A 72,089-nucleotide genomic window follows, 5' to 3' on the forward strand; every position below is an offset into this window, starting at 1 on the left:
GCTGCGGCTCTCCCCACAACATCGGACAAGGTTGTGGTTCCTGCCCCTCCCCATATGACGCCTTCTGCCCAGGCGAGTAATACTCCAACAGTTGACAAGGCTCTGCATTCTAAGCCCCCCAAGACAAAGACACCGAAGGTTAAGGTTTTGCCACCTGAGGAGACTAGTCAGGGTCGGTCTTATGACGAGGCCATCGTACTGTCTGACATCTCCCTTGGATCGTCATCAGAGCTGATGGACATTGATGTTAACTGGGGGTGATATCCTCGCCCCAGGAATAAATCTCCAGCAAGTACAGGCTCTACTCCAAAGCACAGAGGCAGGGTGAAAGTTCAGCCACCCTGATCACTGGCTCCCATATTACAGTCGAACCTCAATGGGTCAGGACGCATGTGGCCGAATTACAACTCCTTGTACGAGAGCGCCCCTTGTGCTTATGTCTCCAAGAGACACATTTTCGGGCCACTGATGCTCCTTCTTTACGGGGCTATACCGTACATCGAAAAGATGATCTGATGGGGGAAAGGGCAAAGGGTGGTGTAGCGGTTTTTGTCCGTGACATGCTGAGCTCCCTCTCGTTACGGACTTGCAAGCAGTTGCAGTTGACCTTATTGTGGGACGGAGGCTCACAATCTGTTCCGATTTCTTACCGCCTCAGAATGCAACAGACTCTGAGGATCTCACAGAACTCATTAGCCAACTCCCCCGCCCATTTCTCCTTCTTGGCGACTTCAATGCTCATAATGTCTTATGGGGCTCTACGACTACTTGCCCCAGAGGTCGCGTTCTGGAAAGCCTCATGACGTCTGAAGAACTGTGCATCATCAACTCTGGTGCTCCCACTCATTTCTGTAATACTTCTGGGTCGTCGCCTGCTATTGACCTTTCCTTCTGCTCTCCAGCACTCGTGGATACTGCTCTGTGGGAGGTTTCTGCTGACCTCCATTCTAGTATTCACTTCCCCCTTTGGATTCGCCTCCTGGATGAGGCTGTGTCATTACCAGTGTCGCCCAGGTGGCACCTCTGAACAGCTGACTGGACACTTTACAGCCATCTGGCTGTTTTGGAACACCGTGCCACCATCCACGAATGGGTCTACCATCTTAAAGCCGGGATCTCCCATGCTGCTGAATTGTCGATCCCACGGTCCACAGGTCATCCCAAGAAGCGTCCTGTCCCTTGGTGGACCACTGAGTGCCGCTCAGCCATTCGATCCCGCCGTGCGGCTCTGCGCCGCTTCAAGTGCCGTCCCTCAGCTGACAAACTTGCGGCCTTTCAGGTAGCAAGGGCCAAGACGCGGCGAGTGATTAAAGAGAGCAAACGACGGTCATGGCAATCGTTCATGAACTCCATCTCTACGAAAGTATGGGAAGCCATCAGGTGGATTTCCAGGAAACGCAGTCAACTAACTGTCACGGCATTGCTGCATCAGGGATGTCTGCTCACGGCGCAGAGAGTTATTACCCAGACAGTGACATCCATTTGGCGTAATCTACCACCACCATTAACTGTGATCCAGGTTTTTGCCGCTGCCTCACTGCTATCGAGAGGGATCACTTGGACTTCCGGTCTCCAAATTCTGAACTCTACAACTGCCACTTCACAATGTGGGAACTGGATTCAGTGCTGTCTGTGGCTCATGATACTGTGCCCAGTCATGATCCAATCCGGTACAGCATGCTGCAGCACTTGCTGCTGCCATCCAAGTAAGTTCTCCTGAATTGTATTAATATGATATGGTTATCTGGCACGTTCCCTGACTCATGGAGGGACCGAACGCATCCCAGTAGTTATTGGAGTATTGCTTTGACGAGCTGTGCCGGGAAGACGTTGGAACGCATGGTCAACCGTCGCCTGGTTCGGCTGCTCGAGTCCCGGCAGCTCCTTAGCCCCTCTCAGTGTGACTTTCGAAGATGTCGTTCCACTACAGACAATTTGACCCAACTTGAGGCGGCCATCCAACAGTCCTTCCTACGTAACGAACGTTGCCTAGGTGTATTCTTTGACATTAATAAGGCGTATGAAACTACTTGGCGCCGCCTTATCCTCAATCAACTACATCAGTGGGGCTTTCATGGCCATCTCCCCATCTTCATTCGGTCCTTTCTTTCCCACGGTCTCTTTCGATATTGGGTTGGTAATGTGCTATCTCATTTGTACGCGCTGGAGAATGGTGTTCCTCAGGGAAGTGGTTTTGTCAGCCTCTTTTCCGTCGCCATTAACAGTATCACGTCCACTATCCGGAGTCCTGCCCAGTGCTCCTGGTTTGTGGACGATTTTGCTGTTTTCTGTTCATCCTCCGGTCTTGTCACTGCTAGTCGGCAGTTGCAGCTTACGATAAAGCGATTAGAGGCATGGACTGAAAAGACGAGTTTTACCTTTTCTGCAGACAAATGTGTGTGTGTTCATTTTAATCGTTCTCGACGTCTTTTTACCTTCCCTGAATTGCGTCTGAGGTACACCATTCTTCCTTTTAGCGACATTGTGAGTTTCATGGGCCTCACTTTTGATCCCAAGCTGTCGTGGTTGCCGCACCTTAAAGACCTCAAGGTTCGGGCCCTGAAGGCACTGAATATTTAGAAGTGTCTGAGCCAGCGGTACTGGGGAGCAAATCGGGCGCGTCTGCTGCAGTTTTATAGGACTTTCGTCCGAACGTGTCTTGGCTATGGATGCACCGTGTATGGGTCAGCGAGGCCTTCGTATCTGAAGATTCTTGATGAAGTACACAATGAGGCTATCACGCTGGCCATTGGTGCCTTCCGTACCAGTCCTATCCCCATCCTGTGTACTGAGGCAGGGGAACCACCGCTCGCCATCTGGTGGAAACTCCTCATGGTGCGACGGGTATGTCAATTCCTTGCCTGTCCTACCTCCCCCGCATACCCTACCGTGGCCCGACCGCCTATGGAGCGTCTGTTATCCTGTCGTCCCAGGGCAACGAGACCATTTGGGATTCGTGCCAAGCATTTGCTTGAGTCCCTTGGTGTGGAGCGTGTGGCACCCCAACTCCAGGGTATTATCCTCCTGCCTCCCTGGTTGCTCCAGAGGCCCAGCGTCCTTTTAGACTTGTCGGAGTACCGGAGGAGCTGTACTCCTGCGTTTGTTTTTACCTCCTTATTTTACGATATTTTAAACCAGCATCCCGACCATGTCCCCGTATTTACGGATGGCTCTAAACAGGGGGACTCTGTTGGTTGTGCTGTTGTTTTCCCTGATCGAGTCGTCAAGTTACGGTTTCCTGCGGCGTTTACCATCTTTGTTGCCGAATTGTTTGCGATCTTGTGGGCATTGGAGCAGATGAGATGTGTTCCCAATCTTAAGTTTCTCATTTGTTCTGACTCCCTAAGTGCCCTTCAGACCATGCAACACTTGTACCCAGCGGATACGGTCGTCCAGAACATCCATGATGCCCTACTCCACCTGCAACGTCAGGGGAAGGAGGTTTCTTTCTGCTGGGTGCCGGGGCACGTGGTTATTAGGAGTAACGAACTGGCGGATGTGGCTGCCAATGATGCATGTTCCCTCCCTCACGTTGTTGAATGTGCCGTCCCCCTCCATGCTGTTACCTCCCTTTTGCGTTTTCGTGTCATGCGTCAATGGGAAGAGGAGTGGCTGGCAGTCGCTGAAAATAAACTGCGTCTGGTCAAGGCCACCACGCGGCCATGGCGTACGTCCTACCAGTCATGCAGGCGGGATAAGGTTCTCCTCACTCGCCTCCTCATCGTGCATAGTCCCTTAACGCATGGTTTTTTACTCCAGCGGCAGGGCCCCCCAATCTGGAGTGCTTGTGGCGTCCAGATCACTGTCCGCCACATTTTACTTGACTGTCTTTTATTCTCTGACCAGAGGGCGGTGGTTTCCTTGCCACCGGATTTGCCCTCTATTTTGCAAGATGACGCAACGACTGTGGTTAAGGTCTGACGGTTTTGTGTCCTGTCCAATTTGTTGCCTCGGATTTTAGGAAGAGGATTTTAATGTGCTGCTGAGTGACTGGCTCACCCTGATTTTAGGTAAGAGGTCCGCCAGTGACGATTAACTACTTGTTTCACTTCGATTTCTGTTCTCTTTTCCTTGTGTTTCCTTTCCTGTTTTAGTGCGTTTCTTCTCCTCTTGTTTTGCCTCTGCATGCGAGGATTTGGAACTGTGTCAGATCTGTGTCTTTTAGCCGTTCTCCTTGTTCGCAGTCCGTCTTCGTCCCTTCACCGCATGTGTTCCTGTTTCTAAACATTTGGGCGCTGATGATCACTCTGTTTAGCACCCGAAAACCTCAAACTACACACACACACACACATACACACACACACCGGACGTCTGGTATCAATTAGCGTAGAAGAGTGCATGAGTGATCATAAAGCCGACAGCGTCGATGCCTATGAGTGTTATGACGAACTTCGAGAAAGATGGGAAAATGCTTGTACATACCAACTGTGGCACGATATAGATTACACTTCACCTGAGTAGTTGCTCTCAAATGTTCAGCTCTGAGGAAGACGGTGAGTAAAAATGCATAAAATTCATAAGCGTCGTTCAATACATCTTAGACCAGTATATTCCGAACAAGGTGTTAAGAGGTCGCTCAGTAATCGTGTTGGAAGGTTGATATGAAACCAAAGAGACTTTCATCGCGGATTTAAGCGAATTCAATGCCTATTGGACAAAGAAAAGCTGGCTGAAGCGTGAGGAGAGCATTAAGAAAAGCGTTCATAGAATCTGAAAGAAAAATTTTGTCAACTGATAGACGAAAGGCCCTCAGAAGTAATGGTCTCAAATAAGGAAGGTAAAGTCATCAATTCAGTCACTAAATGATTGTACTGACAATGAAATGGAATAAGGTGACATACTGAATTCGGTGTTACGACACTGATTCAATGCGGAATTTGTAACAAGGTCCCTGCTTTCAGTTTTGGCACAAATGCTCAAATTGCATATACCGAGGTAAGCGATCGAGGACAAGACAATCAACTGATATAAGTGAGTAGTGGAAAATTATCTGGGCCGTGTGAGGTTCGACAAAGGTTTTGTAAAAACTTGAGCCGCTTGGAGCAGCTGTTTATGGTATGTCGTTGGAGCGACGAAGAGTATCAAGCATTTACAGAAAGCACCGGTCATTGCCGCGCTCAGGTGAGACGCACATAATTATAGGTCTGTGTCGCAGACACCTATCTGCTGTAGAATTGAAGGCATGAGAATGATAAGTAGATATAGACCAATTTTTTTGAATTTGAGTTGTTAGCACAAAATACAATTAGAGTGCATGCTCCAGCTACTGATGTGTGAATGGTACTAAAGTACCTCTCACAGAAGGCACTAAAGGGGTCTGCAAGTTATCACCTCTAGAAATTCACTTTCCATTGAGAATGAGAAGTGCACAAAAGACTTGCAAACTCATTTTCTCACTCTGAATGTGATAGTTATCCCACAATGAATCAGGCCAGAACTTCTTTGTGCGAGAGTAATGCTAACTTAGACGTGGTGATGGTACTCTAAACAGCAGCAAGAGTCCTTTGGGTATTGGTAGTGATCCTCCCTCCCTCATAAGAAGTTGCTGCTTCTTCATGTGCATTCTCGTGGAGCAGGACATGGGTGGTACCTCAATGTATCAGCCACCGAAAATATTCATATCAGGTTTTCCTCCCTCTGTTTCGTAGTGAGACATAGCCTCATCCATCAAAACATATACTAGAACCACTATTGATAGTCACCAATGATTGAGAGTATCTACGTTCCCGACCTAAAAAAAAAAAATTTATACAACTTATTAATTTCCTAAGAGACAGAACAGCAGTCTCCTGGCTTCGTTCTATTTGGTTTATAAGCAGCTTCAACGGCGGATGTACACTGATGATGCCTTACTAGGACACCAGAATAATTTAGAGGAAAGTAGTTTCATCAGTTTAAAGTTTGTCACCATACTGATTGGGGTATTAAACTTACAGGGTGGTTGTATTTCTGATGTTTGAGAAATATATCCTGCATTGGAGTATTAAGAGTGTTGTATTCCGAACTACTAATACTTTGGAAACCATACTTTGGTGTATTTGGTAGAACGGATATACTACACTGCCATCTCTCTGCATTTGCAGTCTAGTATATGGTATTGCAAAGTAGTGGCGGGGTGATTCGGTGATGATACAGAAACTGGGAAGCATTCTGCTGTGTCACTGGCTGGCATTTAAATTACAGAACAAATGGTATATTTTATCTATATGAGTGAACAGACATACTGCATAGTCATCTGTCTGCACTCGCTGTCTGGAATACTTTGGTTTATATGGTCCGATGGACGTAATGTAATGTCATCTAGCAGTATTCGCAATTTAGTATATGGCACATGCAGTACAGTGGACGGGTGACTTTGCGATGATGCAGAAACTGAGGAGCATCCTGCTGTGTCACTGGCTGTTGTTGAAATTACGGGACAGCTGGTAAAATAGCTAAAATTGAGCGCTCTATCAACTGTGGTGCATATTACACCACATCATCCCATATCAACAGTGTGTTTCCCATCCCATCTGTCCATTGGTATGCTGCTGAATTTCACCTAATGAACGACTGACATCACTTGCTTGCGATGCCTTGGTTGGAGACTTGGCAGTACACTGAATATTGTTACTTGTGACTGTGGAGTATTGAATTAAATGCATAGGTCATCACCTTCAGACAATTGTTTGGAAGCGTTCCTCAATACTGCAGTGTCATCCGACTTCCATGTGTTGTGATGCCCTCCACATGTCCTTTTTCTTTCACCAGTAATGTAACGATACCTCCATTTATTTCTACTACCTCGCATGTGTTGTGAACAGCATCTCCCAGTGATGATCAGCACCAGAACAGTAATCATGTACATGATTGCAAAATGAGGAGACAATGCTCTTCAAAATGGATCACTGAGACCTCCACAATCCTGTCACTGTGTAAGGTGAGATTATCTTTATAGGTCATCGCTCCCGGATAGCTGTTGGAAATGCTCTACAACACAGTAACTCTTCCAGTTTCCATATGTTTCAATGTCTTCCATATTTTTGCTAATGAGGAACATCGCCTCTGTGTTTTATTTCTACCAACCTGTGTGTTGTAAGATTTGAATAGTTTACACCATGCGATGTTCAGCTTTCTGTGAGAGCCAATGTCGAAATGTGTTAAAATCAGTTTAGCACCTGACACAGGCCTCAAAGTCTGTAATAGGAAAACAAAGTGTATGGTGGTTGAGATGCCCTGCTAAACCTGCAGGACAGGCAGGTACTTTAAGTTGTGGAAAGAGGCCAAAATAAGTGGCTGTCAGTTACACTCGAACATACAACCATTTATTTGATCAAACATTACAAGAGCCAAGAAAAATTAAAAAAGAAGCACAGCTTTAGTTTTAGAACTTAATTAGAGGCTGAATGCGCCATACAATCTCATGCCTTAAGGGCAAGACCACTTTAATTTAAAAACGGGTGAAATCCAATAACTTAAAGCTCAACCAAAATCAGACATTTAAAAGGCAAAGCCTAATCTTTAAACAGTTTCTTAATTAGGCTGAGGGCCCAAAGAATCTGACACTTTAAGAGCAAACAACTTAAATTCAAAATCGGCTGAAGGCTGAACACTTAAGACTCAATAACATTAATTTTAAAAATGTGGAAGTCTTTCAATAGGCAATTTATAAATAAGGCTGAAGGTCCAAACCATCTGACGCCTTAAGGGCAAAACAACCTTAATCTAAAAATCGGCTAGAAGCCACACGAGTACAAACAACAAGAACAAACAAGAAAAGGGAGCACACCCAAGGGCGCTCAGAAGTTCCGAGGGTCGGCCTGGAATTCAAACACTAACGCTCGCTTAGGTGAGACAGGCAGTCGGCCCAACCATTGTCGATCCGACAACAACCCAACTGACAGACAGTCAATGGACCCACCGACAAGATAACATCCACTTCACCCAACCGGCACACAACAGGGAGCTAAATGGAACAACGTAGAAGGTATTGGCGCAAACAACAAATTATACATGGAGTTGTCAAACTGCACGCTGTGCTGGCCGCGACAACACGATGAGGAAAATACGTTGCCTGAATTTACGTCAATGGAAAGGGCCTTTAACCGGAACGTTAACGGTCACAAGGCGGAAGATTCCGTTGGTGCACTTCAATTCAAATAACCAATTACAGTTAACTCCACCGGAGGGTGGCTAAAATCTGCCAACTTGAAAACACTCGTTGTTGCTCGCGCGAATATCCCAACAGCCGATAACGAACTCCAAACGATACAATGCGAAAGGTCATGACTTGCTGGTAGATTAAGTGAAAACTCAACTTTCATGTCCAGGATCGGTGAACCAAAAACTTCGTAGCAATGGGAACAGCACCACACACTCCAACACCACATAGGGGCCACCGATGGGCCTGGCCAAACTACGCACCACGGAGATTTCCTCGCTGCTCCACACCAACCAACCGATTGCCCACACACACCCGGAACCTATAAGTGCCAGGCCAAAGATAATCCAAGGTGCAAGTATCGATACACACCACTGCTGCCACCCGCAGAAAGAGAGGATAACAGCATAATCGCGATAACTATGGCAGACTAAACACAGAATATCAACCAAGGTTTAATCCAATGCATAGCATGTACCAGCCACGGCTCAGTGGTGTACAAAGCTGTAATCATAAAGTACTTGGGTATGCTACAGCCAAAAAGAAACAATGTATTAAACTACTTATGAAAGAGCAATACAGCAACCCACTCTTCGCTTTATCGTCTTTTGGATATGGTCTTCCTCCAGTACAGTCGACAAAACTTTAGTGAGGACTTTGCAAGCGACATCAACCACTGGTTACATGCTCTATGTGTATGTTTAATATGTGTATTCTTAATACGCGTATGTTTAATATTTGGATGTCAAAATGGAGACAGTATTTTTTTCATATGTCAGAAGAGAGAGACACAATAAAATCTTATAGGAGGTTCAATTAGAAGGGGTGGTATAACTGGTTAAAGTTTGGATGCAGATAATTCTCTCCAAACTGCACCAGTTTTGCTAATAAAATTAATACAAATCAGTTGTAACTGTTCACATAGGATCATGACTGTTTTATTATTATGGTCATGACTGAATGTTTAAAATAGATTGTGTTCCAAGTCTTGTGCTATTTCATACTTCATAACCTATAATTATACACTAATAATTCTGGAAATGTGGGGAGTTGCACTGACCTGCTGGAATTGCCAAAGAACATCGGAATGTACAATGGACGTGAATGGATGAATGCTTACGTGCATCTCACCTGTCAGAGTCATATCTACACATAACAGGGGTCCAATATCACTCCAATTTCACACACCCCACACCATTACAGAGCCTCCACTTGCTTAACAATCCCCTCCTGACATGCAGAGCCCATGGATTCATGAGGTTTTGTCCATACCCATACACGTCCATCTGCACTATACAATTTGAAGCAAGACACGTCTAACCGGGCAACATCTTTTCAGTCATCAACAGTCCAGTTTCGGTGTTGGAAGGGCCCACGCAGGGCATAAAGCTTTGTGTCGTGCAGTCATCAAGGGCACATGAGTGCACCTTTGGCTCCAAAAGGCCATATCGATGATGTTTTGTTGAATGGTTCACATACTGACACTTTTTGTTCTCCCAGCATTCAAATCTGCAGCAATTTGTGGAAGGGTTGCATTTCTGTCACGTTCAATGATTCTCTTCAGTCTGATCTAACAACTGCACAAGACACTTATTGTCTTATGTAGGACTTGCCGACAGCAGCGCCGTATTCTGCCTGTTTCCGTTTCTCTGTGTTTCAGTACGAATGCCTATACAAGTTTCTTTGGCGTTTGGTGGTAAAATAGACACCACTTGAATTATAGATTGTTGTGGAACCTAGAAATGATAGCGTTTTACCCGGAATTCGAGTAGATAGCATGAAATAGGCTGTAATGATTAAATTGCTGAGAAAACTATAACGCAAGAACCTACTATATGATAGAAACTTTATAGACATGTCGGGAGATGTTAGTTCTGGAGCAAAATTGTCAAATGTAAGCACACAATCAGTATGTTCTCGATGTATTGGAAGAGAGAGATATGGTAAAATCTTATAGGAGGTTCTATTATAAGACAGAGTCTCACGATTTTTTTTGTAAACGCCATTGTGACAAAACATGGCATACTTTCCATCATGTGATTACAGTACTTCCATACACTCTGTTTCCCTCCACCCTTTGAGTAGCTTCTGAGAAGTGCAAACGGAATCTCGTAGTCGTGAGTGAACCAGCTGTTCCACTAGATAGGTGAATTCGAATTAACTAGCTTAATTCTTTACAACAAAGCGGTTATTTTGTTATTCTGCTTTGCAGATAGTACAGATAAACAGATAGCCGGACTGTATGGTACTAAAGGGTTAAAGGTGCATCAACAACATATATCCTCAAAAAAACAGGTACGTGTTACTGATGAAAATTTTGAAGCAGTAGTGCAGAGTTGGTGGACGAAACAAACGATTCAGACTTAAGTATTGGAGAGAAGATATCCGAGAATGCTGAAAACGAAGAAACTGATTACAACAGTCATTCATAAATTGATTTTTCAGAACTTCCATTACCTTACGAAGAGCTAGACATGGAACCCATACAAGGAACCTCAAAAAGTTTTTATGGCAGAAACAGGTACAGGTGGTCGAAGAATGCACCAAACAGACCACTTAGAACTCCTTCGCATAATATTATCATGAAATTATCCTCATAAAAGCTGCCCAAAAATGAAAAGCATGAGCCTCTTTCCATTTGGTGTAAACTAATGGATAATGAAATAATGGATGAAATATTGAAATGGACAGATAGAAGAACTGGTGCTTATAAAAATAATTTCTCTAACGAAACACGGCCAGAACTCAATGAAATAGACACAACAGAAGTTAGAGCGTTTTTTATTATAATGTTCTATGTGGCAGTGTTCAAATCAAATAATGAAAATGCTGATATGAAACTTCCTGGCAGATTAAAACTGTGTGCCCGACCGAGACTCGAACTCGGGACCTTTGCCTTCCGCGGGCAAGTGCTCTACCAACTGAGCTACCGAAGCACGACTCACGCGCGGTACTCACAGCTCTACTTCTGCCAGTACCTCGTCTCTCTGGAATGAAAATGCTGACTATAATTTCGTCTTTCTGGAATGAAAATGCTGACTATAATTTCGTCATGGATGGCTCTGGCCGCGAAATTTTCCGTTGTATTATGAGCAAAAATAGATTTCTTGTACTACTGCACTGCTTACAATTCGACAATGCAGCAAACGGGAGTGAAAGATTATTGAGTGATAAGCTTACGGCTATATCATTTATATTTAAAAGATTTATTTCTAATTCCCAAATCCTGTACAATTTAGGAGAAACTGTTGCTGTAGATGAAATGTTGATGTCTTTCCGAGGCCGTTCTTATTTTGTTCTCATGCCACAAAAACCTGCCAAATACGGAATCAAAATTATGAATATGTGTGACAAGAAAACCAACTACTTCTACAAGGGGTACATGTATTGTGGGAAAGGTTCCGATGGTCAAACTATAACCTCTGAAGAAAAGAAATTTTTGGTACCAACTCAATCTGTTGTCCGCCTGCGTAAACCAATTCATTAGTCTCATCGCAGTGTTGCTGCTGACAATTGGTTTTCATCTATTGAGTTGGTGGACTACCTGTTAAAAAGGAACTTACATATGTTGGAACTACGAAAAATAAAAAAAGTACCTAAGAAATTCCTTCCCAACAGAAACTGTGAAATAGGATTAGCATTATTTGGTTTCACGGGTTCCTATGTACCTAAAAAAAAAGTCGTGCTAATTTCATCAGTGCACCATTCTGATGATACTGATAGGTATACAAAGAAGACTGAAATTATTGCCTATTATAATTTTACGAAGGAGGAGTGGATGAGCTGGACAAGAAATGCGCAATTTACTCCACGAGCCGAAGAACAATACGTTGGCCGATAGCAGTTTTCTGCAGAGTTGTGGATTTGAGTGAGGAAAATGCGTATATACTCTACAACACTCAGTTTACCAACCCAAAAGAAAGAGGAGTATTTCTTAAAATGTTAGCACGTGCTTTAGTGTTGCCTCAGATGCAACGACGCGCTGTAAACCACAGATTGCCACAGGAACTCAGAACCAGCCCTTGAAGAAGAAGGCAGAAACAGACGAACATACTACACCTGTCCACCAAAATTGAAGAGAATAACTGCTTATACCTGAGACACGTGCAAAAAGTCTATTTGTTTACAATATGCTACATTTCAATGTAAAAGCTGCTGCTGATGTTGTGCTCTTGCAGTTTTTTTTCACTGTATGATAAAAAATGTAAGTGTGTGTTAATTACTCAGATTATCTTATACTTCACTGTTCCGAAGAGCCGCGCGGGATTAGCCGAGCGGTGTGGGCGCTGCAGTCATGGACTGTGCGGCTGGTCCCGGCGGAGGTTCGAGTCCTCCCTCGGGCATGGGTGTGTGTGTTTGTTCTTAGGATAATTTAGGTTAAGTAGTGTGTAAGCTTAGGGACTGATGACCTTAGCAGTTAAGTCCCATAATATTTCACACACATTAGAACATTTTTTTGTTCCGAAGAATGATTTGTGAGATGAACAAGTTTTATTGGTTGTTTTGGTCATATTGTGTCGCTTCTGCTCAGCTTATGTTAGAAATACATTTTATGAAACATGACAAGGAAATTTTGTAAAAAATATGTTTTAGAAATAAAATAGTATTTCTCTTAGTTGTTTTGCATTTATTGTAAGTAGTTATAAATGTAAAATTAAACAACACATCATATTGATGCTTGTACAAGACATACAATACAGCGGTCTCACAGCCCGCGCCTCGGCGTCAATGCTGCAAAATCGACACATCGTCAGTTAAAGGCTGAATCGGATCTCGCCATAGTGTGCAAAACATCAACGTCCTCTTGACTTATAGATTGTTGTTGTCCAGTGTAAAATGATTATATTTTTCTGACGTTTGAGCTAATGGTGTGAAAGATTGTATCCTCTAATGTTATTTCATTTGTCTTAAATGTTTGTAATATGTCCATTCATGACAGTTTATTTACAGACACTGATTTCAACTGGAGAGACGTTGTCATGTAATTTGTCAGTCAAGCTGAGAGAAAATGTTTAATATAGAATTTTTCTCTTCAGAGTTTAAATTCTCACTTTTCCGTAGTTCGCTGATGGTTTTGAAATGACGAGGACATTCTGTGGTGATTCATAGCTTTCGCAGCAAAATAGTTCAGGTTTTATTCCTGACTGTACGCTTAGTGAACATGTATGGGGGTGGGTAGCCAGACGTCTGAATTTTCGCAGTCTGTAATCGGCGGTGGTGCACTTCGTTGGATGTATGCTGCAGTCGAAAGTAAAATACTATACATATTTTGCACATAAAACTAAAAGAAAATCGTCGTGGTTGTGTTTTCGTTTTTAATAGATACTGGCGCATAGAAGATGTGTTGCTGTTAAATGCGAGGGTTACAGTGAACTGTTCTTCTCAGAACAGCATGCACTTGTGAGGGCAATGTTGGGACCATCCAGTGTGTGTGTGTGTGTGTGTGTGTGTGTGTGTGTGTGTGAGTGTGTGTGTGTGTGTGTGTGTGTGTGTGTGTGTATGTGTGTGTGTGTGTGCTGGTGGGTTTGTGTGTGTGCGGTCGTCCTTGGCTGCTGTGGCACAACCAGGGTGTGGATACATTTCACCCTCATTCATCTCGTTTTGTGTAGCAGGCATATGGCGGTGCAACCTTTTGTGTTTGCGAAGAACCACCAAATTGAGAATCTGGCCATGTGTCCTGCTGTGGAGGCTGCTCTGGATGCAGCTAGGGAAGACTCTGCTCCCAAATACGGCAGGGACTGTGGCCGACAGATGCACTGAGCTGCTTGGTTTCCAAGCAGTGAACATTTGAAAAAGCGAGAGTTCTCCATAATTTCGTTGTTGTTCCAGGGGGTCCAGTCTTTCCGATAAATACATTTATCAAATGGCAAGAAGCGTTCTCTTCTTGTCTTTTGTCTATCTATGACTGATTTCTGCACACTACAGGCAGTATATCAATGCCACTAGAAGAATCTCTTTGTGGACCACCAGCGGCAAGATACAACCTACATCGAGGACAGGGAGGGATGAGGGTTGGTACAGGGGGAGGGTAACACTACCTCTAAGACGATTAGTTTGTAACCACACATCGAGGAGGACAGCTGCAACTGCTGCTTCCTCTGCAATCCTTCACGACGACGATTTTATCCACTACGTTATATTATGCTCCATTGATTACGAGTGTTGGCTTGTTTAGATAAGTAATTAGAACAGTAAAGCATTTTCCATCAGTTGTGTAGCGTGTATTGGCGTCGATTACCCGGGCTGCAGGGTGATTGTCAAGCTGGTGTCTGTAGCGAACTCTGACACCTAACAGCGATAGGTAGAGTCCTCAGCTGTATGTGTGCAGGTAATACACTTGTTAAACTCCTCTCTGTCCAACACCAGCATCTCGCCAGTAGAACAAAACTCCCACAAAAAAATTGTACTTCGCACTCAACCCTTTTTTTCCTCTAGCTTGTAGGTGAAGCATAGAGTTTGAGTGCGTCTGCCACTAGTTTTGAGTGGTATTGTGAAATATTTTACCAGCAGGATAATACAAGTTGTATAGTATCGTTAATTTTTGAGCTGTGTTCCAGTTATAGACAGTCCCTGTGTAGTGCTATGCATATAGTTGTGTAATTATGCCCAATCCTTACGATTAATTACATAATTACGACCGACCTTTGCTTCAGCTCCCAACCTAACCTTCCTCTTCTGCATCTGGACAGTTTCCATGTGTTTGACGGGCGGTGCACTTGGGCTTTCTGTCCAGAAGGACCAGCGTTAGAGCCCTTGAAAGGGCACCGTCATTTTTTATTTCCCACCGATTTCCGTGTGGGGTGGGGTGGGAGGTCAGCACAGCCCTGGGACAAAGAAATTACCACCAAAATTCTAAATTCCCGTCAATAGGGTAGGTGGGAGTGGGGCGAAATGTGGAGGGAGAGGAGCCAGGGACCCATGCGCAGGCTGAGGAAAACATATGGCGTCATCTGGGGGTTGGACGGTGTGGGTGGGTGTTGGTGGTTTGGGGTTTGGGGGTAAGTAATTGATCAATTTCATTAATTTGCATATCAATTTGATAGCAGCCCCATCTCCCTACTACTCATAGCAGTCGCTAGTTATCCTTTCGTAGTGGAAAGTGATAGTAGTTGCTTTTATGTTCCATGATCGGTTATCCCAATATCTGCCATTTCAAAATTCGTACTATGGGTGAAAGGAGGGGTCGTGTTACGATCGTGCGCTGTGAAGTAATGTCGGAAGACTTAACGTAGTATTTCGCTCGTCCCTCTGTTATCTGCGTTTTCAGTGTCGATATAGTCACTGAGTGAATTAATAGGTAATTTAGAACTGCATACTGATTTTACATAAGCCCTAAATCTCTCAGCGTTCTTTTATTTCCCTCAGTTCGTTTGACAAAATTTTACTTTCAGAGTAATTCAGTGCTTCTCTAATTCTCCTCCTTACTCTCATTTCCGCTTCGTTCAGCTTTCCTTTGTCTGCTAGATTCGAACTTCTCTTGAATCTTTTATGACCCTCTCTTTGTTTACATAGCAGTTTCCTAACACGACTATTAAGTCGCGGTGGGCCTCTTCCATTCCTTATAACCTTTCTCGGGACATAGGATACTTTTCTAAGGCATACTGAACGATATTTTTCAATTTTTCCTATTTGTGCACCACATCTTCGTCCTTAGCACCGAATATTTTATGCTGACTGCTCAGTTACCCTGCAATTTGTGTCCTGTCACTCTTGCTCAGCAAAAATATTTTCTTACCGTTCTTAACATTCCTTAATATTTCTAGTTCACTCACTCGAGTTCCTGGTTGAGTAATTAAAATTACCTTAAATGTATGTAGTTTAATTCTCCAGAAAATGATGGTTTAAACCCCACTTCAGTGTGCCTTAGTATTCAGAAACTTGTTTGACAGACACTGGTATGCGTCTTAGCTTGGCAATATGATGAGAATGACGAATACCAGCAAATCTTTTCTGTTAATGGTGATTATTCATACTAGTAACAGAAACGTTTGAGAAGAGATCGAGATGACAAAAGTACCAGTGACGCGATCTTCTATGTCATACATTCTAAATGTTGCTGGATTCGCAATACAAATGTCTATTTTGTGCGTGTGTGCTGCGTGTGCAGGAATGGATTTCGTTGCTAAAGAAGCAGCGAAATGCAATGTGTTTTTATGTTAAAATTTACATCTTGAAGAAAATGAGAAAAGTGAACCTCGTTGTAGAACAAAGAAATGTAAAATGTTCTCCGTTATGAAATTGGGGTGTAGAGTATTTCCGTCTGTTTTTTGTTTTGTTTTGTTTTTCGCCTTTCCTTGCGTAATCCATACATACTATAAAAGTTGTGTGTTTTTGCATGTAATGCGTGTATGTGTGTTTCACGTCACCCCCTAACACTGCATCTGTTTCAACCAAATTTGATACACATATGGGTTGCTATCTGAAATGAAGCACTGTCGGCGTAAAACTCATTTACCACTCAAAGGGGCAAGGGGGCGGGTTCCAAAATAATCGCGTTGCACCAGATGCAAATAGCTTTACTATATTCATGTAGCATATGGGAATGAGAGTACTTAGCTTCTTCCATCAAAATTTATACTTCAGTTCAAATTCGTCAGAAACTTTTTCTCGCCGACACCCCCCACAAAATGATGAAAGTATGGAACATTATTCCTTACTACATTTTCTACCTTCATCCAGTAAAACTGCTACATCAGGCATGATGTTTTGATTTCTTACTTGTTTACTATATTAGCTATACTTGCAGCACATTTTGCAACAGTATTCACATCTACCACTGAATGTACTTGCAAAATTATGTTACTGTAGGACACAGAGTTAGGGAGATACGACGTCATAAACGCCAAGAAGTTTGGAAAACTGCCGCATCATGCATAACGTTTTAATTTATTATTTCTGTACTACTAATTTTCTTCACATCACATTTTGTAGAAAGGACCTGCAACACTGTATAACTGAACAACACACAGTTCAGGAATTATCACGCCTTAAACATTGAGCTGCGTACAAACGAAGCTGCAGGTCTAAATTAACTAGAGATACAGATGTAATATGTGTACAAACACGTGTGAAATATGTTAAACAAATGTGACTGCGCGCACGTGAGCGAAGTTGCAGACAAAAAGATCCTCCTAAATCCTTTGGGTAGATTACAACCAAATTTGGTACACACGTTACTTACTATCTGGAAAGAAGTACTAGTGATGCAAGAACCACCAACCTGTAACAGGGGAGGGAGTGATGATGTAGTGACAGAGGAGGGGAAGAGGAGATGGACGTACAGAGAGTGGGAAGGGGCAGATGGATACCAATAATGGGAGGAGGAGATGGAGAGAGGAAAGAAGAAGGAGGAGACTGTCAGAGAAAGGGGAGCATGTTATGGACAAAGAGAGGGCGAACGAAGAGAAGGTTTAATAAACGATGGGAATAAATACATACTCCGGCACTGGTGCATACGTGGATAGTATGTTAAGTAAAGAAAGATTTTATTACTGATTTTATCATTCAAACTAGATCTTGCTCTTGTTGCTTACTTCACTGTAATCAACACGATAGCTGGAATAGCTGAAGCTCCCCATCACCCAGCACACAAAGTTTATCTAAGGAGAGTGGTTATTACAGAAACCGATGTGGCTGATCTGATTCCACATTCAAAACACAATCAGGCTACAAATATTTATTAACAGTAATTTAAATGTACTCCAAATACACATAAACAATAAAATTGATACTGAGGTTGCAGATGGGTTTAGAAAGTGCATAGAAAAAGTTATAGGACTCCAAATAATTTACGAACAGGATTAGGTAAAGAATACTTGCAACATTCATTTTAAGAAGTTAAAGAAAAAAATATGATCTTTATCACTACTCATCGTTTTCCAGATTGAAAGCTTCATTTGTGGATTTGTGGTTCGATTCAATAGAACTCTTAAAGCAAAGATGTTTAGTCTTATCACTGCTCAGGGTTCTTTCAAATGGAGTTACATAGTGGAAGATCTATTCAGTCATTATAATCTCAGAGAACATAGAACATTTAATATGTGAACCGGTAATGTGACACATAGCGGCCTTTTGTCTACTATGTATAATTATATCAAGATGATAGATCCACGATAAGCTAAATTCGATGTCGGTGATTCTGATAGAACTAGAAAACATAGATCGATTTTTGAGAAAGGCATCAGTCGATACTAGTCTGCTCAGATACTTATAATCTGAAGAGATCAGGAGATGGTGCCTAAAAAAATAAAAATAAATAAAATCATACAATAAAAATGAAACAAAGCTTTTGTAAAATGGTTGGATTTTGGTAAACCACACAGTTTATGGTTTATTTTGTAAGAGAGTGTATATGTAAAGCGTGAAGAAAACATACATGCAGCCCTCTGCGCAATGTATGTCTAATTTCTGCGGAGTCACGTTAATATAGACTTGACGAAGCTGCTGGAAAAAGTATCACACTACTCTGTCTTCATTTGCTGCAGTCAGCTTTCGCCAGTCAAGCTGTAGTACAGCGTTTGGCATTGTGTGTGTGTGTGTGCGTGTGTGTGTGTGTGTGTGTGTGTGTGTGTGTGTGTATGCTGAATAGTGACAGTGTACTTAATTATAATTTCTTACTGCATATCTTCGAAATTGACGCCATTTTCCACACAACTGACTGCGTCATTATAGTACTGCTCTGAGGTAGCCTGCAGAGGAGGGTGATGGAAGAGGAGAGGACATAGGGAGGAGGAACGGTGCTGGTTCTTCACATGATGCAGTTTATGGCAGTGGTGTCGGAAGGTTGATTTCCGCTTTTAAAATCAAAGCGACCACCATGTTGGATTGTGACTTCATTGCCTCTGAATGTAGGCAACCTGAAAATATGGGCAAAAATTCCCTCATCGTGTTAAGAAGTCAGATCCTATGGATCCGAACACAGGACTAAGGGTGTGCTGGAAAACCCATTGACTACCTACTTACAATATTAAATATGAGGATGGTGACTAGTTCTGCATTAGTCAGACAGGTAAATTGGTTGACATTAGATTCAAGGAACACATGGCATTACCTAGAAATAAGATATCCACATACCTTGCATAGCCCCTCACCTTGTTAATAGCAGAAGTATCAGTACTATATATAATCGCAGCTTAAACTATTAAAATAAAAACACACACACTGTAAGAGTATATTGAAATGATAATAACTAAGAGATTAACATTACGTTGCCAGTTGTAGCATCGCGGGTTAATCCGCAACCGCCGTTTTTGCAGTAAGTTTTGTTACGTGATGACAAACTGAATTGGAAGCCTGCAGTGTAGTGGCATCTATCGGCTGCCGACTTGTGGCCTGCCGATTGCGTCATCAGCCACCTGCCCTTCTGGCCGAGCGTGGGAATGCTTTTGTGTGCCGTGTATAGAGTCACCTTATTCACCTCACTTGAGGAACTAAACAACTATGTTAAATATTATCTGTTTTATTCCAAAAGCGGTACAGGAACTTTTGTTATTCAGACGATCAGTGTGTCAAAATTTGATACTACTACCTATGATAGTTACGGAGATATGAAAAACCCATTATAAAAGTACTTGACCGAAACTTAAGAAAGTAAATTCAGATAGGAACCATAACAGTTTATATGTGTTATTTGAAAACAGTAATATCACGCTCATTGTGCCGTTTTATTTTATAAACATTTTCAATTTTGAACTATCGATAATTTTTCTTTCGTAATGAAAATAACAGTTTAAAAGTTAATATTTATTCTTTGTGTTAGGGTGAGAGTAAATGAGAGTGAATGTGACTGCGTATGGGAGACATACGTCAAATGTAAAATATATATGGTAATACACCTTACGTAACTAGTAAGTGTTACGCCACCAGGGTGTCATGAAAATTGTAAATCCCCCTAACTGGTGGAAGACGTACGTCTACGAATGTTTGCTTACGTAATAAAGCGGCCAGAAAGTCGGTAACGATACAATCAGTTTTCTAAAGTTATCTGAAGATTAATTTTTGTTTTGTTTCAATTAATAAACACATAATTTGTTTGTCGAAGTATCGTCAAAGAATCTGATGTAGTGATTGGCTCAAGAACAGTTTTGGCGCGAGTAAGATATAGAAGGTGTGATCGGATTGGCTGTCCTTTTCGAACAGCCAATCGGAATTCAGTCTGTTTCCCGCGCACTGCGAGATACTTAGGTTGCATCAGTAGCTGAAGAGAGTCAGTCATGGACTAGCTTTTCAGACGCGAAGGTCATGTTAAATGTGTCCATCAGTAAAATGTGTAAGATGAAGAAATGTTGGGTCCTTCGCGTTCACATGGATTTGAAATGATAGCTTTTATTGCTACGAACATTTTGTAAAAGTTTGAGAGTCGTGGGATTTTTGTTCGGGAGATATACGCGTGTGACTTGTTGGAATTAGAAAATTCCGCGTGGCGATGTTCTGAGTACTACTACAGAAATTCGGTGAGCAATCCTTGTGAAAGAAAGTGACTGTATATTCGCTTGATTATGTTCGGAATGGACTTAAGAGAATTCTATCTGCTTTACGTCTGTCATAAACTGGGAACTTATAATAGCAGTTTTGCATACTAAACGTGGGCTGATACATGTTTAAGCAAAGAAAGTAAAACCAACTTTTACCAGACTTCCGAACTTTCAATGAAGATGAAAATTTGTTATGAACATTTACAGGAACAACCATAGAGAGATTTACGGGGCCTCAGTAATTGCAGACATTAGGTACTGTTTTCATCAACGCTGCTTTTTCATCACCTTTCTTTCAGGAGTGCTAGTTCTGCAAGGTTCGCAGGAGAGCTTCTGTAAAGTTTGGAAGGTAGGAGACGAGATACTGGCAGAAGTAAAGCTGTGAGTACCGGCCGTGAGTCGTGCTTCGGTGGCTAAGATGGTAGAGCACTTGCCCGCGAAAGGCAAAGGTCTCGAGTTCGAGTCTCGGTCGAGCACACAGTTTTAATCTGCCAGGAAGTTTCATATCAGCGCACACTCCGCTGCAGAGTGAAAATCTCATTCTGGAAACATCCCCCAGGCTGTGGCTAAGCCATGTCTCCGCTATATCCTTTCTTTCAGGAGTGCTAGTTCTGCAAGGTTCGCAGGAGAGCTTCTGTAAAGTTTGGAAGGTAGGAGACGAGATACTGGCAGAAGTAAAGCTGTGAGTACCGGGTGTGAGTCGTGCTTCGGTAGCTCAGATGGCAGAGCACTTGCTCGCGAAAGGCAAAGGTCCCGAGTTCGAGTCTCGATCGGGCACACAGTTTTAATCTGCCAGGAAGTTTCATATCAGCGCACACTCCGCTGCAGAGTGAAAATCTCATTCTGGACCTTGTAAGTATCTACGTAGATGAGTGAAGGGACACTGAGCAGTCGCCGATCTGAGGTAGTAGAATATCAATTTGCAGTTTGCTTCAGTGACAGTGAAACTCAGAGACAGTTCAGTCGCACAGTGTTTTAGTGATATTACTTTATAAGGTTTTAGCACTCATTTGCTTTCAATTTGGTACCCCCCCCCCCCCCCATGAACCATGGACTTTGCCGTTGGTGGGGAGGCTTGCGTGCCTCAGCGATACAGATAGCCGTACCGTAAGTGCAACCACAACGGAGGGGTATCTGTTGAGAGGCCAGACAAACGTGTGGTTCCCGAAGAGGGGCAGCAGCCTTTTCAGTAGTTGCAAGGGCAACAGTCTGGATGATTGACTGATCTGGCCTTGTAACAATAACCAAAACGGCCTTGCTGTGCTGGTACTGCGAACGGCTGAAAGCAAGGGGAAACTACAGCCGTAATTTTTCCCGAGGGCATGCAGCTTTACTGTACGATTAAATGATGATGGCGTCCTCTTGGGTAAAATATTCCGGAGGTAAAATAGTCCCCCATTCGGATCTCCGGGTGGGGACTACTCAAGAGGATGTCGTTATCAGGAGAAAGAAAACTGGCGTTCTACGGATCGGAGCGTGGAATGTCAGATCCCTTAATCGGGCAGGTAGGTTAGAAAATTTAAAAAGGGAAATGGATAGGTTGAAGTTAGATATAGTGGGAATTAGTGAACTTCGGTGGCAGGAGGAACAAGACTTCTGGTGAGGTGACTACAGCGTTATAAACACAAAATCAAATAGGGGTAATGCAGGAGTAGGTTTAATAATGAATAGGAAAATAGGAATGCGGGTAAGCTACTACAAACAGCATAGTGAACGCATTATTGTGGCCAAGATAGATACGAAGCCCACACCTACTACAGTAGTACAAGTTTATATGCCAACTAGCTCTGCAGATGACGAAGAAATTGAAGAAATGTATGATGAAATAAAAGAAATTGTTCAGATTGTGAAGGGAGACAAAAATTTAATAGTCATGGGTGACTGGAATTCGAGTGTAGGAAAAGGGAGAGAAGGAAACATAGTAGGTGAATATGGATTGGGGCTAAGAAATGAAAAGAAATGAAAGAGGAAGCCGCCTGGTAGAATTTTGCACAGAGCACAACATAATCATAACTAACACTTGGATTAAGAATCATGAAAGAAGGTTGTATACATGGAAGAAACCTGGAGATACTAAAAGGAATCAGATAGATTATATCATGGTCAGACAGAGATTTAGGAACCAGGTTTTAAATTGTAAGACTTTTCCAGGGGCAGATGTGGACTCTGACCACAATCTATTGGTTATGACCTGTAGATTAAAACTGAAGAAACTGCAAAAAGGTGGGAATTTGAGGAGATGGGACCTGGATAAACTGAAAGAACCAGAGGTTGTACAGAGTTTCAGGGAGAGCATAAGGGAACAGTTGACAAGAATGGGGGAAAGAAATACAGTAGAAGAAGAATGGGTAGCTTTGAGGGATGAAGTAGCGAAGGCAGCAGAGGATCAAATAGGTAAAAATACGAGGGCTAGTAGAAATCCTTGGGTAACAGAAGAAATATTGAATTTAATTGATAAAAGGAGAAAATATAAAAATGCAGTAAATGAAGCAGGCAAAAAGGAATACAAATGTCTCAAAAATGAGATCGACAGGAAGTGCAAAATGGCTAAGCAGGGATGGCTAGAGGACAAATGTAAGGATGTAGAGGCCTATCTCACTAGGGGTAAGATAGTTACTGCCTACAGGAAAATTAAGGAGACCTTTGGAGATAAGAGAACGACTTGCATGAATATCAAGAGCTCAGATGGAAACCCAGTTCTAAGCAAAGAAGGGAAAGCAGAAAGGTGGAAGGAGTATAGAGAGGGTCTATACAAGGGCGATGTACTTGAGGACAATATTATGGAGATGGAAGAGGATGTAGATGAAGATGAAATGGGAGATATGATATTGCGTGAAGAGTTTGACAGAGCACTGAAAGACCTGAGTCGAAACAAGGCCCCCGGAGTAGAAAACGTTCCATTGGAACTACTGACGGCCTTGGGAGAGCCAGTCCTGACAAAACTCTACCATCTGGTGAGCAAGATGTATAAAACAGGCGAAATAACCTCAGACTTCAAGAAGAATGTAATAATTCCAATCCCAAAGAAAGCAGGTGTTGACAGATATGAAAATTACCGAACTATCAGTTTAATAAATAACAGCTGCAAAATACTAACACGAATTCTTTACAGACGAATGGAAAAACTAGTTGAAGTCAACCTCGGGGAAGATCAGTTTGGATTCCGTAGAAACACTGGAACACGTGAGGCAATACTGACCTTACGACTTATCTTGGAAGAAAGATTACGGAAAGGCAAACCTACGTTTCTACATTTGTAGACTTAGAGAAAGCTTTTGACAATGTTGACTGGAATACTCTCTTTCAAATTCTAAAGGTGGCAGGGGTAAAATACAGGGAGCGAAAGGCTATTTACAATTTGTACAGAAACCAGATGGCAGTTACAAGAGTCGAGGGACATGAAAGGGAAGCAGTGGTTGGGAAGGGAGTAAGACAGGGTTGTAGCCTCTCCCCGATGTTGTTCAATCTGTATATTGAGCAAGCAGTAAAGGAAACAAAAGAAAAATTCGGAGTAGGTATTAAAATTCATGGAGAAGAAATAAAAACTTTGAGGTTCGCCGATGACATTGTAATTCTGTCAGAGACAGCAAAGGATTTGGAAGAGCAGTTGAATGGAATGGACAGTGTCTTGAAAGGAGGATATAAGATGAACATCAACAAAAGCAAAACAAGGATAATTGAATGTAGTCTAATTAAGTCGGGTGATGCTGAGGGAATTAGATTAGGAAATGAGGCACTTAAAGTAGTAAAGGAGTTTTGCTATTTGGGGAGCAAAATAACTGATGATGGTCGAAGTAGAGAGGATATAAAATGTAGGCTGGCAATGGCAAGGAAAGCGTTTCTGAAGAAGAGAAATTTGTTAACATCCAGTATTGATTTAAGTGTCAGGAAGTCATTTCTGAAAGTATTCGTATGGAGTGTAGCCATGTATGGAAGTGAAACATGGACGATAAATAGTTTGTACAAGAAGAGAATAGAAGCTTTCGAAATGTGGTGCTACAGAAGAAGGCTGAAGATTAGATGGGTAGATCACATAACTAACGAGGAAGTATTGAATAGGATTGGGGAGAAGAGAAGTTTGTGGCACAACTTGACCAGAAGAAGGGATCGGTTGGTAGGACATGTTCTGAGGCATCAAGGGATCACCAATTTAGTATTGGAGGGCAGCGTGGATTGTAAAAATCGTAGAGGGAGACCAAGAGATGAATACACTAAGCAGATTTAGAAGGATGTAGGTTGCAGTAGGTACTGGGAGATGAAAAAGCTTGCACAGGATTGAGTAGCATGGAGAGCTGCATCAAACCAGTCTCGGGACTGAGGACCACAACAACAACAACAACCTCAGTCCAGTTTACAGAATATGAACTAAGTATAAATATGACCATAAAGTTGTCTGCGACCACTGGAAAGCATTTACAATTATATTACTGTTCATCAATACAATAAATGCAGCTGGATAACGTTGAATAACATACAGTAAATCAGATTTTAGCCTTGCTCACAGGTGCGTATCGCATCTGCTTACGCATGATTAACTGAAATAATTCCAGCCTCAGAAAAGCATAGCTGGAAGAACAGTACATGGAGTGATTTTAGTACTCTGTAGTTTCTAACGATATTGATAATAGTCTCGGATATGCCTAACCTAACATTTTTTCACATCTGATTGACACGAGCCAACTTTATTCGGTTTATGATAAGTTGGGTTGTTGACATATCCATCTGCTATTGCTATAGTTAGGAGCTAGGGAGCAACATTTGTTAGTGTGGGAAATTTAACCGTCACTGCTTTCCACTTGACAAGTTGATTATAGCTGTTCCACATGTGCAACAGCAAAATGTTTTCGTTCTGGAATCTAGCATCTACTTGGACTTAGACTAAAGCCCTGAATAGAGAAAGTACCGCCAACTAGGCGGCGGCCGCCATTTTAGACCAAGCAGCTATGGCAGCGTTATGCACAGAACTATTAAATTTCTCATTTACGAGGAAGTCATGAAAGGGAAGCAGTATTTCAAAGGGCGGCGAGGTAGGTTCGCAGTCTATCCCCGATGTTATTCGATTCCTACATGGAGCAAGCAGTAAAGCAAACCAAGAAGATATTTGTGGGCAATGCTCAAGTTCGTTGTATTCGTCCGTGAGACACAGAGCACCGCAGACAAAGAAGACCAGGTTGACGTCATGTTCTTTCACTTCCGGAAGGCCTTCCGTAGAGTTCCACACTGTCGTTTCGTGGGCAAAATATGAGCCTACCAAACATCGGATTAGATCTGTAAAGGACTCAGGATTTTCTAAGAAACACCAAGTGTGTAACACAGGATCATTACTGTTCAAATATTCAAATGTGTGTGAAACCTTATGGGACTTAACAAATTATATGTTTATTAATTGAAACAAAACAAAAATTAATGCTAAGGTCATCACTCCCTAAGCTTACACACTACTTAACCTAAATTATCCTAAGGACGAACACACACACCCTTGCCCGAGGGAGGACTCGAACCTCCGCCGGGACCAGACGCACAATCCGAGACTGCAGCGCCGCAGACCGTTCGGCTAATCCCGCGTGGCAGGATCATTACTGTTAACACTACAAATAATTAGTGTGGTGTACAACGACGGACACTGTAAGAAGAGTTTGCAAACGATGTTGTTGTGTATAGCCAGGTTTCAGAACGAAAAGACTGTCGTGAATTGCGGAATTGCCTTCAGAGAATCTATGAATGGTGCAGGTAATGACAGTTGACCCTTAATATCAATAAATGCATCAAAGCGCACATTAATACATAGTTGATAAGAGGTTTCACTGTTAGATCGCAGTATTGGTGAAAACACAAAGGAAGCAGTGAGTACCGAAGACACCTAGGAGTCCCCGTCGACGGCGACCCAAAGTGGAATGACCACGTTAGACAAACAGTGGGAAAAGTAGGTGACAGGCCAAGATTTTTCAGGTAAAGCTTAGGGAAAGGTAATTCTTACAAGAAAAATTTTTCCTGCCAAACAGTGGTACGACCAGTTCTTGAGCATTCTTCGTAAGTCTGCGCTCACAACGTACGATTAACAGAAGACACAGAGACGATCCAACGAAGAGCGGAAGTTTATTTGGTGAAATGAATACACTTTGTCTAAATGAGGAGTTACCACGTAATATTACACCATAGGATATCAGTAAACGGAAACATGTAGAATACGGCAACTTCTAACTAATTAGAGGAATTAGAGTTTTACCACGAAACAAACAAAACTTATCCGAATCTGCGAAAAAAATTAATGTCTGGGTCAACATTTGTAAAACTCTAATACCTCTCTCTCAAGTCCCACTCAATGGGGAGAGAGGGAGAGCTTTAGTTTTAGCGATTCAAAATTTACGAAGTAAATAAGTATTTTTTTTTATTCGCATCCATTTTCCAAGCAAAAATGAGAACATGGATTTTCTTGAATTACAGCGCCAACTACCAAGAATCAAAACAAATGTTTAAGACAAAATGTACGCAGTTTTTTGTGTGGAATCTAATTCTGCAATAAAAAGTGGTGGTTCACATTTGAAATTTTAAGGTTGCCTCCCGCCCCACCCCTAGGGGCTGGGTTGGCGGGCTAATTTCAGCACCAGCAGATGTCCCCCTCGAAAACAATCAACTTTGGATCCTACACATTTTTTCGTGTGAAGCTTATTTTTCGAGTTATTCTGGTTTACCAACTTAAAATTTACACCTTGTACATACTTTTTTCGTGTATGCAGAGGTACTTTGTAAACTCACTCAGAAGGCATCAAAAGGTACTGTAATTCCCCATCTGCCGAAACATCCAAGCGTAATGATTAATTTGGTCAGAGATTTATCCTTGGGGCCTTTTTATGATAACGTAACAATGTATGATTTACTGATTTTTCTTGAAAGATGGATAGCATACATATTTGTAAGAAAGTAAAAAGAACTTGTTGAGGTTTCTCCATGAATAATGCAAGGCGAATTTTAATATTTCAAGTGTTAAAATAGGTTTGTGCTAGCGATGTAAAGTTTTGCTAATACAGTTACTTTATTGTTTTTCTATCTGTCAACATTCGTCCCTTTATTTCAAGTTTGACATACATAATTTTGCTTTCCAGAGTTCCTCAGTAACAGAACTTTAATTGACAATGATCATTGCAGTAATTAAAATTTACTGGCACAAATTTTTGTGAGCGTTTCTGTGGTTTAAAGGACGCATTGCATATTCTCATTTTTTAACTGACTCACCAGCAGCAGCTGTAGTAGTTTGGAGATAGAAGCTGCACAGCATTTGTTTGGAGATAGCTGCCGCACAGAATTTATTCACTGCGCAAACACTTAGGCCATTTATAATTTACGTGTGTACAATTGACGCTTAGCACTGACATACTTTTCAGACAGCGCGTTCTTGTTAATTATTTATATTCCATATTTTTCTCGCAGTCAGGTTGCTTGTATTATTGCCAACAGGACAAATTTCTTAAATTTAGCAGAACAGACTGTACTCTCGCCACGAGCGTTATAGAACACAGTTTAATGTTGGATTTCTGATTAACTTCTGCATATTTGATCACTTTTCAAGAATTACGAGATTACTTACGAACTTAAATACGAGCTTAGCTGTTTCTCTAATCACGAGTTTAGCTTCACATTACTACACGGGCAAAATACCAGTAAACGTAACTGTACATTACCACACAACAGAAAGTAATCACACACTTTCAGTATGACTACGGATGACCACTGAGCGTAAGGAAACGCCTGTGTTCTCGTTTGCGACCACACTCTGGAGCTGGAATCGGCATCGCATTCAATACAGCTGGGTCCTGCTCCCCTATCTGCGAAGGATAACGAGTGAAAACATGCATCTTTTGCTTGTGGACGACTTGATTAACACTGTTTTACTTATATTTGTAACTGTTCAAATCATATAAACATGGCTCAAATTGAAACATAGGACCGAAGAACCCTTCACAAGGGGCCGCTGCTTCCATTAGAGAGAATGTACGTCGCTTCACACGTAGTGAGGGTGTATTTCCCATATCGCTGCTAACGGAAGGATACGAAGCCAAATCTAACAGCAGTGGTGTAATGAACAGTAGTTGATCCTGTTGCGGCAGCTCCAGTGAGAGTTCCGTCAGGCATGCCGGAATTGCTGCAGTTCTGTAAATGAATTTGTGTGCTCTGTAGCATGTCATGCAGGTTATACCAGGACGGAAAAACTACGTGTCTGTAGATAAGATTACCGGCTCATTGTCTCCTACCGAAGGCTGTTTGCTGGGATCAAATGACACTCAACGTGATATATGTCACGTCAGGAAGTGTTGGCCTTTCATCGTATGTTTTGTCCGTAAGTTCACCTTCGGCTTCATTGTTTTTTAGGCAGACATCCTATCTGTTCATCTATCACAGGCAAAAAAAAATTGCAGGGCATCTCTATATGCAACGACATCACGTGTAGAGTGCAAGCAGTTCTGACAGCCTGAGTCGCACTGGTATTTGTCAACCTGTAAGTAACAGCGGTGTCTACGGGGGCGCACCTTCAAATAAAATGAGGAAATCTACGAAATCTTTGTTTGAAGGCGCCAGTAATTAACATATAATTCACATGTCATTCATGGTCTGTCGTAAAGAATATTCAGCGGTACACATGAAAGAAAATAGTACACGCTACAGCGAAATAGTCATTAAGTATTTAGAGGACGTTACTCGTTACACCTTTACTTGTTTCATGTGAAGAAAACCAAGAACAGAACACCTATATGTCGATAAAACCGTATAAATCAACAGAAAACTTAAAATTACTGTTCGATTAGGAACTTATCACGTTATTATAATTCTAATAGAAGACATCAATATGAAAAAAAAAGTTCGTTAAAGGAACTGGCATTAAAATCCTCAGTAAAAGACACACTTGAAAAATTTTGCAGTTGCGAAGAGATCATGAGTTGTCTTTCACAATATACAGTCATGGGTGTCAGACATCAATATGTGAACGATTTTTTACTGCACGCACGATCAGCAACAGGAACTCGTCTTGCTGCTGTAAAATGAAATATCTCTCAATAGAAATAAATTAGCCAAGGACACTGGCTCGTTGTCAGGGAAGAAAAACTGTGTTCGGATCCATGCTACAGAACAATAACTCTAGTAATAACTATCTTAAATGCTGTATTTGCAGTGTTATAAAATGACAGAGAAAATTACGACAGTACACCTATAAAACATACAGATGTTTGAGATTGAGTTTTGAGTACTGTATACGAACCAGGTAGACTGCCTCAGGGAATTATAGTAACGGCCACGCAAATTACTGAAAATTTTATATTTCATCCCCACCTCACATAGGTAGTCGACTTGTTATGAAATCATAAGTAATTAATCATAATTAATCGTATTTGATTAAGAGCATGCGCTGACTAGTTTACTGACTCACGTTCGGAACGATAAACGTCTGCGATTAAGCTTTGGCATGGACGTAGCTGGTCGTCGGTAGGTTTCCGGAAGTACACGGCCGCGGATGTCTACTCAAAGCCACACAGTTGGTGCAAATAATCACAACAGTGGCACGCAGTTGACAACATGTTCTCGAAATTTTGAAAGGAAGTGTCAGAGCGATGAGCAATATCATTCTTATAGCGTCTACTGGTAAAGATTACCAACAAACTTATGAGAAATCACAAAGCTCTTCTTCGAATCTTCTCTGTTTCCTATGTAGATCCGATTTGGTAAGGGCCCCAGAGCGAGGAACAACTCTGAGGCATGCGTAAGACCTACAGATAGCTCCCAGTATCATACCCTTTCATTTTTTCTCGTTATTAATTTGTATGAATGTTTTCTTTTCCTCATTAGTAATACGAATTTTGTACATTGAAGCAGAACACGGTAAAGATAGGCTTTTAAAATTATCTTTCTAAAAGAAGAGCAATTTCCGGAGAATATTCAATTTTTTTATAACAAATTTTGTTTCAATCCCGCTTCAGTGCACTTATGTTTATGATCTTACATAGAAAGGACGTGTAATTTTTACTCGTGCGTCGACAATGTCTATAGTAAATGCCATGCTTGTATAAAAATGCAAGAAAATATATATATTAAAAATCATAATAAATGCAAGAACATTTTTATTTATTTCGCCAAAATATTCCAAGATTCGTTAATAAGCATCACTTTTCCTTGCGATCATAAGAAGAGGCAGTAATTTCTTGCATTCTGCAAGACATTTTAAAATATATATGCGGTAATCATCAAGATTTGACTGCAAAGATTGGACTGCATGATCTGCAACCACAGAAAATTAGAGGTAATTTAATGATATCAGTGCAGCCTAAAGTGACTTCTGTTAAATATATGAGTGTCATAATCGAACAACTGACTTTCTCTTAAGCACAAAGTCCACTGCAAAATCAGACATTCCAAAAATCTCCATGAACAGAGTAAGAAAATTTGTCCTATATACATTATTCATTTTTGTGACTTCGGTATTTGTACATTGCATTGTATTTTTGTTACGCTACGAGGAAGACTGTTCAAGACACCAATTTAGTTTCAACAAGAATCCATGTGTTAGCTGTTGGGCTTCCTCCCAGCACGGTTGTTCCAATACCGACCAACAGACTAACGTAACTGGTGACCGATGTTCCTGGACAATGCCACAGCTAAATATGAACAGACTTCTTCTAGCAAATATTAAATGAACATACGCAAAAAATTTTGTCGTTATTGTGTAAAAGAAAAAATAATTTTGGTCTGTTTTGTTATTGCGTGGATGTGAGTGCAACAAAATCCATAGTATATGAAAACGAGGAGCATGATACAAAGAACAAGGAGCAGACAATTAAGAACACCTATTTATTCATCAACAGGAGACGTAGGTGAGCTGCTTGACTACGCAGAGAAGGTAGGATATTTGCGCAATAGCTTACATGATTACCCCTAGCGCCTCACTTGTTGTAGATAACTTCCTTTCCTTTTTCTCACCGTTTCCTTATCAGAAAATTTTTAATCGACAGGACTCAAAAGTTATAGCAGACTTCGACTCTGAGTATAATGTAAATTATTACGAAAATTCCAATCATTTGTGTTGTTATACTTTCCGACAAATTGACAGGAGTTCATCGAAACACAATTCCACGGGAAATTATCGGTTTCAAATGCAAGATTTATTTACATTAAATTTTTTCTACAGATTTTTATAGTTTTTTGGTAATTGATAACACGATAAAATGGCTGATCAGAAGTTACTCACTGTTGATCGTAATACAGACGGTGCAACAGGCCAGGATGTCGGTTAATTGCACGAACAGATAAATGAAAACGAAGCGCCAAACGCACAGCTAGCAGAAAGCTGACACAAACCAGAGATGAGTATCACAGATGTAACAAATGACAGCTCATACACACAGGCAAACTATGACGATTCCATGATGACTATCGATGAGACTGTTTCACGCATTTCTCGAAGCGATATATCGCTGCTGAATGAATCAGAGGAACCTGACACAGCAATGTATTTTGACAACATAGGACGGACATAGATTATCGGTAATCCGAATATTAACATGCAAAGTACAGTTAATAGCGACGATAATAGTAACATCAATGCGCTGTTGCAGCAATTACAGACAAATGTGAAAAATAAATTCCAAGCTATGAACACGAAATTCAATACAGTTACATAACAGCTTCGTAAGTTGAACACAAAATGTAACTATTTGTCACAAGGTTTTTCAGATTTCAAACCAGAACAAAGATAGGTGTTGGAAGATTTACAAAAGAGTTTCACAAAAATTCAATGATATGACGGAAAATCAACACACACATATATCTGGAAATTTAAAAGAAATAAAAAAAAATACAACAGGCGGTTATTTCTGATGTTAAGGAAAGTACTGATGTTTTGAACGAAAAGGTAGATTCAATTAGTGGCACTCATGAACACGTAGAAAGTGAACTAAGGAAAATCACGGACACAAATAACAGTATAAGAGCAAATCAAAGCGAAATGCGTAATACTATAAAGAAAGTGTCCACTACTGTCTACAAGCTACACAAGAAATATGAAGGTTTACCGTGGGCAGTAGAGGAGTGAATTCTTTGCACAAGTCTTTGAATTAGACGCTGCAAGACACAGAGGTAGGAAAAAATTTTGACGATTTATCCAAAAGACCAAAAGCAGGTACCTTAGATCAAATGGTTCATTAGCGCAGAAGATAGTATCTGAATGCAAAGTATACGGAGATGCGGCAGAGAACGCTATGAAGAAAAGGGAAACCGAATCATCAAATGAAATAGGTCAGGTTGTTAATATTCAACTTCCTGTGCCCAAGACGGATGTGTGTCGTAGTTATCCGCATCTTGTCACAAGCCCGATAGCGAGCGCAAGTGAAGATCGAAAGATTCGTAATTTACATACAGCAGTACCAACAACACATGCGCACATGCCACACAGGGCTCCGCACACTTGTAACAATACACCGATGTCAGATAATACTGCATGTTTACATCAGTTTTCGCTGATGAAGGGTTGCTTTAACACATGCAGTTTCCCATGTATCCGACAGACGGAAAGCGGATGCACCCCGTAGTTTCTATCAGTGCGTTCCGCAACGTACTTCCGCGTAATTGGACAGAGACTCGAAAGATTTGATCGGTTTTTGGTTACACCCAAGGTGACGTTCTTTTGTGGGTCACTGAAATGCACAAAATTTTCACTGTTAAGGGCAATTTGCATGTGCTGTCATAGACAAGTACCGGTCGGAATCTGTTCCAGAGCGGTTATGATGTGTAGTCTTTAATCCGGCTCCACTTAATAGCAAGCTTGTGGGGGTTACTTTAGAAAGTATTTAAATAAGACTAGATATTGGACTAATCCCATATCACAGGTGGAAATACTGAAGATATTAAAGAGCCGCCTTCCCCCACACATAAGGGAAAAATTAGTAACCACGCCTGGAAAAGTCCCATATTACAGATGGATGTACTGAAGATATTAAAGAGCTGCCTTCCCCCATACATAAGGGAAAAATTAGTAACCACGCCAAAACACCATACTGAGTACTTTTTGTCAGTTTGGGAGTCCACTGACCTGATTTATGAAGAGACACCACGACAACATAAACCAGTAGATAAACAAACACCTCAACCCATCTTTGGAAACCAACCTGTAAATAGTAATGTTACTACACAACAAGCATAGCAACCATATCCGACACAATACAGACAAAAAGGGAATAGCTATGGTAATGGAAATTGGAAAACGAAAGATCTATGCGAGGTTATCAGAACAACAGGAACAATTACAACAGACAAGTGAACTATGGTCTGCCAGTATAAGGCTATCCAATGCCTGTAAGTGGTAACAGCCAGCCAATGCAGTGGAAAGCAGTCGGTAACAATCAAATGCCGCACGCTTTATTGCAGCCAAACTTTGGACAACATAATAGTGCGAAATATAATTTCGCAAATACCAACACGAATTCGCGCAAAGATGGGTCTCGTGCAGCCAAGGAGCCGAACTGGCGTAACACAGCACGCACTGAAATTACTCCGGTCACTGAAGTCAATGCTCCTGCACCAACAGAAAACTCCAAACGTGAGGTCCCCCATGCTAACCACGTAGGGAGCGGGGGCAATACACTTATAAACATATGTTTTAAGAGATAAGGTGAACAAGGTGACATGAAAGATTATTTATACCGAAATGAAGAGGAAGTTCTGGAAAACTTGTAAAAAAAGCAGATACAGGCACTTATAAAGACAATGATATTTGACATGGAAGTACACTTAGTTCTAGACACAGGTGCAATGACTAACTTAATATCAATTGAATTTTTCTAAGAGTTGAAGGAAAGAGGCAAAACTCCCACATACCCAGTGCAGATTGCCACTGGAAACAAATCAAAAGTAGTTCGTTTGATAAGGAGACTCTTTAGTGTCAAATGTAACTTCGTCAGCATTGACAAAATTAATAGTAAATTGATTGGGATGGACACTTTTAGAACTTACAAGACACAGATCGACTTAGGAAGTGGTAAATGCTACTTCAGTGTAAACGAACAGGTATGTTCTGTCGATGTAATAAAAAAAAAGTTAGGTAAGAAGGTCCAGCAGAAGGAGGAGTGTTTATTATTTGTAAAAATTCACTATAATGGACAAGTTTCAGAATCAGATGTAAACTATGAAATGGTAGAGCAAATGATAAGAGAGTCCAGCACCTTAAATGAAGAGGAGCAACAGGAATTTACAAATGTGTTATTGAAGTACGCACATGTATTTGGAAAACAACTCAGAGCTATCAAGGATTATCAGTACAGAATGCATGTTTACCCACACGAAACTTTTTGTGTGTCATCACGTCCCATTCCTTGGACAAAAAGAGAGGCAGTGTGAGAAGAAATCAATCGAATGATAAATGGGGTTCATTCAATCTTCCTTTTCACCTTATTGTAGCCCCACGTTGCCTGTAAGTAAATCAGACAGATCGGTAAGATTGGTTGTGGATGCTCGAAGTATTAATAAGATCCTCGTACCTGTTTGAGTTACAGCTGACAACCTCGATGAATAATTGTTGAATTTTTATAATGCCTGATATTTCACCATATTGGACCTGAGTGCCTCCTAATGGCAAATCAAACTCCATTCAGAAAGTAGAAAGTACACAACTTTTGTATGTGGTGGTAGAAGGGTTGAAATCTGCTTCCTGCCATTTGGTCTGAATATAAGTGCAGGTGTATTCATCACAGCATTAGATAAAATATTAGGTCCAGAGCTACTTAGCAAGGTTATGGGTCTATGTTAACGACTTGTTAACCACCACTACCACTTGATCAGAACATGTTCAGCTGACTGAGAAAGCTTTACAACGTTTTTCAGAATACAGGGTGACAGCCAGTTTAAAAAAGTTTCTCTTGGGCAGGGTGAAAATAAAATTTCTTGTTCACATATTTCCAAAGAATGTATCCTCCCCGATCCTAAGAAACTCGATGCCACACGCAGTTTTCCTGCACAAGAAACAACTTAAAGCTTATTTATGATTAGCGTCATTCTTCCATATGTTCATATCCAAACAACTGATGAACAGAGGCACCGCGTGACTGCTACGGTCGCAGGTTCGAATCCTGCCTCGGGCATGGATGTGTGTGATGTCCTTAGGTTAGTTAGGTTTAAGTAGTTCTAAGTTCTAGGGGACTGATGACCACGGTAGTTAAGTCCCATAGTGCTCAGAGCCATTTTGAACGGAGGCACCCTGCTTAATTTATTATGCAAAAACAAACCAAGGCTGTGGGATTACAAGTGCCGAGAGGACTTCAGTAACATTAAAGAGGAATTAGTGAATGGAAATATACTTAGTCACCCTGATATGGAGAAGGATTACCGTCTGTGATGGTGATGATGCCTGGTTTGTGGAGCGCTCAACTGTGCAGTCACCTGCGCCTGTACAAAGTCTCAATTTTTACACAGTCCAATTGTTTTACACAGTCCAATCTAGCCACTCTCACGAATGATGATGTTCTGTCTGTACAGACGCCTCTTTGTAGAGCCTGGAGGCATGTCTGTTCCATATGAGAGAGGAAGCCGGTAAGATATTGCCAAAGGAAATTAGTTTTGCTAGCCACACATTAACTGAGGCAGAAAGATGATGAACTTTGTCAGAATTAGAAAGTTTGGCAGTTGTCTCAGCATTCAAAAAATTTGAGTACTTTTTTATCGGGTAAAAATAGAAAAGTATAATGTGATCACCAGTCCCTTTTATTTGTGTTACATGCAGATTACTGCCCAGGATATTGGTAAGGTGGTACCTATATGTGTAAGAATTTAACTTCGAAACTATTTGTATCAAGGGCAGTCAGAACATCACTGCCGATGCTCTATCCACGTTACCTCAATGTCTAGGTGAATTTAGTGAATTTTTGGAACAGGATTATGAGATAAGAACTTTTCTTATGCGAAGAAAATCCCACAATCTGACTATAGTAAGTTTTGTAAACAAAAGAAACCCATGCAATAACAGAACCTAAGAAGGAGCAAGTTCAAACAAAAACTAACATAGGAAGGCAACGAACAGGTAAAAATGTGGTACAGGGAATACAAAAATATTTTATTACATCGCAAACATCCTGACTCAGAACAATGGTGCGTTTGTCTTCCTAAGACGTACATTGAGAAATTCGTAGGGCACACGCATGAAGTGTGGGGGCATTACGGGGTAAGTAAATCTACCGAGAAGATAGGTAAATATTGCTACTTTCCAAATTTGAGACGACGAGTACTTTAAGTACTACGGAAATGTATAGTGCGTCAGAAGGCAAAACATTCTAACTCTTCTAAACATATCGAGATTCATCCTATTTTAACTACATTTAGTGTCTCTGGATTGGCTGGCCACTATCCACGAGGCAAGAGTGAACTAAGATATGTTGTAGGACTATATCATGTTTGTACAAAACATATTAAGATGTACACTGTACGCATTGCAACAGTCACCTCCATCAGGGAAAGGAACGAAGAAGATTACTTGAGGATACGAAAGGCATGAGTGGTACTGGTAGTGGTACTGGTACTGGTACTGGTAATGCCTGATATTTTATAGGACAGAAATGGAAGCAATTTATGACATCACAGGGAATGAAACATATCTCAGTATCAAGATTCCACCCTGAAGCATCGCCCATAGAAAGAGCATTCAAGGAATTTCATCGGTTCATAAGAACATACACACCACACAGACACACAAAATGCGTAGAATAAATCACACCTTTCATGCAGGTCATTAACAACCTTACAAAGTCTTCGACTGACTTCACAGCTAATGAATTAATGTTTTAGACCAGACAAAAGGAAGAATGGGAGTCATCCCTGCTAAAAATACCAGCGGTGGAAATGACAGAGGATAAAATTAAACTGGCAGTAATCAGACTCGAAAACAGGGCTGAATATAGGAAGAAAAACTATGATCGGAAAATGAAGCGTTTTGCACAGTTTAGTGAAGGCCAAGAAGTTCTGTTACGAACCCATCCTATGTCAACAAAAGTAGTAAACTTAAACAAAAAGTGGGAATTACTTTATACAGGACCGTACATAATTCCCAAAGTCCGATATCCTGGAGTTTATAGACAGCTTTACGAGAGGACTGGTTCAGATAAGGATGTCTACCAACACAAGGACTTAAAGACATTTATGGAATAAACATTTTTGACATAAGCATTTTTAATGAAAACGACTGTACATAGTGTACATAGTAGTAATTTAATTGCTGTTTTCTTTTGAATGCTAGTGTTAAGAAAACATGTTTAGATATAAGAGATTTTGCTTGTATTCTGATATATAAAGTAGCAGGTAAGTGAATTGAGAGAGAGCAGCGAAGCAGAGCAGAACTTGAGACACACACTGGGTGTAATCGCAGCGGTGAGCTGCGTCAGCAGACGAGGTGAAAGCAACAATGTGCGCGCTTGCGCATGTAAACATGGCCACAGCAGGTTTAATTTTAATCATTAGACAGCTGACATGATAAACGACCGCCACCTGACGCAATTAAACGCAACACACCCACGCATGTATATAACAGGGTGTTACAAAAAGGTACGACCAAACTTTCAGGATATATTCCTCACACACAAAGAAAGAAAATATGTTATGTGGACATGTGTCCGGAAACGCTAACTTTCCAGGTTAGAGATAATTTTATTACTTCTCTTCAAATCACATTAATCATGCAATGGAAACACACAGCAACAGAACGTAGCAGCCTGACTTCAAACACTTTGTTACAGGAAATGTTCAAAATGTCCTCTGTTAGCGAGGATACATGCATCCACCCTCCATCGCATGGAATCCCTGATGCGTATTGTATCACAGCCGTCCACAATACGAGCACGAAGAGTCTCTACATTTGGTACCGGGGTTGCGTAGACAAGAGCTTTCAAATGCCCCCATAAATGAAAGTCAAGGGGGTTGAGGTCAGGAGAGCGTGGAGGCCATGGAATTGGTCCGCCTCTACTAATCCATCGGTCACCGAATATGTTGTTGAGAAGCGTACGAACACTTCGACTGAAATGTGCAGGAGCTCCATCGTGCATGAACCACATGTTGTGTCGCACTTGTAAAGGCACGTGTTCTAGCAGCACAGGTAGAGTATCCCGTATGAAGTCAAGATAACGTGCTCCATTGAGCGTAGGTGGAAGGACAAACTAAAATGAGCTCTAACATGGAAATTAAGCGTTTCCGGACACATGTCCACATAACATCTTTTCTTTATTTGTGTGTGAGGAATGTTTCCTGAAAGTTTGTCCGTGCCTTTTTGTAACACCCTGTATATATGTATATATATGCGTGGCGTGTTGCGTTTCATTGCGTTAGGTGGCGGTCGTTTATCATGTCAGCTGTCTAATGATATCTGTGAAGAAATAATAGTATATATGAAGAAATAAGGAATAACAATATTATAACTATAAACTTTAGGTGAAATACATCTACTATATAGAAATTTGAACTACGGAAATTCATAAGAGACTATGGGTACCATCTACATAAAATAATAATGTTAACCTACTATATACAGATTTGCATAGATGTTTACAGAAAGTCAAGTACAGGAAAAGTGAACTACAGGACGTGTAAGATGCATTTAAGGATATGAACGGTCACACCTGAGATTAAAGCAGGATACAGGGTTGAGGAGCATATATATCTCACGCTTTATAGAAATTTGTACTCTTTACAGAGTAAAAGTAAGTGATTGAGGAGCATATATATCTCACGCTTTATAGAAACTTGTACTCTTTACAGAGTAAAAGTAAGTGAAGCTCGTGATGTACTGGACAGAACAAGCGAATAAAGTAGCTGTATTATGACATAAAAGAATGAATCAGTGGCCACTGAGCTACTTCACATTTAGCTTTAAGTTAATTTCAAGTTTTTTTTCATTTCAGCGACCAGTACATCGACACGACGTGAGCAAGGGAATGATAAGCTTCCGTGCGGTCTATGGCGCCTTGCCACGATTCGCGCGGCTCACCCCGCCGGAGATGCGAGTCCTCCCTCGGGCATGGGTGTGTGTGTGTGTGTGTGTGTGTGTGTGTGTGTGTGTGTGTGTGTGTGTGTTGTCCTTAGGGTAAGTTGTTTTAAGTTAGATTATGTAGTGTGTAAGCCAGAGGGCCAATGACCTCAGCAGCTTGGTCCCATAGGAGCTTACCACAAATTTCCAAAATTTATTCGTCACCTCGAAGAGAAGGAATAACTCCCACAATTTCTACCCGTCGAATAACAACATTTATGGCAATTAAACATATGTCGTGAATACTTAAGTTACACATCGTCTGGAGTAAACAATGTATATTTCATGTAGTAGGAACAAACAAGAATTTACCATGAATAATGCTGATTTGCGAGCCTTCTTGTAACACGATATATGAGTTACAGGTAATTTCCTTAGTATTTCGATGGGCCTGTAGCCAAATTGATTCCTTCCTTCCTTCCTAGAGGCAATACTAATCGTAGTTAGCCAAGCAGCGCGTAGGGTATTTGAAGTAGATGCCCATTCCTTCCCACCTGCTCCATGAATAAATAACAACCTCCCATGAATAATGGGAGTAATTTATGTATAATGTTTCGTATGTAAAGATTTGTGATACTCAAACATAAAGATGTATATATGCATGTAAGGATGATCGATGTGACTGAGGTTACGCATGTTTATGCTATAATTTGACCGTAAATGAATCTGTTATTTACAAACTCAACTGATATGACTGTTTAAGAAAATAATCAAAGCTAATGTAGCATCGTAACTATTCCCAAAATTAAACTCGATATGAAGTAAGAGTAAGTGGAATGTCATAAATAATATGTATTAAAATCGTAAGTACGTAAATAACTATTTGTTTAAAAGAGTAACAGCATACAAAAGCCGACAGTTTATGCAAAATAAGTGATTAATAGAGTTGGCCGGCAGTGAGGCAAGGAACCTGTGTAAAAGTGGTTTTTCTTCAAAAGTGAAGTGTGTTGACGCTTAGTACGCATGTGCAAACCTGCAAATATTTTTACTAAAATACACTCAACTCTGAAGAAATGGAGACGAGTTTCATAGGGGACTTGCCTTATCGGAGGATGCTAATCGACGGATTTCCTCTACGCTGAATAAGAGCGTTACAACGGGTAAACTGTTGGTTCCGGGCCGTAAAATTGGAGGTCTTCCGTCACAGCATCGAAATTACCACAAGCACGCACACCGTTTCCAAGAAATGAAAAAAAAACATTTGTGGATGAATCCACTGTGCAACACACGACAACTCCACGTGAAATTGACGCGCACGAGTTAAAAGTATTCAGTGAGGACGCAACCAACTACTTGGCATACGCTTGGGCACATTAATGAAAGAGGCTTGTCGAAAACAAGCATTGTTGAATACGCACAGTATTTGATATTTGTATCCCTTTCTTATAACTTGTTTTCCTTTTAATTATTTGTATTAGCAAATGCAGATATAACAAAGTAAAACTAACATCTCCACTTAACATGACAAAAGCCTATCTAAAAGACCGAGAAATAGAGAGTTTCGACCCTCCCACATCACAAATACTTAGCAACCAATTAATCATATGATACTGCCTAACACTGTACACGTCCATACAGTGTCCGTGTACAGTGGAGGGCAATTGTGTAATACCTAAACAACTACAGGTAGTTCCCAATATCATAGCTTTTCATTTTTTCTCGTTATTAATTTGTATGAATGTTTTCTTTTCCTCATTAGTAACAGGAAATTTGTACATTGCCGCAGAACACAGCAAAGATAGGCTTTTAAAATTATATTTGTAACAGAAGAGCAATTTCCGGAGAATATTCAAATTTTTTATAACAAATTGATTTAGATCTTGCTTGAGGGTCCTTATGTTTAAAATATCCCATAATAAGGACGTGTAATTCTTACTCATGCATCAACGATGTGTGTAATAAATTCCATGAGTGTATAAAAATGCAAGAAAATATATATATTAAAAATCATCATAGCCGCAAGAATATTTTTATTTATTACGCCAAAATATTCCAGTATTCGTTCATAAGAAAGACGTTTACCTGCAGTCATAAGAAGAGGCAGTAGTTTCTTCCATCCTGCAAGAAATCTTAAAATATGTAATATATGTGCTAATCATAAAGATTTAGTGGAAGACTGGATAATCGGCTAACACAGAAAATTAGAGGTTAATTAATGAGATCAGTGCAGCCTAATAGTGACTTCTCTTAAATATATATGTGTAATAATCGAACAACTGACTTTCGTCAAGCGCCAGGTTTGCTGCAAAATCAGACGTTCTAAAAATCTCCATGTACGGAGTAAGAAAAATAGTCCTATATACATTATTCATTACGTAAATTTCATGCCGATTCATTCTGATTGTGTTACCTGTTTGGCTTCCTCCCAGCACAGTTATTCCAAAACCGACCAACAGACTAACACAGGCAATGCTCGAACAAGGGCATTCAGTAAGTGACGTCCTTTGCGGGGGAATTACGCTGCCTTAGGATTCTTCTGACTAATCTCATCTTCGTATTTCCATCCTATTAGTTGGATTTATTTTGATTCGTTATTAAAAGATCCTGACACACAGTTTGTAATTTAGTCTTTCATAAATTTTGCCTGTAAAATAGAATCAATGTAATCCACGTAGCCTGTCTATGAAACATGATTCGGAGAGGTTATTCTCGATCTTAAAGCGAAGGATGAAATGTAAATATGTCCCCACGTGTCCAAGTTGCTCGCCAGGTGTTTGATAGAACAGAAGGCACTCATTTAAAGTTAGTCCTTACTAGGAATGGAATCAAAAGCTAGTTCCCGGTATGAGTTATCTCGGCTAGTTCTTTTTCGGTAACAGTTATAAATAACTGCAAACAACAACTTATTCATAGTATCAAGCGTACTAACACTATCCCTCCTCATCCGGTAGAATTTAAAACGAATGTGGTTATTTATCAGTGTAGCAGCCACACAACACACACGAGATACTGCTGCTGTTATTGCTAACTGGAAGCAATATCTGGTCAGCTGTGTCATACTGTCAAGCTGGGCTGTCTGTATATGAATATATGTAGCAGTCTTGAGCACACTAGGTTTAAGAGCCTTCCAGTCACCGAGCGAGGTGGCGCAGTGGTTAGACACTGGACTCGCATTCGGGAGGACGACGGTTCAATTCCGCGTCCGGCCATCCTGATTTAGGTTTTCCGTGATTTCCCTAAATCACTCCAGGCAAATTCCGGGATGGTTCCTCTGAAAGGGCACGGCCGACTTCCTTCCCCATCCTTCCCTAATCCGTTGAGACCGATGACCACGCTGTCTGGTCTCCTTCCCCAAAACAACCAACCAACCAACCTTCCAGTCAATGATGTTTGAGAGTTATTGGTGTTTCATTAAGTTGGGGATTTTGACCTAATGCGGAAATGTAGTTATCTAAGCAGCTTTAGAAAAGTAGTTTTAAAAGTAGAGCGCACAAAAAATATCATTGCTGTACTAAAATTTAATGTTTTAGCGTTCTCGACAAAGATACAGGAATTAACCCCAGTTATCTAGTATTCGGTTCACCATTAATCTCTAGTATTTCTATATCTTTGAAATTAATCAGTTACTCCACCAACTCTTTCCACGGACGTACAAATATCGTAGGGTCAGTGTGATATATCCACGGTAAAAAAAAAAAAAGGGTTAAAATGGCTCTGAGCACTATGGGACTTAACGTCTGAGGTCATCAGTCCCCTAGAACTTAGATCTACTTAAACCTAACTAACCTAAAGCCATCACCCATGCCCGAGGCAGGATTCGAACTTGCGACCGTAGCGGTCTCGCGGTTCCAAACTGTAGCGCCTAGAACCGCTCGGCCATCCCGGCCGGCTATCCGTGGCCAGGGCGAGACCGAATCACAAGCACATTCATCGACAGCCATATGGGGCGCCGTATTAGCTGTTACCATTTATTCTTTATTCGTGGTAGGACAGAGTGAAATTGAAGGGAAGCGGGGAAGCACGACGTCCGCTCATTGGTAGGCAAACAGGTGATGCGCCTTGCTGGCAGTTACTGAGGTTGCTACAGTAGGAAGCGTCTGAGAACTGAAAGTTGAGCTGCATACCTCTGAGCAATTAAAAATTCTGTTTCCTGAAAATGAATCAAGACTCAAAGAAGAGGACAAATTTTGGTTTAGGGAATAATATTTCCAACCATAGTAATCAAAACAAAACTTCTACCTAAAAAGAGCGCCATGATTTCTGTTTGTCAGAATTATGAAGGCTTGTCCTTTAATATCACTGATTATTAAATCCAACAAGATTTCTTTTGATCGGACTGTGGTGAATTGTTGCCGATCTAAGAAAGCTACATAAAAAACATTCACAAGGTCACTGGGAACTGAACCGGGGAACTTCATGTTCATAGCAAACGACGCTAACTAGTTGTAAGCATATTGTCATACCGCTGGCATTGCAGAGTCGAGCACAGGACACGGAGCTGCTATGTTCTCTTGCGGGTAGCTCTGTATGGAAGTTAAATTGTGGCTGCAAGTACTGTTATTGTGTAGTGATAAGATATGGAAGTGGATTCAGTGAAAAGTGTGTAAAGGAGTAATTAAGTATGAGTAGTGCCCCCGTTAACGTATTTGAGTATCCGCCAGGTTTGTGTGTCGTACCGTACAACATCAATAACCAGCGTCGTGTTATGTCTCCCAGAATGAAACTAATGTGAATCAGTAAAACAGTTACCTCAAAGGAGAGAAATCAAGGGCCCGTGTCTTGTGGCGAGCGTGAGAACATGCGTTCGGTGATCGCGTTTCCGCATCATCAACAATCAGCCGCGTCGCGACGGTTACGCGCACTTTCGTACAAGTGAGAACTGAGAACAGTAAATTAACTTTATGGACAGTGTTATATTATTACAAGTGTCAAGGACTTGTACCAGATATCTGTGTATACGTGACGAGAGTAAGAACTTTCGTTCAACCATTTGGCTTCCGCGTCATCAATGATCACCCGCGTCGTATCGGTTACGGAGAGATAATTATCATCATTGCCTGTGTATCTATCACTGAAGGTTCGGCCAGAAAAATACTGTGACGGCGTCAAGTACAATAGTGAGAGACTTTAACATCGTCAAGAATACTGTACAAAAATAGGGGATTGATAGTTATGACCTCTCAACAAATTAGCAAGAATCTTAATTGGTATCAACTCTTACGACTTAGTGTGTAAACAGTGCAACCTGCGATTTTCTTATCGTCTCAGAATATAATTTTTCATACCAGGCGTAGGACAGTGTTGTGTTTAGCGTTGAGTGACTCCCCTAAACCCGCTTGCATATTTACATACATAATTTCACGCAAGCCAGCAGCCTTGTGGAGCAGAGAATAATACGACTGCCGCGGAAATATCAGGTACGTGGCGTTGGATAGGGCGCACGGTCAAAGTAAGAACAGCTTAAGGCTCCCCCACCACCTGTACCCCAGAGGCGTTTTACATACTGTACCACAAATAAAATCAACTGCCTATAGGTTGAAAATACCGCTACAGTTGTAAGGTTCTTTTATTATGACTCAACCGGTTTCGGGCTCTTATAGGCCCATCTTCAGATGTCGGAAGTTGGTGCTGCGTCCTCCGAGCTCCATGGTGGGCGTGTACAAGGTGCGGTGTGCTACCTACGAGCGCAGAGCTTGGACCTCTCAACTGGAATTGCTTTGTAGTGGAAAGGCATCAGCACCAAATGAGATACCTGTGAGATTCACAGAGACTATGCGATAGAATTTGCTTCCCTTCTCGTATCAGTTTATCGTAGGTCGCTCGACCGACGAAGGATACCTAGCGCCTTGGAAAAAGGGCAGTCATTCCCGTATTGAAGAACGGTCGTAGGATAAACCCCCATAATTATAGGCCTACTAGCTGACGAATTCCACATTGCCCAGGTACTTGTTCTGCCAATTTCCTATTGGAAACGAAAACAAAAAATTAAATGTGTTTGTAGTGAAGCATCCAAGAAATTTCATTTCCATGTATTCATCAAGACACCTTTGAAATAATGAAACAGCCAGATAAAGATATTTACAGATGTTTAAGTACAGTGCCCCGGACAGTCCCCGTATGCTGGCCGCAGCTGCTTCGCATGTCTACAAGGCGATCCTGTAAACGCCATTTCATAGCTCTATCATTGACTCCTCCAGCTGTTTTCGCTTTGGAGCTGTCAAAAGCGCTGCCATATATCATGGATATCCTAAAGTTAACTCTACTGCAGGAGTGTCTTAGTAGTAAAGAACAAATGCATTAAAACTTCATGTGAAACGCCGAGTTTTTTCATGTATCTCAATGTTTTCAGCGTCATATTTCTTGAACTATATGTCGTAAGGCGATAATATTGTGTAGGTACATCAGCGGCATATGTAGATACAGTCTGAAAAACGTGCTGCGAATGGAGTTAGTGGGAAAATGTAATACATTTAAAAGTTTTTCGCGCATCTCAGAGTTTATAACGGTCATATCTCCTGAACTGTGTGTGGTACCGTGATATAACCTTGTAGGTGCATTTCCGGTATATATGGATACAGCCCTCGAAATTTATTGTCAATACAGTTAGTAGCACAGAAGTGACATATTTAAACGTCACACGTGATGCAGCAGTTTTTCACGCATCTCATTATCTATGACGTCATATGAACTATTACGGGTGAGTGGCTCTTACTCCCACAAGGATTGTTACCTAACAGTACCCAATATATGTAATAAGTTGGGTTGGAATTGATGCAGTAATTCAGGAGGAGATTCGGAATGTAGGTAGACATATCACAAAATGTATGCATGTTTGTGTGTAAGCATGTCTCACACTTACACACAAACATGCATACATTTTGTGATATGTATGGATATCGTTGATGTCAACATATTGTAAAATTACGGAAAACGTTTCATACTCATGTATTATGACGATATGGAGGATAAAAATCTCTTCTATAAAAATCAGCAGTCTAATGCGCTGCAGTCTTGGACTGTGCAGCTGGTCTCGGCGGAGGTTCGAGTCCTCCCCCGGGCATCGGTGTGTGTGTTTGTCCTTAGGATAATTTAGGTTAAGTAGTGTGTTAGCTTAGGGACTGATGACCTTAGCAGTTAAGTCCCATAAGATTTCACACACATTTTTTATAAATATCAATAAGGGTTTCGCAAACAGAGCCCTTGTGGAGTCCAGCTCGCTCTGTCCCTCCATGAGATCCACGGCGCTGTAGTCAACAGTATTGAGATTGATGCCGTGTTCCTTGACTTTAGGGACGCATTTGACACTGTCCAGCACTGGAGGTCAGTGAAAAAAGACAGCAGCTTATCCAGTACAGAACTAGAGTTTCGACCGGAAGCAAAGTTTGTTTGCAGACAGAACTCAACACGTAGCTCTTAACGGAACAAAATCTCCAGGGAAGTGTGATGGGACCATAACTGCTCACAATGTATATTAAATGATGTAGCAGGATGGGTCAAAAGCTCTCCAAAGCTGTTTGCAAATTATGCAGTTGTCTACAAGAAGCTAGCAATCCCAGAAGACAGTAACGATTTGTAGAATGACGTCCAGAGAATTGATGGCTGGTGCTGGCTCTGTCAATTATACCTAGATGCAAATAAATGTAACACATTGTGCATAAATAGGAAAAGCAATCCACTACATAGGACTGCACTTATTATGACATATTGCTGGAAATAGCAGCCACAGTAAAACATCTTGCAATATTTATCCAGAGTGAATTTAAATGCAACGATCACATGAACAAAGAGTAGGAAAAGCAGTTGAGAGCCAGAGATTCATAGGATGAATCTTAAAGAAGGGTATTTCATCTACTAAGGAAATGGCGTACAACGCGCTTGTTCGACCGAATCTTGAGAACTGTTAAATCATTGTGGGATCCTTACCAGGTAGGACTGACAGAAGAGATGCAGAAGATCCAACTGAGAGCATGGTGTTTAGTAGGTGGCAGAGATTTACGGAGCACTCCGTCTTCAGGTCACAAGTGGCCCATCGGGACCATCCGACCGCCGTGTCATCCTCAGCTGAGGATGCGGACATTACGGGCGTGTGGTCAGCACACCGCTCTCCCGGTCGTTATGATGGTTTTCTTTGACCGAAGCCGCTACTATGCAGTCGAGTAGCTCCTAAATTGACATCACAAGGCTGAGTGTACCCCGAAAAATGGCAACAACCCATGGCGGCCCGGATGGCCACCCATACAAGTGCCGGCCAAGCTCGACAGCGCTTACCTTCGGTGATCTGACGGAAACCGGTGTATCCACTGCGGCATGGCCGTTGCAGAGATTTACAGAAATGCTCAACCAACTACAGTGGCAGGCACTAAAGGAGAGATGTTGAGTATCAAGTACCCTCCACCATATACCATCAAGAGGCTTGCGAAGACTTGATGCAAATGTCAAACAATGCTTGCACAGTTGACACATGACGTAAATCAGGAAGAGGAGGAGGACCACACCGTACAGATAGGATCGACAGGTACTGAGAGTGACGTATCCGCGTAGCACGGGCGTGCAGGGCAGAGGCGGCATTTTATGCGTATTTGCGCATTTAGCAGAGCGTGACGAGCAGCACGACCACGCGAGGTCGCGTGGGTAAGAGCAGAGCAGAGCGTAGGCTGCGAGGCCCATTCGCGTCCAGTGTGGAAATTACAAACATATAAAAATAATAATATTGCAGGTGTGTTAGGACCTAATAATCAAATTATTGAAGTTAATAAAAAGGTCATTGCTAAAGATATTCCTAAAATTATTCCATTGCAATTAATAAATGTAAATTTTCATTTAGCTTATGGAATGTTTGTTAAACATACTGATCATTTTCATAGATAAACTAATATTATTGTTTCAGTTAAATCAAATACTGAATTTGGAAGACCAATACTTTACGAACCGCTGTATACTGTAGACACTAATATTTTTGATTCTATTCAAGATTTAGAAAATACTAAAACTGATGAAAATGATGATTGATTGTCTTTAATGGTGCTTATGTAACAGTTGTTTTAAAAATTTGTTAGTCGCAGTCTTTTGCTGAAGCTAATAACTTTTTTCCTTAATGAATCATGAACAAAGTCAAGAGTTATCAGGTTTACTCGTTCCCTGTGAATGAGAAAACATAAAATAATTTAAGTGCAGCCAGAAATGATACATAGGTTGAAATAAATATTAGAGGTGAATGGTTTCATCTGAATCATGCACAATTATACACGAATTGTTATGACTACTTCAGATGGATCAGAATCAGATTATTCAATATATGACAGAAAATCCAATAAAAATTAATCGATAATTATGTGGTAAAACAGTTTGATTTGGTGAGCATAAAGTTAGGAAATAATATTTTATCTAGAATCGAAGGTCTTTTTATTTCATCAACAACTATGTTATGTTTGACTTCATCTGTTACTGATAAAATAAGAGTAGAAGGACATTTTCTTAACTATGCAAACATAAAGAGTAAGAAAAATGAAGTAGTTTATCAATTATCAATGCTTGGTGGGTTTTTTAAAGATTACAAAGAAATGATGTGGGAAGAAGATTTAACAGTAATTTTTATAGGTCTTCTAGTTCTGGAGATGCAGTTCTTAGACGGCATGACTATAACGATCGTGGAGTTGCAATTAAAGGTACATTTACTAAGGCAGGAAAACCTGTAATAGAATAGTTGGAAATTCGTGTACCTGTTGTTAAATATGAACGAAAAAATATTCTGAAAAATACGAAAATTACGATATGTTTTTAAGAAGAGTGACAAGAAGAAATTCGAACCAGATGTCATGAATTACTATGGCTCAGTGGAATTTGATATACTATGTTTCGTATTTGCTACATTTCACACAAATCGTAAAAATAATGAGTTACTTGACTCTTTATTATTCGATCGCGTTACTCTCCAGAATATATACTTGAAAAATGAAAGAAATCAAATTTTCCCAGAGGAAGTGTGGACTATTAATTCTGCAAATAATTTTCTCAAAGCATACCATGGATTTCGCGATTTTAAACGAGTTACACTACTCAAATCGACACTGACATAACTCCATATGATTTCGTAATGAACTATCCTATCGATGTGATTAACATGACTCATAGAAAGAATATTATAAGTTCACAGAAAACGACTATGAAACTTTGTGCAACTTTTAATGAAAAATTCCTACAGATACTTTAGCCTGTGTAACGATGTATGGTAAGAAAAATTTAACTTACAATGCACAGCACAGAAGACTTAACTGAAAATCTTTGACTATAGATGAATAAAAAACTAAAAAATTTTAAGGAAATCTTTGCAGCTTGCTTGCATTTCATTTTCAAGTATTTTTAGAAAGGAAGAGAAAATTAGAACTGAAAAATTTAGTTCGTTAATTAGAAATGGGTATCCTGTTTTCATTTTACTGAATAGCTCTTTTTATGCAGATTACGTTATCATTTCTTAAGTTCACCGTAATTCATTTTATTTATTTTCTTACGTTCACCTTTTATAAAAGCTATTAAAATTCATGTTCTTTAAGTTCACATTTTGTGAGGAAAAACTGAGTTAGACCTGAAAAATGGATTATAGTACATTACTTTGGTAGTTTCTGGGTGAGTTTTGGCTCGATAGCGATGGAACTACATGAGTGAGCTAGTGAGCCAGGACTGAGAAAGAATCTACCTATGCAATCTAGTTTTGTCGTCGTGTAATGGTTTCTCATTCACTTTCGACAACAACGTCAACATTGTTAGTTGTGCCGTAGAAATGAAGAACTCTAACTCCTCGCTGATTACAGCCGTTACTTAAACTTTTCATTGTCAGTAATGATAACCTTTCAGATGTGTCCTTATTGGTGTTTCGACTCTCTGTTATCTCTGCTTTGGCCAACTTTTGAATGCTGGCGTGTGGGGAAACTCGCGCTGGACTCCAAAAGTCGCCCCAGCTGACTCTCTGCGTCTATCTTCGCTGCAGCAGCGTGCGAACGGATAGTAACAGATTGTAGCCTGTTGTGGTCGGCCATCTTGCAGGTGGCTGTGTTTCAGTAGCAGTAGTTATCTGTTTAGAAGTTTATGCACGATGTATAGAGTTGTGTAACACTTCCTAAGGTGCCTGAGATAATAACTCATCTGAAAGACACCAAAATACCTACTGATATTTGCCGTGATTGAAATTCTCTTTTGTCTCTACGGTTATTGACCAGCGAAAGTACTATGACAGCGTTATCTGGTCTGATTTCATGAATAACATAAAAGAGGCAGCGTTACTTCTCGAAGTGGTTATATTGTGCTTAAGGGACTGCTTGTCCACTTTTATTACTAATCTTCCTAACAAGAAAACTACCATTTGACGTTGTAAGCACCCACATATGCCACATGGTAAACAAAACATGCGCACTGAGCATTAGTGAGCTATAAACGTGATCCTAACTATCTTTCTACAAGAACTTGAAAATATTGAATACTCCAAAAATATTATACGGTGGCGTAGCAGATGCTGCAACGAAGATCTCCCCGAAAATTTACCTTCTGGAACCAGTAAGATTGTTAATAAGAATTGTGCAACTAATTTCGCATTGGCTGAATAAATTCTTCAAACGATAAATTATTCTTACCGATCAAGCAACTAAGCTGAAGGTATATGATCACAGTAGGAGTCCTAATGCTGAATAATTTATTTGATCACAGCCACATGTATTGTTAAAAGGATCTGTTATATATACGTAGTCACAAATATGTAATGGGAAGGTGCGTGAATAATATAGAAAGATATAGAATTATTGGTGCCCAAAATACAAAAACTTCGCATGAAAGATCGTAATTAATGTTACAAGAACCATGAGGGGACAAGACAAAAATGTGGATCACAACACCTTCACGAAACCCACGAAAATGAAACACATCATTAGCTGAATGAAGAACAAATTTGTGGAAGTCGGTAACGAATCTAATACACCGCATGGAGAACAGATTCTGGTCCACGTTAAGCGAAGCTGCGTGTCCCATCTCACTACTCACAAATGCTCAGCACAGACTAGACCATCTTGCATCGATATGACACGCCAAGATACGGATTTGCACCCAATAATAACTTATCTTCCGATGCTCGTGCGAAGAGAGATATAGGTCGCATTTCTCATAAGTAGTCTTATACAAACCCAGACCGTAATCACCAGCATCTGCGTTCCCTCTCTCAGCTTATGTGGAGCAGCCAGACTCCCACACCACAGCAGAGACAAAAACAGAATAGATCCCCGCAGAACCCTTGTTTCTTCTTCAAAAGACACAGTCCATGCTTCTCATACGAGGCGCGCTAAATTCTTATTGGTCAAGCTGCCGCCCGCCCCAAGTAGTGCCGCTAAGAGAAACCACTGCGTCTGAGCCAGGACTGGTTACTCCACAGTATCGACCAGTGAGCACAGATTATCGCAGAAAAAAGTGATCGGGATTTCAGAGAACACCACACACGAGAAAATGAAAATAGGCAATCCTAACAGGTAATTTCCAACGTAGCCCTAAGTTTCTACAATGCTTTGGGGTACAAAGTAGAAAACGACAAACCGAGTTTCTCCGAATGAGAGATGACATTGTATCAGAAGAAATAAAATCCGAATGATCATAGCAATAGGTAAAAGGATACATCTGTCATAGCCCAAGTCAGGAGATATGTTGAAGCTATCGATCCTGCAGCAATGGGACCATCCAACGACAAGCGATAAGTGCACGTAGATTAAACTAGCGATAAGGGCATGTAGATAAATCTACAATAGCCTTTACACCCAAAAAAGCGAAAATGTAATGAAACATTGCTGCAACAAGGATTTATTTTTTTATTCCGCTTTATTTCTGCGGTGAAGGACACAAATCCGCACATAGATCTATTGTGTCAGAAAAGAGACTCACAAGTGTTGAACTAAAGGCAGATACATGTTGTCGTGCCTGAGAGGGAGTAACAAGGACTGTTGTTAGCGTAACAGAAGAGCTCACCTCATGAGTTGGAAGTCGCTGGGGTTAACCCGTGGTGGGCCGCCTGCTGATCCCCCGATCGCGGCTGAAAAACAAGCTTTGAGAGATAGAGAGTACGGAACGCGGGAGGATTGCTGAGGCAGAAGGGTAGAAATACCTATCGGTGTGATTCTATTACATGGATGTACCTCTGCCACCATTTCTCTATACACAAGTCTCACACCAGACGTTAACTCTCCGTTGACGCTGATGTTCCACCTGTCTAAGCCATCGTGGGTTGTTGCTGGACCAATAATGCACTTTCCTTGTATTTACCTGTCCTTTGTTTGAGAAGGAACATTCATCGGTAAATAGAATATTTTAGAAGAAGTTCAGGTTGGCGAGGATTTGCTGCTGTGCCCACTGACAGAACTGTACACGATTCTGGAAATCATTCCACTGCAATTGATGATGTAGGTGTATCTACATCTACATCCATACTCCGCAAGCCACCGGGGGTCTGTGGCGGAGGGTGCCCTGAGTACCTCTATCGATTCTCCCTTCTATTCCAGCGTCGCATTGTTCGTGGAAAGAAGGATTGTCTGTATGCTTCTGTCTGGGCTCTAATCTCTCTGTTTTTATCCTCATGGTCTCTTCGCGAGATATACGTAGGAGAGAGCAATATACTGCTTGATTCTTCGGTGATGGTATGTTCTCGAAACTTTAACAAAAGCCCGTACCGAGCTACTGAGCGTCTCTCCTGCAGAGTCTTCCACTGGAGATTATCTGTCATCTCCGTAACGCTTTCGCGATTACTAAATGATCCTGTAACGAAGCGCGCTGCTCTCCGTTGGATCTTCTCTATCTCTTCTATCAACCCTATCTGGTACGGATCCCACACCTCTGAGCAGTATTCAAGCAGTGGGCAAACAAGCGTTCTGTAACCTACTTCCTTTGTTTTCGGATTGCATTTCCTTATGATTCTTCCAATGAATCTCAGTCTGGCATCTGCTTTACCGACGATCAACTTTATATGATGATTCCATTTTAAATCACTCCTAATGCGTTCTCCCAGATAATTTATGGAATTAACTGTTTCCAGTTGCTGACCTGCTATTTTGTAGCTAAATGATAAGGGATCTGTCTTTCTATGTATTCGCAGCACATTACACTTGTCTACATTGAGATTCAATTGCCATTCCCTGCACCATGCGTCAATTCGCTGCAGATCCTCCTGCATTTCAGTACAATTTTCCATTGTTACAACCTCTCGATACACCACAGCATCATCTGAACTTCCGATGTCATCCACCAGGTCATTTATGTATATTGTGAACAGCAACGGTCCCACGACACTCCCCTGCGGCACACCTGAAATCACTCTTACTTCGGAAGACTTCTCTCCATTGAGATTGACATGCTGCGTTCTGTTATGTAGGAACTCCTCAATCCAATCACACAATTGGTCTGATAGTCCATATGCTCTTACTTTGTTCATTAAACAACTGTGGGGAACTGTATCGAACGCCTTGCGGAAGTCAAGAAACACGGTATCTACCTGTGAATCCGTGTCTTATGGCCCTCTGAGTCTCGTGGACGAATAGCGCGAGCTGGGTTTCACACGACCGTCTTTTTCGAAACCCATGCTGATTCCTACAGAGTAGATTTTTAGTCTCCGGGAAAGTCATTATACTCGAACACAATACGTGTTCCAAAATTCTACAACTGATCGACGTTAGAGATATAGGTCTATAGTTCTGCACATCTATTCGACGTCCCTTCTTGAAAACGGGGATGACCCGTGCCCTTTTCCAATCCTTTGGAACGCTACGCTCTTCTAGAGACTTACGGTACACCGCTGCAAGAAGGGGGGCAAGTTCCTTCGCGTACTCTGTGTAAAATCGAACTGGTATCACATCAGGTCCAGCGGCCTTTCCTCTTTTGAGCGATTTTAATTGTTTCTCTATCCCTCTGTCGTCTATTTCGATATCTACCATTTTGTCATCTGTGCGACAATCTAGAGAAGGAACTACAGTGCAGTCTTCCTTTGTGAAACAGCTTTGGAAAAAGACATTTAGTATTTCGGCCTTTAGTCTGTCATCCTCTGTTTCAGTACCATTTTGGTCACAGAGTGTCTGGACATTTTGTTATGATCCACCTACCGCTTTGACATAAGACCAGAATTTATTAGGATTTTCCGCCAAGTCATTACATAGAACTTTACTTTCGAATTCATAGAACGCCACTCGCATAGCCCTCCTCGCACTACATTTCTCTTCGCGTAATTTTTGTTTGTCTGCAAGGCTTTGGCTATGTTTATGTTTGCTGTGAAGTTCGCTTTGCTTCCGCAGCAATTTTCTAACTCGGTTTTTGTATCACGGTGGCTCTTTTCCATCTCTTACGATCTTGCTTGGCACATACTCATCTAACGCATATTGTACGATGGTTCTGAACTTTGTCCACTGATGCTCAACACTGTCTGTACTTGAGACAAAACTTTTGTGTTGAGCCGTCAGGTACTCTGTAATCTGCTTTTTGTCACTTTTTCTAAACAGAAATATCTTCCTACCTTTTTTAATATTTCTATTTACGGCAGAAATCATCGATGCCGTAACCGCTTTATGATCGCTGATTCCCTGTTCTGTGTAAACTGTTTCAAATAGTTCGGGTCTGTTTGTCACCAGAAGGTCTAATATGTTATTGCCACGAGTCGGTTCTGTGTTTAACTGCTCAAGATAGTTTTCAGATAAAGCACTTAAAAAAATTTCACTGGATTCTTTGTCCCTGCCACCCGTTATGAACGTTTGAGTCTCCCAGTCTATATCCGGCCAATTAAAATCTCCACCCAGAACTATAACATGGTGGGGAAATCTACTCGAAATATTTTCCAAATTATCCTTCAGGTGCTCAGCCTCAACAGCTGCTGAGCCAGGGGGCCTATAAAGACATCTAATTACCATGTCTGAGCCTGCTTTAACCGTGACCTTCACCCAAATCATTTCACATTTCGGATCTCCGTCAATTTCCTTCGATACTATTGCACTTCTTATAGCTATAAACACGCCTCCCCCTTCACTGTCCAGCCTGTCTCTGCGGTATACATTCCAATCTGAGTTTAGGATTTCATTCCTGTTTACGTCTGGTTTCATCCAACTTTCTGTCCCTAGTACTATATGGGCGTTGTGACCGTTTATTAATGAGAGCAGTTCTGGGACCTTTCTATAGACGCTCCTGCAGTTTACTATTAGCACATTAATATTGTTATTCCCTGTTGTATTTTGCCTACTCCTACCTTGCCGCGTCTCAGAAGGCCTCTTGCCGGGCCTAGGGAGGGAATTCTCTAACCTAAAAAACCCCTGATAGCGGAAGTCGAGAAATTTGCACCCCAGATCTCCGCAGAATCGTCTGAGCCTCTGGTTTAAACCTTCCACTCGGCTCCAAACCAGAGGACCGCGATCGGTTCTGGGAACGATACTACAAATAGCTCTGATTCCACCCTGCGAGCGAGGCTTTCCGCCTTCACCAATTCCACCAGCCGCCTGTACGAACTGAGGATGACCTCTGAACCCAGACGGCAGGAGTCATTGGTGCCAACATGAGTAACAATTTTCAGTCGGGTGCACCCAGTGCTCTCTATCGCTGCCGGCAGGGCCTCCTCCACATCTCGGATGAGACCCCCCGGCAAGCAGACAGAGTGAACACTGGCCTTATCCCCGACCTTTTCGCTATTTCCCTAAGGGGTTCCAACACCCACCTAACGTTGGAACTCCGAATAACTAATAAACCCCTCCCCCCGTGTGCCTGCTCGGACCTTGCTGAAGGAGCAGCCACATGTCCACTCACAAGCAGAGCGGGCGATGCCACACGGCCAGCCTCCACATTGACCCTCCGCCTCGTGCGCCGCGAACCCCGCTGAACCCGCCACTTCCCTTGGGGAGAGGGTGGTCCAACCGCGCCCGGTACCCGCGAAGATGTCTCGACAGCAGGGACAGTGGGTGACGCATGTAACACCTGGGGTGTACCTTGCGACGCACCAGACTCCCCACTGCCGCTACACTCCGAGGCAGCAGCCTGAAGACGACTGACCGCGGCCATCAACACGTTCAGCTGTTCGCGAACAGTGGCCAGCTCCTCCTGCGCCCGTACACAGCAGTCACACATCCTATCCATCCTAAGGAATCAATTTACTGAAGAGAGTTAATCAACTTTTAACTAGACTGCTAATTCACTAAAGGCGGCTGACTATTGACTAAACTGTGATTGCTAGCCACTTCTTGTAGAAAACAAAGAAAATAGCACTACCTGTCTCTGGACTGTATCGAAAACAAACACTAGCACTACTGGCACTATGGTTGACTAAAGGGACTCTCTCTGACTGTATTCAAAACAAACACGAAATCTATGGAACACTATTAATAGCACTCGATAAATAAAGCTTCCTAAAAGCAAAAACACATGGAAGAAGAAGTGACAAGTAAGAAAAATACAGTTAATATTTAAATTAAAGTAGCTCGCTGCACAGCAGACGTGAAGCGGACGGCGGTTAGGGCGTGCTAAGGATGGAACCGGTGACGTGTAAGAATACGATGTACACTGGTTGCAGGAATGCTAATCTCGTGTTCAAGCCGTCGTGTGCTCACATGTGGATTCATAGCAACTGAAGCGAGAACAGTAACTTCGGCAGATTCGTCTGTGCGAGTGCTACGACGATTCCGTTGTCATTGGTTAAAACTTCCTGTTTTCTGAAGCGTCGCTACAAGACAAGAAAACATCCTTCGGGAAGGTGGGTTCTTGTCAGGAGAACGCTCTCTTTACAGCTCCGCTGCCTGCGTAGCATTTCGCCTACTTTCAGCAACAACAATAAAAGAAACGTTATGTCGACGAAGTTTGTAGGAATGACAGCCTTTACTGTATGCCTACTCTACATGACAGTGTTTAAAAGGATTAAACTACTGCACTAAATGTACCCGTACATTAGAAAATAATATTGCAATTACTGTTTTGCTAACTTACATTCCCCATAGATGAGTAGCATTTCTACCTTCTCTTCGTTGGTGTACAATCTACTCACACAACTCTTCAACTGACGATGATTGACGGAATGACGGGTGTGCATTCTACTTATGTTTACATTTGTCTATCAACGTCTTACCACTGTTCATATCTTTGTAGAAAACAAAACTACAACGAAGATAATCATACTGATTGATGTCCCCCTGACGGCTAAAGAAGATTTACTTAAAACATTTTGTAATTTCCATCTGGACAAACAGTCATTTAGGGTGGTCTAGATAAATGGGGCACCCTGTATACTCATGAATAAAAACAGTAATTCTGTTCTTGTATGAACAACAGTAGCGCTCAAAAGTATTTTGAGAACATGAAATTTAGTATTACTTATAACACTACCGAACAGTGTCTTGAATGTAGTGGAGTGCAGTATAACTGCGAGTATATGAAGGTCTGAGGTTGCGACTTGTTTCTTTACACTTTGCGCTGCTGGACGAATGTGTCTTTCAGCGAGCTCAAAAGTATTCTGGCAGGTAGCTTGCTCCGTGAATTCTTAGACGTTACTTTTTTTATTCACACATCAAGTTCCGTAGGGCCAAATTGATGAGCAAATCTCCAAGGCCATGGAGCGTGTTAGTACATGAAATTACAACATAAAAGTAGTAACAGACAAAAATATATGTTTATGAACCCGAAAAAAGTCAGTCCTTAAGTTTAAGTAATCGCAATCAACAATAAAAGAATCAGCTTAATTTTTAAAGGAACTCCTCGGCAGAATAGAAGAAGTGACCCATGAGGAAACTCTTCAGTTTCGATTTGAAAGCGCGTGGATTACTGCTAAGATTTTTGAATTCGAGTAGTAACTTACTGAAAATGGATGCTGCAGTATACTGCACACCTTTCTGCACAAGAGTTAAGGAACTCCGATCCAAATGCAGGTTTGATTTCTGCCGACTATTAACCGAGTGAAAGCTGCTTATTCTTGGGAATAAGCTAATATTGTTAACAAGAAATGACAGTAAGGAATATGTATATCGAGAGGCCAATGTCAAAATACCCAGACTCTCTTCTTAGTTCAGATTTCTGCTGATATTTACTTACAGTAATTGTTTAAATACACCGAAATGTAAGGAATATTCCAGTGACTTTAAAAATTTTGCTCATATTTTCAAAGTGTCTCGTTAGCTAGTTAGTACATGGAAAAAAATTTATAGTAAATGAAAGACCGTCGAAAATAAGCCCCGCATTGGACGTCCCAAAAAAAGTCTCCTAAAGTCGATCATATTACAAAAAATTTATCGACGAGTGATGTTCGCAAGTCGGCTGTAATGATACAAAGAGAACTGAAAGAAAAATATGTCGTCAATATTCACGTTTCCACTGTCAAGCGACGCTTCAATCTCTTTGGAGTACATGGACGAAGACTGACGAAAAAGTCTTTAGGATCTACGAAAAACAGGAAGGCCCGACTTGCATTTGCAAAACGACACAGATAATCGTCAATTTCAGACTAGTCCAGAGTTCTGTGGAGTGACGAGAGAAAATTTAATTTAGTGGCACCTGAGTGGTATCAGGTATGTTCGACGTCCTGTAAAGAAAAGAAAGTCCCACAGTCTAATATGTAGATGGCAGTGTGTTGGTTTGGGGAAGTTTCAGGCTCTGGAGTTGCACGATTAGTTCGAACTGAGGGTAATATGGATCGTTTCGTTTACGCAAAAGTATTGAAAACTCTAACCCTACCATACGCTAAAAGCAACATGCCAGTTGGATGATATTTTCAACAACATACGATCCCAAGCACAAGTCCAAGTACATTAGTGATTTTTTAAAACGCAAAAAAGGTAAGATTTTGCAGTGGCCAAGTCAAAGTTCGGATTTGAATCCTATAGAAAATCTGTGGAAGGAGATGGATCGCAGAAAAAGAATAAAAAGTTATTCGAACCAAGACACATGAGCGGGATAAAATTGCGATTGAAAAATTTGAGGGACTCAATGCCGGTTGCAGTGGAGGGAGTATAAATGCCGACGGATTCCCAATAAATATTGATTTTATTATTACGGTAGACGATAATTATAGGATGAATAGGTTTTTCAACAATGTCAAAATACTTTTTCTCCACCATTGTACTCATTCAGAAAATTACATTCTATTATGTTGCGAACAAGGGCTAATTGGCTACTATACTTTATAACCCGGAACGTCCATCATTGAAATAAATTACTGTTTTTCATGTTTCATATTTAATCCAAGTAAGATGTTTGTCAAAATACTTTTGGGTGCTACTGTGTATTGTATAGGTATCTTATACGGCGTATACTGCTGAAAACTATGGTTCTATATTGTTGATGTTAATGGAACAAAGCGGAAGAGTTTATAGTATGCAGCCTGTTTTATGATGGAACTGCACTAATGCGCCTTTAACACGTAGTTATGTGTTGGAAATAAAGCGGTGGTGCAGTCCACTGGCACGATGGATGTCCAGCACGTAATGTCTTGAGTGCACGTCGTGTTCTGACCTGAAGATATCCCGCCAGATGGATTGGTCCAGGAGGAACAGTTACCTGCCCTGCTAGGTCTGCTGATTTAAATCCTCTGAAATTTTTTCTTTGGTGATGCATTAAAAAAGTTGTCTATCGCGATATTCCAACAACACCAGAGGACATGCAGGATTGTATCGTGCTTGCCTGTAATTCTCTTCAGCAGGCACGACTAGAAGCAGTATATAATTATTTCATTCGACGAGTGCACCAGTGTATCGGTGTCCAAGGTCATCACTTCGAGCACCTTTGAATGTTCTACTCCTGGACAATGGTATGGGAGAGTCAAACTGAATTCTGTGTTACGTTTTTACTGGGATTTCACTTGTTTTCTGACAACTCCAGGTAGTGGAGGAGTTTCTGTCCTGGTCTCAAAGACAATACTGTGTTACGTAATTAATAACGTTGTGTTTCAGTGAATGGTACACTGTGATACATTTTGAATAGGTCATTAGAAGAGGAAATGAATTACCGAATAAAAAGTACAGGGTGCCATTTAAAATGTGATGCAGCTGTTTATATCTTTGTAAAAAACAAAGCTACAACGAAGACAATCATACTGATTGATGTCCCCCTGACGGCTAAAGAACATTTGCTTGAAACATTTTGTAATTTTCATCTGAGCATACGGTTATTTACGGTGGTCAAGATAAATGGGACACCCTGTACACCATAAACTACATCATTACACGTCATAAGTGTACAAAGGTTACATTTTTCACAAAATACAAAATTCATATCACTGCAACCATTAGTATCATAATAGAGATACGCTTTGTTTACAATTAATGCATCAAAACACAATATATTTGGATATAATTAACATATTTACTGAGATAACTGATACGGTAATAGACAAGCTCTTTTTACAATTAAACATCAGAATACAATATCTTCACATATAGTTTACTTATTTATATGACACGAGATTCAGTTCACCAGACTCATTAGAGATACACGCACATAACACCTCCAGTATCTTTTGTCAGCCTCCATCTTGGGTGACTACACCATCGTCATTTCGGCTTCTACTTTCTTGGGAGGTCGGGGCGTCTGGCCTCTTTCTTTCCACAACACTCGACCACAGAACGAAGTACGCCAGATTGCTGTAGCGTCGTACTCGACTAACTCCTTCATAGTAGCTTTCTGACTGAGGGAATGTGTATATCTTACTATGTCTTTAGGAGTGTTACTGGTCACTACTGTATTAGTTACGCACATATTATTTCTATACACCTTAGTACAAAATCTTCCTCCAAATTTACAAAACTGTCGTCTATGTCTCCGACAGCACTTGCATTTGATACACAGACAGTAAGTCGTAATTAAGAAACAAACTGAAATCAAACCATCGTACTTGCACATGGAGACTCATTTATTGACCAATCTATGATTGACGTGTGTTGTTGGTAGTCGATTTCATTTTATAGAGCTTCTATTTTATGTCCAATGACCTTAATTTCATCTTAATGTTTCACTACCTGCTCTCATGATAATGTCATAGGAATCTGGGATACTTTACGTTTCTCTTCCTCCACTAGACAACAATCGATAGCTATATTTATGTTAGATACTATGTCTACTTTAGTGGTGGGTGGGCGTTTCATGAGACTGCAATATTATCTGGGCACCATAGACCTTGAACTATGAGGTCAGTAGGATAAGAGATAGGTCGTTACACAGCGCAGTCAATCCTTTGTCTTTTGGGGCGACATGCAACCATTCGTTGTCGTGCATCGGCCTCCAGATACAGTAGTGTAATACTGTGTCTTTAAGACTGTAATCTTTTGGAATATGTCCTAGGGTCTGAAGTATGCGAGCTTCGAACCGTTCGTGATCGTATGTGGACACCAGCACGAAATGTTACTCACATATCTGATGTTTTAGGGTGACCTTTTGCATAGGTCACTGGACAGTTGTGCATACTGTCGCTTCGCTTCGTCTAAGAAAAGGAATTCCTTTTTGGGCCCGATTGAGATGATTGTTTCATCTCGTCAAGCTGAGCTGGTAAGGGCCAAACGTTATATACAATACATATTTTGCTATCGGCTAAAGGTACATTGAACGTATAAATTAACTTAGTACGTGCTAAAATTACTTCTAAATTTACTGATGCCCTTGGCCTTCCATGTGTCCAATAGGAAATCTCATATCTTTCAAATGTTCCAGACCCTTCTGCACGTACAGAATAGCAGAAATCAACAAGTCACATTCCCATTCCAGTTAACGGAACATGGCTGTACAGGCCAGTACATTACAGGGATGTTATTGTCATGTAACCACTCCACCGTAGGTCGTGCATTATGAGCAGGTGCTCGATCGTGTTGAAAGATACAGTCGCCATTCCCGAATTGCTCTTCAACAGTGGGAAGCAAGAAGGGCCTCAGACATCATTGTATGCCTGTGCTGTAATAGTGCCACGCAAAACAACAAGGGGTACAAGCCCCCACCATCAAAAACACCATCACACCATAACACGACCGCCCCCGAATTTTACTGTTGGCACTTCACACGCTGGCAGATGTCATTCACCGGGCATTCGCCATACCCACACCCTGCCATCGGATCGTCGGATCGCCACATTTTGTACCGTGATTTGTCGCTCCACACAAAATTTTTACACCACTGAATCGTCCTATGATTAAGCTTCTTACACAAAGCGAGGCGTCGTTTGGCATTTACCGGCTTGATGTGTAGCTTATGAGCAGCTGCTCGACCATGAAATCCAAGTTTTTTCACCTCCCGCCTAACTGTCAAAATATTTACAGTGGATCCTGATGCAGTTAGAATTCCCGTGTGATGGTCTGGATAGATGTCTTCCTATTAGACATTACGACGCTCTTCAAATCGTGGGCGGTCTCTGTCAGTCAACAGACGAGGTCGGCCTGTACACTTTTGTGCTGTACGTGTCCCTTCACGTTTCCACTTCACTATCACATCGGAAAAAGTGGACATAGAGATGTTCAGGAATGAGGAAATCTCACATATAGACGTATGGCACAAGAGACATCCACTTATCTGACCACGTTCGAAGTCCGTGAGTTCCGCGGAGCGCCCCATTCTGCTCTCTCACGATGTCTAACGACTACTGAGGTCGCTGACATGGAGTACCTGGCAGCAGGTGGCAGCACAATGCACCTAATATGAAAAACGTATATTTTTGGGGCTGTCCGGATACTTTTGATCACATAGTGTACATTCTCACCGTCTTCTATGCTATACCATCCGCTAAAACCGTTCAAAAATATCCTACTTGTTTTCATAGGTTACTTATTATGACATCTCTTTCACCGTAAGTTGAGATCACAACCACGCTTCTTTAATCTAGCTTGGATTTCAGCACCCTTGCGGGTTTTGTGCGTAAAACCTCTATTGAGGAATTACGTCGCCCTATTTACAATCCATGAGGATAAATTCCCAATCCTTTTACGGGTCTCGCTTTTATTGCTTGAATATTACAGTGCTCTAACAATGTCCGTTGAGGAGCGTGTTGCATTACGTTCCACTGTGTAGGTGGGTGAAGAACATTTTAAGGGTTGCCCATCAGTTTTCAAGAAGTTCGGCCCTTCAATAAAGATGCGCAATGTTAAAATGAAATGCATAAATTATATTGTTTCCCGAAATACGTGTCCTAGAAGAACCGTTTAGATGCTTCTGTTAATGTAGGGAACAATAATTCATGCACCTATTATAATATAATAAAAAATTATAAATGTTTAGATATATGGAAATAATTAGATTATATTTTCGGCGTGTCGGACAAGCAGAATAAGTTGAGCTATACCTGTAAATGAGTAAAGAATATTTTCATATTAGTTACACATGAACAAAATAGTCTTTCTCCTGTTGTAGATTTATGCTTACCAGTTAATAATATTTGCACTACCCCCGATGTCCATATCCACCTACAAAATCTTGACCGTGTCCATCATTCCTTTTGCAATCGGATCTTCGTAAAGCACAAAGATGGGCTTCTTGGATTGTTTTATCTTACAGTACTACTTGGAATAATAACTCAGTTTTTCTCTGGTGAAGTACTACTGTATTATTTCTTCCACACACCTCAAAAATGCAAATTTTTTACTCATTCTCACAACCAAAATGGTTACCTCCGATTTCACTCTAAAATAACGTGCATCTACCTTCGTTCATTAACAGAGAACGAGTCCTTCCTCTTACCGAGGAACAGGGGAAACATCTTATGTTTCTTAACACTTGAAAATCAAAAGTACATGACGGTAGGCGCAGGCTCTACGCTGGGCTACCGCTTCACCTTTTCTCTTTGCCTTTCAGGAAAACGAAAACATAAAAGCAAGAAATGCAAAAGGTACAGCACAAATGCCCCTCGACTGTATACTGTCGGAAGTAAATCTATTTATTTAGGAAGACAGTATACAGTAGCCTTATTTACATTGGGGCTCATAGTTTCGTCACTTCGTGCAAGCAATGGAGTTTTAGTACTCTTCGGCTACTACAAGTATATTTACGAAACTTCATTTCTTTGTCTATTGCAAATTCATACACATAAATACATTCACATACGTTTATATTACATACTTGCACGTGCATGTTGTGCTACCGTCTTAGTTTGTTATTTATGCTTACATTTGTTAAGCTGTATAGTGTGAACAGTGGAAAAACTAAAATTTCTTAAACTGTCCTTACACCCTGTTTTAAAAATTGTTTTTCTCATTTGCTTCCGGTTCATTGGCAATTCTGAGAAGGTGTCCTTTCGACACATGCTATCTCATTGTTCGCTGTACTTATCGCCAATAGCAGCTCATCGTTTACGCGCCCGTCGCAGTGACGCAAGTACCACGTGAGCAGTAGCACTGCTCGCCAATAAAGTAATGTCGCTCCAGGCTTAGGAAGTCGGTGTTGTGTATAGCCTCCAGTTCTGAGACTGGATACCACGGATTCAGCTCAAACGCTCAACCCGAAGAACACCAGTACCTCATTTCGCACTTGGACGTTGTTTTCTGCCAATGAAATTGAAGGTAAGGGCCGTACTGTATGATTCGGCATTGTCTTCCGTTGTGTATTGTAGTTAGCGGCCGTCACACATCCTTTAGTGGTTATACGGACTTCCTCTGATTTCTCCGTCGCACCCGCATCACACTCACTGTATTCACTTCACTATACTGTAGCGTTTTCTCTTATCACGGCTCAGCCGTTTTTTTCACTATTAGCAGGCCTTGCTATTTTTGTATCATTTCACACATGCGAGTATTTTACTCGTCCGTCGCGTTGCACTTCACATACACAGATAAATGGTTCTCCTTCAAGAATAAAATTTGACATAAAATTGTCAATAGCACACACATTTTACACAGACATAAACATTCACAGTAATAAAGTCGACAAATAAATGTACAATCCACATTCACATTTCATATATGGACTTCATGACAGGCACCATCTAATACACTAATACGTAAATTAGAATGAATCTTGCATTTATTCTTATTATTTGTATTTTTCCTTTCTTGTCGTGTAGGACCGACCTCCTGCGCGTTTTACCTTCACAACCACACATAGAAAATACGTTCCAGCACTACTCACTACATGGAAAAAAGATAATTTGTTAGCGTTTGCTTCAGAGATCAAAGCTACTTCTAGGATTGCTATTTTTAGAGCGTCGTTAGTATACTTATTCTATCCTTGGCACTTGATAAATCTTCATACTATGTACAAAGTTGACAAGTGCAGAGTGTGTGAGGAATGAGGTACCCCTGTAACCTTCACCTTCACATTTATCTCCGTATACCCATGTAATTATTCATTAAAAATCTTCCCCATAAGTCTCCATTTATATCCGTGTATTATCTGTGGGGTTCTCACACTGATACCACCCCCCTATGTATTTCTTCCCACAAATATAAATAAACTCATATTACTCTAATACACTTTCATTCTTTTCTAAGTTTCACTCCAAGTATGATATGTCACCATAAACGTAGATTGACTAACCTCCAGTTGAATCTAAAATCTTTCCATTGGTCGCTTGTAAAATTAGTTAGTACAACGCGGTGTTTCCCAACGCGTGGTATGTAGTCTTGTAGAATCCACCTTATAATTGGTCCGGACCTAACTGTTTTGCTTGCGTATTGTTGGAGATACTAAAAACGTCATACAAGGCTACGGTGTATTTGACCCCGCCACTGGCTTAGGGATAAAGTCCTACGGCGTCAATAGATACAAGGTCTCTTGGTTGCTCTAGCATTATTGGGTGTAGTACGTTAACACATGCCCTATTCTGATGCTTGGTCTTTTGACAAACCGCACAACGTCTGATAACTTGCTCTATACGTCACCTCATATTAGGGAAATAACAATACATAGAAATTTAGGCAGCACTCTTTAGCACGCCATAGTGTCCCCTGCGCAGTGTGTGTGTTGAATGAAGTTGTCCATACATACCTGAGGTATGCACACACACCACTTAGCCATTCGTCGATCTCTTCTATGAAAAAGGACGCTATTATGTATAATGTAACACTGCTCTAAATGTTCGTGTGTTCTAGACTGCAAATTTTTTATCACCTAATTCCATCTCGGGTATTCTTCCTGCAAGCGTCGCATAGTTTTGCACATTTTGTTATAATGTGGTTTAAAAGTTCCTTCATTTATTAAAAGTATGCTGAAATCTGGTGTTTGTTCTTCTTACCCGTGGATACCGGTGACGCCTTGGGGTAACGGTGATAGTGCAACTGCCAAAACATTCTGTTCCCCTTTTATGTACACTGTTTCAAAAATAAACCCTTGAACATACATGCAATACCTCGCTATTCTCTTATGTAATAACTTACACGTGAGAAGAAAGGACAAAGCTTGATGATCACAGTGAACTTTAGTAAGTTTCCCCCAAAGGTAATATTGAAATTTCCGAAATACCCAGACTACCGCTAACGCTTCTAACTCAGTTACAGAATAAGATCTTTCACATTCCTTGAGAGTTCTGCTAGCAAAACTGATTATATTTTCTTCTTTACCGTCATTTGCTATTATTTGAAACAGACACACACCGAGCCCCTGATAACAATCACTGGTGCTTAAACAGAAGTCCAACTCCATATCTGGAATAGGTGCGTTAATCAGCGCCTGCTTAATCTGCTGAAAATCATTTTCACATTCTTTAGCCGACAACCAACTGTTGTTTTTACACAAGTAAGTTTAATAGTGAACTGCTGTTGTTTCCTGAAAAACGAGGACAGTCCCTGAAAACTTTATAATTGTTTCTTTGTGTAGGGTGTTGGGAAATTGCATATCGCATCTAGTTATTGGGGTTAGGTACAATTCCTATTGGTGAAATGATATGTCCTGACGATTTTATTTTGTCTTTTCCGAATTCAGACTTTTTCAAGTTAACTGTGATTTCGTATTCATCAAATTTTTGAAAAATCTTTTCGAAACACATTCCATATTTCTGTCGCATTTAATAGATCATCAACATAAAGTGTAACCTGGCAGAGCAATTCCGGTCCTAGTACTGTCTACTGCTTTAATAAAGACACCAGAGCTCACGTTTAATCCGAAAGGTAGAACCCTAAACTGTTTGCTCCTTCCTGCACTTATTTAATCTGTGTATTCTCTACTCTCTTCATGTAATAAAATTTGCCATTATGAACCCTTCAAATTGAGGGATGTTAAGATCCTAACGCATGAAACTTTATTAATTGCTCTTCTAAATTCCCTGGCCTTATTCTTACAGGAACGATGAATTTGTTTGTTTCTCTCGCGCCTAACACCGTTCCATTGGTTTTACCAACTGTGAGAATCGGACTGCAATATGGACAGTGCGATGTTTCAGTAACCTTCAATGTAATTACGAGGCGTGTTTTTTAAGTAAGTACCGTTTTGAAATTAAAAATGAATCTCAGTAATTTTATTTTTACATGAATGCCTGATGGGGAAGGAAGTCGGCCCTTCCCTTTCAAAGGAAACATCCTGGAATTTGCCTGTTGCGATTTAGGAAAATCACGGAAAACCTAAATCTGGATGGCTGGACGCGGGATTCAACCTTCGTCCTTCAGAATGCAAGTCCAGTGCGCTAACCACTGCGCCACCTCGCTCGGTTTGGTTTCAGAGTTTACAGAATCCTATCGAAGGTAAAACTCATATTTGATAACTATTTATTCCTAATTCGTTATTTATATTTTATTATCAAACATTGGATTTTAATTATTTATAGAGAAATACCTGTTACATATTTGTACGAGTAATCTATGGCGAATGATATATAGCTTCAATGTACCAATGTGAATGGTGATCCAGTCCATAAAACATTTCTGGATATCAGTAATGCTACGAGAATTAACGAGATTTTCAGTATTTCAGGCAATTCAAATACTTCGACGTATTTTTGATAGTTATTTTGGTAACTTCTGATAATAGCCCAGTGGAGCTACATGAGAGTTAACGTGTACTCAAATAACGTTCATCGCCACTATTTTTATGTTTTTTTGAATACAATGGAAATGCCATGGATCAAACCAGTCAGCTAGATGCAGTATTTCTTGACTTCCGAAATGCATTTAGTTGAGTAGCACACTGCGCTTGTTATTGAAACGGTAATTGTATGAGGTATCAAGGGAAATTTGTGACTGGATTGCGGATTTCTCGGTAGAGAAGACTCAGCATGTTATCTTGGATGGGGAATCATCGAAATATGTAAAAGTAACTTCACGTATGGCGCAGGGAAGTTATTGGACACCCTTGCTCTTCATGTTGTGTATTAAGTACCTGCTAGCTAGTATTATCGTACAGGATGTCGTATCTATAACAAAATACTGTGTGATTAAACGGCAAAATATTCAGTCAGACCTTGGTAAAGTTTAAATGCAAAGTCGTGCATTTTACAAAAATAAAAAAAAATAAAAAAATAAAAAAAAAAAAAAAAAAGTCCCGTGACTACAACATCAAAGATTCACAACTGGAATCGGTCAGTTCATAAAAGTACGAGAGTATAGTAGGTGGGAGGGAGATGAAATGGAAAGATCATAAAGCACCAGTTGAAGGTAAAAGCGGGAGCAGATTTGGATTAATTTATGGAATACTAGGGAAATGCAGTCAGTCTACAAAGGAAAGTGCTTACCAAATGCTGCTGCGATCCATCTGGGCCAGGAGCTAGGTGGTGAGGGTCTGAGTTGGCTAACAAACACATTTGTTACAGATTAAATTTTCAAGGGAACGAAGGGGATCAGAATTACAACTTAGTCCACAATGGACTTAAACAGGCAAACATTACAGAAGATAATTCAATTGCAACATCTTGCTTAAACTTTGAAAATGGTCATGCAGGATCGCCGACTGGAATTGCGTGAAATTGCTGAAGCTTGCCAGATGTCATCTGAAAGCGTATATCACTTTTTAACTGAAGAATTAGAAACGGAAAAATTACCTGCATGATGGGTGTCGCGAATCTTGACGCTGGATCAAAAGCACATGCACCGTCGCAGTGGAAAAATTACGCAACTAAGGTATGAACTGTGCCACACCCGCCTTATTCGCCTGATACGACTCCGTCAGACTTCCATCTCTTCCAAAAACTGAAAACTTTTCTTGTTGGACGAAGACGCACCTCGAAGAAACAATTGATAGGCGAAGTAATATTTTGCAGGCCTGGAGGAAACATTTTCGAGATGGGGTGAAGGCACTGGGACATCGCTGGACCAAGTGCATTAATCTCCAAGGGGACTACATTTTATAATAAAAAAGGTTTCCGCGATGTAAGTACATTTTTTTCTATTCCGTTCCGAAAACTTTACAAACCACCCTCGTATTAAAGGAGCACTCGATGCACACGTTCATCAAACTCTCCTCTTGAAATACGAAGTCACAAAGTTCAGAGAGACATTTGAATCTAAGACATGAGTAACACAAGTATCCGAACTAAACGATGTTGTCAGCTTAATCGGAGGTCACAGACTGGGGCAAGCCTACCTACCTCTTATCGGCTGTACAGTGTACCGGTGTCTCGGTGCGGTGGCGCTACGAAGCTGAGAGTTTGTGGTTTCGTCAGTGCCTCCAAGTCGTCGTTGTAAGCAGCGAAACATCGTTACCTTCTGTGGTATTGATGCGAGATGCAACAAAGTGTTGTCGTCAGTTCCTGTTCTAAATATGACACCACATATCTTTTTCGTCCGATCAGAACTACTTATGCGAGGAAATACTACGTTCGCAACTAAGTTGACAGTGATGTTTCGTGGCCATGTCAGACTCTCGGCTTTGAAGAGACGTAGAAGACAATCCGACTACAAATACCCAAAATACCTCTCATGTCATATAGAGCCCAAATAAACTTTGTGGGTGTGGTACCGTTCAAAGATCGCTCTGCTCTAACAGAGTCGGCATCTCGCATCAATACCACAGAAGATAGCGATGTCTCGCTGCTTACAACGACGAATTGGAGGCACTGACGAAACCACAATATATAGGGCTATTCGAAAAATAGGTTCCGATCGGTCGCGAAATGGAAACCACTGTGAAAAGCCGATGAAGTTTTGTATAGATGTGTTGCATGGCTCTCGAGTATGCCCGTCGATCGGACAAGGCACTCTTTTGAATTCTGAGAGCACAGTCAGCATTTAAAGATGCCTACAAAATAGGGTTTACCGCTAAGTATGAGCGCCTAGTCAGAGATTTCGCCTGATGTCGTGCAGCCCGCGCAACATTAACTGTCATACGTTTCCTTCTTCATGACAATTTTTGGCAGCACTCTGCAGGGGCAATGAAGATGTTGCTGCAGTGTTTTCGGTGGGAAGCGTTTCACCACCCACAACTCAGCCCGTGATTGGCGCGTACGGGGTTTCATATCTACTCATATGAATCGCAGACTCTGAAGACAACATTTGAGCACAGACGACGAGCTTTAAACGAGCGTAGAGAACTGGCGGAACGCACAGGGGTCTGCTTTCTATAACGAGGGACTAGAAAGTTGGAACAACAATGTGAGAAATGTTTAAGTCGGAGCTCCGACTACATAGAGAAGTAGCTGTAAGGTGTTTCTAAATTTTGGGAATAAAACATTTTTTATTTTCACAGTCGCTCCCATTTCGCGACCGGTCAGGACTTACTTTCCGAATAGCCCTCGTATACAGGGTGTTACAAAAAGGTACGGCCAAACTTTCGGGAAACATTCCTCACACACAAATAAAGAAAAGATGTTATGTGGACATGTGTCCGGAAACGCTTGATTTCCATGTTAGATTTTAGTTTCGTCAGTATGTGCTGTACTTCCTCGATTCACCGCCAGTTGGCCCAATTGAAGGAAGGTAATGCTGAATTGTGCAATCACGTCATCAACTCAGATTTTCTGTGAACGTTTGGGCAGGCATTGTTGGTGATGTCTTGATGGGCCCCATGTTCTTCCACCTACGCTCAATGGAGCACGTTATCATGATTTCATACGGGATACTCTACCTGTGCTGCTAGAACATGTGCCTTTACAAGTACGACACAACATGTGGTTCATGCACGATGGAGCTCCTGCGCATTTCAGCCGAAGTGTTCGTACGCTTCTCAACAACAGATTCGGTGACCGATGGATTGGTAGAGGCGGACCAATTCCATGGCCTCCACGCTCTCCTGACCTCAACCATTCCATGATTAATGTGATTTGAAGAGGAGTAATAAAATGAGCTCTAACATGGAAAGTAAGCGTTTCCGAACACATGTCCACATAACATATTTTCTTTCTTGGTGTGCGACGAATGTTTCCTGAAAGTTTGGCCGTACCTTTTTGTAACACCCTGTATATGTGCCATGTGTCTCTGTCATGGGCGGTCAGGCGCATTTTCTCTAGTGTTTCAGCAGATATTTGCAACTGCGTTCTTGCAATGAGTAGCTGCATTCAGCCCAATTAAATACTGCTCGTTACGTCCCTCATTGGTCTCCCAGTTTAGATAGCGTCGATTTCCTTCTCGTTACAAACAAAATGATTTTTAATTCCCAATTTTATGTACCCATTCGAGAGAACAGTTCCAAATTAGTTCGT

At 41.1% G+C, this 72,089-nt stretch overlaps 1 non-coding gene across 1 annotated transcript; it reads right to left on the reverse strand.

Moving 5' to 3' along the window:
- Positions 1–11,002: 11,002 nt before the first annotated feature.
- Positions 11,003–11,077, reverse strand: Trnap-cgg. Its single transcript has one exon. It is a non-coding gene; the product is annotated as a tRNA-Pro (tRNA).
- Between the last annotated feature and the right edge of the window lie 61,012 nt (positions 11,078–72,089).

This window comes from Schistocerca americana, chromosome 1, assembly GCF_021461395.2.
Source record: "Schistocerca americana isolate TAMUIC-IGC-003095 chromosome 1, iqSchAmer2.1, whole genome shotgun sequence".
Taxonomy (NCBI): Eukaryota; Metazoa; Arthropoda; class Insecta; order Orthoptera; family Acrididae; genus Schistocerca; species Schistocerca americana.